We start from the raw sequence: 72,089 nt of genomic DNA on the forward strand, positions 1-72,089 counted from the left end.
CCCCACATATATAACACCTTAAAGCCACATCTGCAATCATGTAGATTAGGACTGGCTAAGTACTAGTCGTAATCCAAGATTCAACTTAGTCAAACACATATTAAGATACTTGTATAATGTTGGGTTGAGCTGTTTTATGGGAATCATGTTAATATTGTGGTAGTACAACTGAACATGTTAGAAAAGATTGCCCTTTAAAATAATTCATTTGGTGATGGGGTTTGGTGAATTAATGTGTTGAGGCCGTTGAAATTCTCTCATCCATTCACAAGTTGGAACAAAAGAAATCTAACCAACAGAACATTGATGTTCGTTGTTAGCTATAGAATATCAAATATAATATTTATTTCATTAATAAAAAAGTTACTGAATATATTCCTTAGTCTTGCCGGTTGTATATAAGACGGGGTTGAAAGCAAAAATAGAAAACATTTATGGAAGATTGATGAAAGCTCTTCTTGGAATGATCAAGAGCTAGCTGAGGACAACTTAAGATTCGATTTTTAGATTAGTGTTTGTGTTTCCAAATTTGTATTATTGAGTAGATTGCTTCATACTGAAGTCAACATTAATGAATGGAGAAGGTGATTATTTATGGGAAGAACAATTTGATATTTTGATGTGATGAATTACCAACTCACAAGCTGTTATCGTTAAATACCTTCAACGAAGGTATGAACGTGATTTTCCTATGCAACCACAAATGCATATGTTCGTTCTTCCCGGGTTTGCTTTCTCATATAGTCTTTATAGAAAAAATTTGGATTAATATAAATACATATTTTGTTATAAAATAGAAAAATTATATCAAAATGGTATGTTATTTGGTATTTATTATTCCTATATATGAATTAAAAAAAAATCTATATTAAACTCCGTACAATTATCAAGTTATTTACCGTGACTTAGTTGTATAAGGTCATTGAATGATGAAACACCGAATAGTTAAAATTATCTTGATGATATTATATATATTAATAGTATGTCGTTTGTAAATATATAATATTACGATCAACTCAACATATCATGGTTTAAATTAATATGGTAAAAATATGATCAAGTGATAGAGGTATATGTATAAATATATGTCATTTATCTATTGATTTCATGTAAACAAGTACAAGCAAGGCTTCTACAGACTTGGAGCGCATTTCAGGGACATTTCAAATTTTGAACACTGTCAAGGGCTCCTAAATCTTGAGCTGCCTTCAACTCCAAGGTTGAAGATAGAAATGTCGGTTCTTTGATTCTTGTAAATGAGGACCACTATTTTATTGGTTAATTTATATTTTAAACGAAAGAGCCTCTGCCTTGGATTCTGCGTGTCTTTAAGATTCGCCCAAACTAATTCAAAAAAATCAGATTTATAAATGGTAATTGAAAACTAGTCATAGTTTCAAAAGTAATCAAATTTTAGCCACTTTTTATGTAAAGATAAATCTGAACGAAAATACTATTCAAAATCCGGAAAATATTCCAGCATAATATACTAGAGTTCGAATTTTTTATATGTGAACTTCCAGCATAATATACTAAAGTTACAGCATAATATACTGGAGTTACAGCACAATATACTGGAAGTTCATACACAGGTGCTCCAATCTCCAGTATACTATACTGGAACTTTCTGTGTGCTGAAGTTCCAGGTTCATACACATGTGCTCCAATCTTCAGTATATTATGCTGGAATTTTCTGTATGCCGGAGTTCCAGCATAATATGCTAGAAGTTCATCAGGGGCGGACCCATCTTATAGTAAGGGGTTCAGTTGAACCCGCTTCGTAATTAATTATTTTCAGCTGTATATTTCATCAGAAAATCATGAAAGAAGACTGATTATAAAACATGAACCCATTTGACCCAAAAAGAAGCTGCGGAGTAGTGGCAAAGAGGTTACATAATGGGCCAGAGGTCACATGTTCGAATGTTCGCCGAAGCGGCAGGCTTTTATGTGCTCCACAATTTGTTTTATGTTCCACTCCTCACTTTGTTATACACGTACTCACTATTTTACCTATTACTTACCTTTTTCGCTCATCGCCTATTGTTTACCTTGCTATTTTCTATTTTGTCTTCTTTTCCTATTTCTCTTTATATTTTTTTCTTTTTATATCCATAATAGCTATTCTTATTAAACTTTATTTTACTTCATACAAAAAAAAAAAAAAAAGAGCCTTTCCATAAAGTGAATTTTGGTTCTCCCAATCATAATTTCTTCTAAAACGTGAGAGTGCTTTGTTGAGATTATTTGTAATTTTTTAATTTAATGAGTTTAGTTTATATATATTAAACTCAGACCCCATTTGTGAGATGTCACTGAGTTATTGCAGTTTATATATGTTAAGATTGTCAATTTGTGTTATACTAAAAATTTTAGTTTAGTGTATAATTTTGTCACGACCCAAATCGATGGGCCGCGACGGGCACCCGGTACCTTACTCAACTGAGTACCAACGTAACGTATCTTTTCGTATCTTACTATTATAGGTAAATGAGCCGGAAAGGCTATCGTGAGATAAGTAGAATAAAATATAAGGAAACACTCAACATTTGAGGACCCAACATGTAATACAAACTTATACATATGACATACGAGCCTATAAGACCAAAATGATCACTCGTACACTAAACATAGGCCGACAAGACCATATAATCTTTCACGTACATGACATATGTCTACAAGCCTCTAAGAGTAGATAAGCACCATAAAGGTCGGGACAGGGCCCCGCCATACTAATCAATACATGACCAAATCATACTGACCAAATAAGCAACTCTGGAGCAAATGGAGCGCATCAACACCTTCCGCCGAGCTGATAGCCTATTTGGAGGACTCTCAACCTGTCTATCGGGACCTGCGGGCATGAAACACAGCGTCCCCATGCAAAAGGAACGTCGGTACAAATAATGTACCGAGTATGTAAGGAATGAAAATCAGTATAAAAAAAAAGACATTGAGAAACATAGAGTAAAAGACTCAACATGTAAGTCTGAATATCTCTATGAATCATTTCGTATTTATAATGTCATGTATATGGATATAAATGTCATACCATGCATAGGTATATGCGTTCATAACATCATCAAGCCTCTGAGGGTATCTCATCATATCATCTCGGCCACTGTGGGCAAATCATCAATGTATACCAGCTGATCAGGTGGTGGTGCGTATATAACACCATAACCTTTTCTCATATCCCATATACATATAATATATGCATATATAACGCCATCTGGCCATGGGTCAATGTACATGTATAAATGCATGAAATGCATAAGAAGTGCGTTAATAAGATTTTTCGGAATGTCATAAGATCAATATGGCTTTCGAATAACTTTATCAACTACATATTTTTCTGAGACCCATGGACAGAAGATATAATAATAAAATACACGGAAAATCAAGAATATAGACACCCCTAATATTTCTATGAATAGAGTCATTTATGAAAGTTGCGTATTTTGCTCGTTTCGTTTGTATCATTTGGATCATGCCAAAAGGAAAGAAGGGATAGCCTTAACATACCTGAACCGATTCTCTTGACAATCCTTCCAACACTCGACAATCGCGACAAAACACGTGACGGCAAGATCGGAGTAGGAAAAAATTCGTATGATATTCTTGAGAAAGATTGCACTGTACTCCCTTAGAATCGCAAATCCCATTGCTATTTACGTGATAATCTCGTATGAATTCTCTGTTGAAGCCTCACCCGTTACTTAGTAGATGCAAAACATCTCCATTTGGTGAATTAAAGAGAAGCCTTTTGTATTAGTAGGTGTGGCCCCAGTTATGTATGATTTAGCCACAAGAATTTCTCTAATTTTGCCGCCTTGCTACATGAGTTAAGACTCATTGTTCAAGACCTCTTTGGCTGCCACATTCCCATAACCCACGTGAATTGTCCCTTTATTCTTATCCAAGATCTCACTTAAATAATTATCCACAAACGTTTAATTAATTTGTTAATTTTCCACTCAAATCAATAATTATCCAATTATCCATATAATTAAGAATTATCTCAAATTACTTAAAATACTACTCATTTTTAACATACTTTATACACCTTACTATCATGGTCATGTGGTACCTTGTATGGCACTAGTCCATAAATACGGGGTATTATAGCTTGGACCGTATTTTATCTCAAAATATCAAATTTTGACGAAACTCATTTTCTTCGATTTGCTTACTCTCTCACCTTCACGAATTTACTTATCACTTGTTTGAAATAGCATAATACTTATAATCTCAAAATAATCTCATTCCCGAGCTTACGTTGATTAACTTACGACGAAACTTTAACGTACGAAAATGCAGGATGTAACATCTCATTTTCGAGCTTTCATCAATTTACTTATGGCGTACTTTCACGTACGAAAACATGGGGTGTAACATCATTCCCCCCTTTGGAACATTCATCCTCGAATGTTGACTGATGCACTTATCATTTTCATAACCTATGTCTTTCGAATAATTTAATACTCTTCTTGCCATCTAGGCAACTGTTCTGTGAATAAATCCAAAGGTCAGGACATTCCCCCATTTAGGCCTCTTTCTCATACCACGACTTGAGGTCAGAATTCTTTCAATCTCGTAACTATTGCTACCTTCCATCATGCAGTCGGTACGACTTTGTCTTTGTATGTGTGCCTATGTGACCCTTCTCTCATTTTTCATCCAGCTTTTAGCTAATCTCTTGACCTCACTTTGTGAACATATACAGAATTATGACAAGTTGTACCTTTGGGCGTCTATGGCTTTACTACATCTAAGTAGGTCATACTATACCATACTCTTACTTCGTTTTACTGTTACTGAGGTCTGCTATCAAACTCCAGGTTACTCTCGTTGCTTATCCTATATGTATAAATCTAAGTTCTTTAATGCTTCCTTATTACTGTTCATCTTAAGAATGATGGCCTAATCTCATCTCATACTTTGTAACTTTTATCCATCCACTGTTGATTCACCTCAATATTGATCTACAATCTACCATTGATAACTTGAAACCTCTCGCGTAGTTACTAAGGCTCATGTTGCATCGAGGAATATTTGAAGTAATTTTCCTGATCCACTTGGGGGGCGATACCATACTTTCATAACCGTTTTTCATAGCATCCCAATAATCTCGTGCCGTCCGCGAAATCTTTTTTTTTTCTTTCAAATCATTACTCAATCGAAGGCCCAAATGTCATCATTTATCTATCACAATTACACCCTTATTCTACTATCAGGACAGCATTCCATCTCTTCTAAATGTTATTAGTCTTAGACTCCTTTGAGTTTATTCAGGCTATACTGAAGTTTCTATAACTTAGAGAAACCATTAGCTCTCTTATTTTCCTGGCTTAACCCCGAGGACTTATCCATTCTCGTCACCTTCTCACTCGTATTTCCTTATCCTTACCAATGTCTTCCTAAAACCTTGTCGCTCTACCATATTTTAGCTTAAGACCTACACATATCTATTTATACAACTCGCAATCTTTCTTCAACTTGCTTGCACTATAGATTTTCTTATGTTATTCTGGAACATCAAGCGAGACATCACATCGTCTCTAACTTTTTTTTACTCTCTTAACTAGACCTCTCGATACCTAGAAACCATAGGCTAGAAAATATGCCATTGACGACGCTGCTATCATTCCTGAATACTGAATCCCCACGCTTCTAGCCTTTTATCCGGAGTATCGACTATACACAACCTTCTGCATGTGAGTATCTCGTACGTTGTTCACCTTTACCTTACTTACCTTAAAATCTCACATCACATCTTCTATTTCTTTCATGACCTCCCTTCCACATAGGTATAATTCATATCCACAACTTGAAGCTCTATTATAATACTTGCACCTCTGGTGTATACATGATCCGGTGGGAGCTTCATACTGACTTCTTATGAGGCTGGTACTCTTCTAACTGGCTTTCTTGTAGAGCCGTTATAAAGTATGGTTGTTGTACTATCTTTCTTGTACCTCTTGTAGCAACCCCTTTGGGAGGGTACTACTTACGAAACAAATCTAATTTACTACTTACAACATTAAGAAGATATTAATTTAAAAAATATTCAGAATAATTTAGTAGCAAAAATAGGCCCATGCGATGAGGTCCAAAGTACAATATTTTTTTTAAAAAATACTCTTCATAATTTTATTTTATTTTTAAAAATAAAATACAATGTCAAAATATCAACATAAGGTGATATAACCCTTTTTGAATAGTCAACATCACTGCGAATTTGTATTGTACATAAATTTCAAACTATCGGGTATAAAGAGAAAAATTAGTTTTCTCCTTTGTACATATATATAAGACAAAGTGTAAATTCAACATATTACAAGACTTGAGTTATTAACACACTCTAAAACAGCAAAATAAGTTACCAAATTTAAGTTACAAGATTTTGGTCTTAAGATCCAACAAGCCTCCAAATAACATACATAAGTGTGACATATATATCATGTACATGTCCCAAAACTATACAAAATCATGGTACATATGAAAATGTGATCTCCATAAGTGCTTCCGAAAAGACTACTTCATAAGGTCGTCTTCAAATTTTATCCCGTACATTACCTATGATAGAAAACAACTATCGCTAAGCATAAAGCTTAGTGGCGTATAAACTTTGGGGGCTTGGATCCATTAACTTCTCCAATTCCCATTTTTAGTCATAGGTAGCTCAAATGAAATATAATTTAAAACAAGTGAATAAATATATCAAAAGTATCAAATATCAACCCTTGAAGTGTTTCTAATTATCAATAACTATGTTCAATATTCAAGAGTTGAGAAAGCATATACTATCAATCCAAGAGAGTTTGTCAGATATCTATTTTTCGCCCAATATGTATGTCATGCCATCACACTAAGCAAATTCAGATATCAAGATGGACTGAAGCCCCAAATCAAGTTGGGTCAAAACCCAATAGTCAAAAGAATCAAGAACCATATTAAAAATGGCTTCCTAGTTCGTACTTAACACAGACAAGTTCCCAAATTTAAGACGAACTACAAATCCAAAGTCAAGATAGAAAAAGATTCAAATCAAGAGGCATGCCAAGATGAGTGATAAAATCACTGCCACAAGAAGGACAAAGTCCCAACAAGAATGCAAAATGACCAAGCAAATCCATACGAGTGGACGATTTAGCAAATATCTTACAATACTTGATATAACACGAATACGACGATATAAATTGAAGACAAGAAAAATGAAATCTACATATAGATGTTTTACCTCTTCATCCTTGGCGTTTTTTCACGTCATCGATGACCCTTACTTGCCTTGCGTTAATCCTTCTGTATCAAGGATAACAAAATTCCTTACTCACAAGGGTGGCACTTAGTGTAACTGGCACACATAGTCCCTTGAGCTTAACTTTGCTCACATTGCTTGCTTTAGAGAAGCGTCTTCCTGAATGACTTTTAAAGGTTATTAATCTGCCGTCCATTCTATTATCGCTGGAATGCAATCTGAACTTCTCATGATACCGACTATTATCAAATCACTCAGTTCCTAATTCATGTTTAGTTTATCTTGTTCACCAGCCCATACTGATTTGTATTACTCTGGGGTCTAACTTTTCCTTCTGGTAATCACGCTAGAGTCACGAACTTATTTCTCGAAATGAGGATATGACTTTATGGCCTATACCCTTTTGTTATCTCAAGGCTTGTCACCTCTCATCTTTTCCTTCACTTCCGTTGTCATCCATGTATCACATCTTACTCGTAATGCTTCATTAACTCTCTTCTTATTTCCCTGCTAATATTTATGTCTATCACTTTATTCTGAAAACTTCAACAAGATATTTTTTTTGCTTTTGGCTCCCTTACTCCATCCACTGGCCCTTCGGGTTGCCTAACGTTCTCTCTCTACTAGGGACGGGAGTCATACTAAGATAATATTTGTCACTTTTAGGCTTCTAGTGACTATCTTTGTAGTACTCATATCTAGTTGTACTATTTTAGAGTGCACCATCTAGGTGTCTCACAAGGAGATCTATTAGCACATTTGCAATATTCTTCAGAAATGTCAACTAACGCAAATAATTCATCCATCATTTTGGGTTACTCTAACCCCAGCCGGATCATGATATCACGTTCTTCTCTTAAACTATATTTGTTAGCTCCCGTAGGGCATAACTGAGATGGGTGTGGCCGATTGTACATACATATGTTATTGTTGAAGGTAACTCAAAAGGCTTATATTTCTCTGCCTGAATTGTAAATACTAATAATCTTCATTAACTGGGCGCCACGTACCCTTCTTCACCTTGCTTCTTTTACTTGTTGAAACTTGTATCTACCTTCTAAATCTCTCATTTCTTTTCATCATATGGGTGGATATATATTCTTATCTTAAGGCTCCTTATCAAGAAGCTTTACATGTATTAGTACATACATATCTATTGAAGACCTTACATTTACTTATCATAAGTATCATGCAAAAATCGAGTTCCTCTGACCCAACTCTTCTACGGCCACAGTCAATCTCTTACCAGCTGTCTTTTGGATGTATGTATCGTCTTATTATGAATAAAATAGAATTTAGGAGTCTGAATTCTTATAAGTGAGCTCTACTACACGATCTAGAGTAAAAAGAAAGATTGACAGTCCTAAATGCCCTGTAGTCTTCTGCTTATAAGTGTGGTGCACAACACACCCATAAACAAGACTCTACTAGACACGGCTTGTAGACTCCCTAGGACAGAACTGCTCGGATACTATTTTTGTCACGACCCAAACCAATGGGCCGTGATGGGCACCCAGTACCTTACTCAACCGAGTACTAACGTAACGTATCTTTTCGTATCTTACTATTATAGGTAAATGAGCCGGAAAGGTTGTCGTGAGATAAGTAGAATAAAACATGAGGAAACAGTTAACATTTGACGACCCAACATGTAATACAAACTTATACATATGACATATGGGCCTATAAGACCAAAATGATCACTCGTACACTAAACAAAGGCCGACAAGACCATACAATCTTTCACATATATGACATATGTCTACAAGCCTTTAAGAGTAGATAAATACCATAAAGGTCGGGAGAGGGTCCCGCCATACTAATCAATACATGACCAAATCATACTGACCAAATAAGCAACTCTAGAGCAAAATGTAGCGCACCAACACCTTCCGCTGAGCTAATAGCCTATTTGGAGGACTCTCAACCTGTCTATCGGGACCTGTGGGCATAAAACATAGCGTCCCCAGGCAAAAGGGACGTCAGTACAAATAATGTACCGAGTATGTAAGGAATAAAAATCAGTAAATAAAAGACATAGAGAAACATGGAGTAAAAGACTCAACATGTAAGTCTGAATAGCTCTGTGAATCATTTCATATTTATAATGTCATGCATATGCGTATAAATGTCATACCATCAAGCCTCTGGGCATCCCATCATATCAACTCGGCCACTGTGGGCAAATCATCAACGTATACTAGCTGATCAAGTAGTGGTGCATATATAACGCCATAACCTTTTCTCATATCCCATATACATATAATATACGCATATATAACGTCATTTGGTCATGTGTCAATGTACATATATAAATGTAATGCATAAGAAGTGCGTTAATAAGATTTTCGGAATGTCAAAAGATCAATATGCCTTTCGGATAACTTTATCAACTACATATTTTTCTGAGACCCATGAACAGAAGATATAATAATAAGACACATGGGAATCAAAAATATAGACACCCCTAGTATTTTTATGAATAGAGTCATTTATGAAAGTTGCGTATTTTGCTCGTTTCGTTTGTATCATTTGGATCATTCCAAAAGGAAAGAAGGGATAGCCTTAACATACCTGAACCGATTCTCTTGACAATCCTTCCAACACCCGACAATCACGACAAAATATATGATGGCAAGATCGGAGTAGGAAAAAATCCGTATAATATTCTTGAGAAAGATTGCGCCGTACTCCCTTAGAATCGCAAATCCCGTTGCTATTTACGTGATAATCTCGTATGAATTCTCTGCAGAAGCCTCACCCGTTACTTAGTATATGCAAAACATCTCCATTTTGTGAATTAAAGAGAAGCCTTTTGTATTAGTAGGTGTGGGCCCCACTTATGTATGACTTAGCCACAAGAATTTCTCTAATTTTGCCGCCTTGCTACATGAGTTAAGGCTCATTGTTCAAGACCTCTTTGGCTGCCACATTCCCATAACCCACGTGAATTGTCCCCTAATATACCTATCCAAGATCTCACTTAAATAATTATCCACAAACTTCTAATTAATTTGTTAACTTTTCGCTCAAATCAATAATTACCCAATTATCCACATAATTAAGAATTATCTCAAATTATTTAAAATACTACCCACTTTTAACATACTTTATATACCTTACTATCATGGTCATGTGGTATCTTATATGGCACTAGTCCATAAATACGGGGTATTATAGTTTGGACCGTATTTTATCTCAAAATGTCAAATTTCGACTAAACTCATTTTTTCGATTTGCTTATCATGTCAACTTTCACGAATTTACTTATCACTTGTTTGAAATAGCATAATACTTATAATCTCAAAATAATCTCATTCCCGAGCTTACGTCAATTAACTTACGACGAAACTTTAACGTACGAAAATGCGGGATGTAACATCTCATTTTCGAGCTTTCATCAATTTACTTATGACGTACTTTCACGTACGAAAACATGGGGTGTAACAAATTTCTTTTACTTTAAGCGTTTGTATCAATTAGTTTATCAATTAGTTTAGTTCATAACTCCTTTTTTTTTTAACTTTTTTTTGTTTTTAAATACTTATTATATTATATATCTTATAGTTATAAGAAATTTAAGTTGGTTAAATATTTTTTTGTTAAAATTTATAAATTTATAAATTTGTTGAAGTAAATTTGTTAATATATATATAGATAAAATTTTAAAAATTAAAAGTAAATAGGTTTTTTAAATAAAAAATTCACCTTTGATTGAAAAAGAGCGTCAATGACTTTATTTTGAGGTCACGTGATGAACAAAACTAAGTAGTGAGTAAATTGTATTTATCGCACCGGCTTATACAAGTGGCTACCATGCTCTTTGATTGAACCCGCTTGTGTAAAATTCTGGGTCCGCCACTGAAGTTCATACATAAGTGCACCAATCTCCAGTATATTATACATAAAAAATTTCTGTGTTACAACAAAATAGTAATTATTTTTAATATCCGAAAACTGACTAGTCCGTGTTATTTTCACTAGTTACTTATGTATTATACCAGTAAGTTCAAAGTTGCGGGGGTATAGTTGAAAAAATGTATTCCTGGCTCATTTGTCTTAACTGTTTAATTAACTTCATCCAATATATTTGAACTAGTAACGGACAATTTTATAATAAATGCCCAAAGACAACATACAAAAACAGAAACATCATCACGTGAATCTGATTACTTGTTTACTGATACAAGCAGCTCTGCACTTCAAAGAAATCCATTAATTAAATCAGATAATTACAGGGATCAATTTCAAGCACTCATCATCGGCAATTGTTTGCCTTGGTCCGTAAGCCGAGGTGAAATAAGGAATTTGATTTAGTCGGTGCGACGTACCATTGCAATCCATACTTTTGTGACATTTGATATTGTTTTCGCATAAATATGCACTCTCCGTTCCAATTTATGTGAATCTGTTTGATTGAGCATGAAGTTTAAGAAAAAATAGACACTTTTAAAATTTGTGGTGTTAAACAAGTCAAAAAGGAACCCAGAGTAATTGTGTGGTTATAAAAACTTCTTATTAAGGGTAGAATTGTAAGTTTAAGTTAAATTATTTCCAAATTTAGAAATGAGTCATTCTTTTTGGAGCGTACCAAAAAGAAAATAGGTTCAAATAAACTGGAACAGATGGAGTATATTTCTTTAAATTTGTTATACATATATTTTAAGTCTATGTCCTCCTCTAATCATTATAAAAAAAAATAAAAAAACAAGTCTTGAAAAGATGCCATGCAATGTGATTGAAAACTTGATTCTTTATAAGTTTTTCACTTTTAGAATTCTCCAAGAACTTACAAATTGTAGTCCTGGAAAAGAAAATTGTAATAAGCAGGTTAAGGACCCAGGATTGGAGACCAATCGGATATCTGTAGTGGCCCACTTTAAGCTACAAAGTTTAAAGTCTAAGCCCAACCACAGAGCCCAACCACTGAGCCCATATAAATTCACAATGTTGGATCCTCATCAACTGCGAAGCCCAAGAGATTACTTTGGCCTCTCCTCATTTAGCTTCACGCCATTTTAATTCCACTCTAGGCAATAATCAACTAAAACAACTGTGGACCTGTTATAAAATATAACTCAAAATAATAATATGGAATAAGGAAAAAATAAGCTAAGAGATATATAGAGAAAGAGAGAATAGATTCTTATTTTTTCTTCAATTATGTGTTCTTTCCATCTATTACAATGCCTTTATATAGGCATGAAATATAAAGAAATATGTCATTAAGCATTTGAGAGAAAAATCATGGAGGAAGATAGACATCCACCATAATTTCTTATAACACTCCCCCTTGGATGTCCATAGATAATGTGCCTCGTTAAACCTTATTAGAAAAAAAATTCTAGTGAAGGAAAAGAGTACACATATTTAAAAATACGCTTTTTGATTGCCTCATTAAAAACCTTGCAAGGAAAACTCAGTGGGACAAAACTTTGTAAGGGAAAAAGAGTACACCGCATATTAACTCCCCCTGATGAGAGCATCAATTCACATCCTTGAGCCTTCGCATCCCAATCTTGTACACTAGTTTCTTGAAGGTTGACGTTGGTAGAGATTTGGTGAACAAATCAGCCATATTATCACTTGAACGGATCTGTTGCACATTGATATCACCATTCTTTTGAAGATCATGTGTGAAAAATAACTTTGGTGAAATGTGCTTTGTCCTATCTCCTTTTATGAATCCTCCCTTCAGTTGGACTATGCATGTTGCATTGTCTTCATATAAAATTGTGGGTAGTTTGTCATACTTCAAACCACATTTGTCTGGAATACGGTATATTATAGACCTCAACCATACACATTCTCGACTTGTTTCATTAATAGCAATTATCTCAGCATGATTAGATGAATTAGCCACAATTGCTTGCTTAGTCGATCGCCAAGATATGGCAGTGCCTCCACATATAAACAAATAACATGTTTGAGATCGGCCTCGTGTGGGTCAGATAAATACCTAGCATCGGCATAACCAACAAGATCGGGACTGCAATCATTGCCATAAAATAAGCCCATATCGGTAGTCCCTTTTAGATACCGCAATATGTGTTTAATTCCATTCAAATGTCTCCTTGTAGGAGCAGAGCTATATCTTGCTAAGACATTAATTAAAAAAGTTATGTCAGGCCTTGTAGTGTTAGCAAGATACATTAGTGTACCAATTGCACTAAGATATGGTACTTCAAGATCAAGAAATTCTTCATTATTTTCTTGAGGTCGGAACGGGTCCTTATTCACATCAAGTGATCGAACAATCATCAGAGTACTTAATAGATGTGCTCCATCCATGTAAAACCGTTTCAACACCTTTTCTATGTAGGCAGATTGATGAACAAAAGTCCCGTTTGTCAAATGTTCAATTTGCAAACCATGACATAATTTTGTCTTTTCGAGATCTTTCATCTCGAATTCCTTCTTTAAATAATCAATTTTCTTTTGGAGTTCTGTAGGAGTTCCAATAAGGTTTATGTCATCAATATATACAGCAAATACAATAAACTCTAATGTTGTTTTCTTTATAAAAGCACAAGGACAAATGACATCATTTATATCATCTTCCTTTAATAAATATTCATTAAGGCAGTTATACCACATTCTTTCTGATTGATTTAGACCATACAAAAATCTTTGCAATTCCATTTCGACGGATATCTTTAAAACTCAACAAGTTCCTCTTGGACTTGGAGGAGAACATTGCATTCTCTATGATAAGTATTATTTTATTGAGCAGAGTTATAGTAGCTCTTCCAAGCCTTCAATTAACTACTACCGAAAATTGTAGTAACTACTGCCTTACACATACTTAAATGAGAGAAATATTTCTTCTCTTTAAATATTATATGCGTCGTACATGAATCAATTAAGCAAATATTTTTACAATTGAACTTTGATCCAAGTTTGCTTTGAGAGATATCCATATTTGCTTCCCATGGTTTGACATACAAAAAGAAGTATATGAATAAATATTAGTACTTTCAGAGAAAAAGAAAAAAATAAAGTTAAACCAATGATTCAATAGTGACTTTTAATGCAATTTCGAGCAAACTTTGATTATGATACAAACAATTCCATAACTAAAAATAATGCAATTATTTTTAGGTTGTCATATGATTTTAAAACATGAAAAACTTAAGTCATATTAATACACATGAAACAATGAGTGTACAAATAAAGGTAACTAAACACAAAAGTAGACAATAAACTGTATAAACGTTAAAAACATGACCAACGTTCATAAGGTATATAATAAATAAAATGACAAAATATTGTAGTTATATTAACGAATTACCATAAATAAAATATTATACAATAGTTAAGTAACAAAAATATTTCCTAAAATATGCTAAATAAAAATGGCCAAAGTTATACATGTAACCTCTTAATTGACATCCTTCTTGAAGAAAAGGTTAATGACGCTTTATTAGAACTCAGATTACTAGGCTTACAAACCAATTGCTTGAACAAAGTGCGGCATTGATACTGTTGGTACTTTAAATAATTAAGTCATATTGACATAAAAAAAATCCAACGTTTGTTTGGTACTAATTTTCTATGTTAAGTGGAATAATATAATATTAACACATAAGAAAAGAAGAATATTGCTTGGCCACAACCACAAACAGGGTCACGACCTTTTCCATGCTTAGCATAATGGGAATACACCTCATTCATGTCGGGCAATGGTGTAGACCCAATGGGTCGATTATCGTAATTTCTCATGAGCAAGTCATTGTTTCGTTCAGCCATGAGGAGAAGAGAAATCAACTCAGAATACTTCTTAAAATCTTTCTCTCGGTACTGCTGTTGCATGACCATATTGGAGGCATAAAACGTTGTGAACGTTTTTTCAAGCATATCATAGCCAGCGATACTATCTCCACAGAGTTTCAATTTAGAAGTAATTCTGAACACCGCTGAATTATATTCAGAAACAGACTTAAAGTCTTGGAGCCTTAGATGAGCCCAATTGTATCGTGCTTGTGGAAGTGTGACCAACTTTAAGTTGTCATATCTTTCCTTTAAGTCATTCCACAAAACATGTGGATCTTTGACTGTGAGATATTCTATTTTCAACTATTTATCAAGGTGATGGCGCAAGAAAATCAAGGCCTTAGCACAGTCTTGAGTATATGCTTTATTTCAATCTTTAATGGCGTCTCCAAGACCCATTGCATCTAAATGGATTTCAGCATCCAATACCCATGTCATATAGTTCTTGCCCGAAATTTCAAGGGCAACAAACTTTCTTTTCATAATATCAGTCATAATTAAAAGAGGAGAAAAATTATACCTTAGTCTTCTCAAAGAGCTTCTTGAGACGGTAGAATCTCGTGCTGATAACGTGTTATAAAATATAACTCAAAGTAACAATATGGAACAAAGAAAAACAAGCTAAGTGATATATAGAGAAAAAGAGAAGAGATTCTTATTTCTTCTTCAATCGTGTGTTCTTTCCATCTATTACAATGCCTTTATATAGGCAAGAAATATGTTATTGAATGTGTCATTAAGCATTTGAGAGGAAGATCGTGGAGGAAGATAGACATCCACCGTAATTTCTTATAACAGGACCAAAATTTTCAGGGCGTGGGTGGGCGTGGGGAGTGGGAGGGTTGATGGTATGCTTGTTATTTGCTAATTAAGGAGGAGGAAATGATCAAAATGGTCCCTAATGTATAGGGTTTGGACTGTTTTGATCCTTGATATATACCCCTTAATGGGAATAGTCCTTAATGCACGTAAAAAAATTGATGTTTTTGGTCTAATGCCCTAAAACTAACAGTTACTCCGCATGTATCCGTTAAAGTTAATGGATTCATAGCACAAGGATCAGATGGTACTCCATTTTTTCTCGGACAAACCTCGATTCCCATGGCTGCAAAATATGCAGGCCATCCGGGGATTTGCCAAGATATGAGTAGGATATTTCAGTTCCCGATTTGTTACTTGAAGAAGTTGGAAAATAGCTAAAGAAAGGTTATCATGTTTTCCACCTGAAAATTCTCCAAAGCTGATTTGAGTTATAAATATCAGCATCCTCATCCTTTTTTTTTTTTTAGAACAAAAGGTTCTTCAATCCCAATTTTTGCTCACATGTTGAGCTTTTTCTTTATTATTTTTTTGCTCATACTCCAGCTTCCTGTTTATTCTATAAAATAAAATGTGGTTTATTCACTTTTTTCAATTGTCAAATGGAAGAGCACAGGAGATAAATTGCCCCTACAACTGTGGGGGTTCTTTTTTTCAAAATTTTAGTTGGGATTTGTTTCACCAATTTATATTTATATTCATTTATACATACAACCGTTTATCTTTGCCAATTGATTCTTGCTATTTGTGTACAGTGTGTTTTTGAAAATCACTAATGTATCATGTGTGGGGTGTCTAGAGGAAGAAGAAGCAATGAAAATCGGCAAAGTGAAGAGAGGAGTGGCAGTAGGTAAGTGAAGAAATGACAAATGTATTTGCACCGTTAAGTTTAACATTATTTAACTTTTATACCGTTAGTTTTAGGGCATGAGACCAAAAATATCCACTCTTTACATACATTAAGGATCATTTCCGTTAAGGGGCATATATCAAGGACCAAAACTGTCCGACTCCTATACATTAAGGACTATTTTGATCATTTCCTCAATTAAGGAGTACTGATTTGTTTATCTTTGGCCGACTTTTTATGCCAAGTAGCTATGACTAGGAATCTAGCATTTGATAAGACTGTTTATTTTAAGCTGGCATGTTTGACCTTGTTTTAAACTATAGTTGAGTAATGAATCACGAAAGTAAAAACGTGTTTTTTTCTAAAATCTATAGTTGAACAACATAATTTTATATATTTTAATAGTTGAACTAGCATAATTTGGATTGTATGTTTGTTGTATACAGCAGGAAAACAAAGGTAAATTCCCCCATACTTAGCCTTGTGTTTTGTTTACCCACAAATCCAAATCGTTACTATGGGCTTTGGAATTAGGGATTGTTACACAAAAAAAACCAGCAAGATTCAATGTTTACATTTTTTTTTAATTTTGGGAGAAATTCAAAAATAGTCAAATTTACAAGTGGTAATTAAAAAGTAGATATAATTTCAAAAGTAATCGAAATTTTAGCCACTTTTCTTGTAAAGATAAATTGAACGAAAACACTGTTCAAAATCCGAAAAATATTGTATATTATGCTGGAACTTTTCGCTTGTTGGAGTTCCAGCATATTAATACACATGTGCACCAATCTCCAGTATATTATGCTGGACCAGTCCGTGTTGCAGTAAAATAGTGGCTATTTTTCAATAACTTTGCAAACGCTGGCTATTTTTGAATTACCAGTCTGAAAACTGGCTAGCCCGTGCTATTTTTACACTTTTTTTAGCCTAAGCTCCAAAGGCTTATTTTAATGGGTTTTTTTTCACTTTTAGCAAGTGCCAAAAATTATTTACATTGATAGCCAAAAAATGTATAAGATTTATATATTTTTATATATAACATACAATATATATATATTTCGATTATTATTTTGCGAGGGGCTATACAGTATCATATTCCCTTTTAATTTCAGAAATATGATTTTGTTCCCATTTTCTTTTCAAAAATTCTGGGCCCCATTTTTAAAGAAAAATAAGCTGAATAGTAGATAAATTTCATTTACACCATACGAATTCATATTTTGTATCTTAGGCTTGTGAAATTGTGGTGATAAATTTTCTTTATATTGCATAATCCAAATCCAAGCTCAAGAAATTTTCTTTAAACTTATTTTATAATTAAATCAACAATGCATAATTGTTTACTGAACAACTTTAATCAGGACGTGCCTTGTGATTTTATTTGGGAAATTGAGAATTAAATATTTAAGATTTTAAAATGAAGAATAGGAGCAGGGAAAAAGAAAAAAAAAAAAAAAAGATGCCACGTGGCAGAAGGCTTTGGATTGCGTGAGGAGAAGAGAGGGTAATAGCTTCTTGAAGTGAGAGAAGCCCAATGAATGCTACATTACTCCTATTTGCATAAAATAGTGAAAGTCCTCAGCTTGGGATCCTCGATACGTTCGATATCTCAAGAACAGGCGGAGGAACGATTCTATTGATACTATTATTTTCAAAAAGAATAGATAGAGACTATGAATATGAATAAGCTAAAAACATCAAGCTCCGAATTGGACTTGGATCGACCCAATCTCGAAGATTATCTTCCAACTGGATCCATCCCAGAACCCCATGGCAAGCTTCGCCTGTAAACCCTCCTCCACTCTTTCCTCTTCCTTTTTCTTTTTTCACATGTTCCTAGTTTTGATTTGCTTCATTAATATATATATTTCAGGCGTGATTTAATTGATATTTCTCCCACCCTAACTGAGGCTGCTGGTGCCATTGTTGACGTGAGTTCCCTCTTCATTTCCCTTTTGATTTACACTGCAAACTTACTGATTGTTGCACTTCCATTGAATAAAAAAAATTGGGCTCTACTTCTTTTGTTGGTTTTTGGAGCTTGTCCTTATTGTCAGTTGCTTAATTATGCAATGACCGTGACTTCAAAATTGCAGACTATTCAACTAACAAACAACAATTCGACCTCTACTTCGTTTGGATTTTGCCATAAACTTTATTTTGGAGCTTGCCCTTTCAGTTTAAGGAAGTTTACTTGTACCCATTTTCATTTAGTTACACTCATTCTCATATTCTTTTTTGGCAGGATTCTTTCACCAGATGCTTCAAGTCAAATCCACCAGAGCCTTGGAACTGGAACATTTATTTGTTCCCTTTATGGTGCTTGGGGGTTGTTGTTAGATATGGGATTCTTTTCCCTATAAGGTTTAGCTTCTTTCATTTCTTTTATTTTTCCTCATTTGGGTCCTAATCATGAACTAACTTTAATCACCTACCATGGCCGTGATAAGTGCACTTCCTCTATATGTAGAAGATGGAAAGTTGTTCACTACCCCATTGAAAGAAGCTCACTTTTGTCGTCCTTTGCTTCTAATGCAATTGCAGAGTTATTGTCTTGACAATAGGATGGATAATATTCCTCTCTTGCTATATCCCGGTGCATTTCCTGCTGAAAGGACACGATAAGTTCAGGAAAAAGCTTGAGGTATCTCTCTTGCTATCTGGTTACTTCAATTTTCTCTTTTATCTGCACTAGTTAAGGACTACGGGTTGGCATTTTCTCAGACTCTACAAGGTAATGTTTGCCTTTATCCGTTGTCTTACTGTGGAGAAAGATTATATTCATCGACATTGAGACAAACATCACTTCACCAGGAGTATGATAAATTGGCAATATGTTTGGATATTCTCTGCTATGAATAAAATGTCTAGACTTGCTTCTGTTGCACTTTTGTTATTCTCTTGAAGAGTGTATACATATTAAGGTTTCTAACATCCTTGGCTTGGTTAATTTTTTCCAGAGATGTCTGGTGGAGCTGATATGCAGTTTCTTTGTTGCATCTTGGACTGGGGTTGTCAAATACCATGGTCCACGGCCTAGCATACGACCTAAGCAGGTATGTCTGCCACCACAATTTATATTTCATATGTGAACCATCTTCTCTGATACATCTCAAGTTGACTTATGCATGTTATTGACAGGTTTTTGTGGCGAATCACACGTCAATGATAGATTTTATTGTCCTAGAGCAGATGACTGCATTTGCAGTGATCATGCAGAAGCATCCTGGGTTGGTAAGATTTTATTGTATTTGCATTGGTTGCTCTTTCATTTTGTCTCTCTGTCAAAAGTTGCTGAGCCTTGATATGAAGACATGTATATTAACAACCAGACCTTAATATACCATCACGCCATGGAGCATTTCTGAAAGTTAAGGCCTAATTACACCTTCAACAGTTTAACTTCAAGTTTTTGGATTAGAACGTATAATTCAGTTAATGATTCAGGACCAGGGTGTTGGATAGGAATTTTGCAGATCTTGATATGATAAATGCATAAGCTAATTACCAAAAGTTTGGTGCAGAGTGAGTGCATTGATCTGAATTGGAGTTGAACTTGGTTTGCTAGTAAAAAATATATGGAAGACAAATATTGAATCTTAGCATAACTATAAGTTGGCTATGTAAACCCTCTAACTTCTTGCCATGCCAATTGGACCACTTTTTAGAAAAAAATGATTCTTCTAAGGTAGGAGTTTGTGGATGTTGTTCTGCTAACTGCTTTAGGTAATAGCAAAAGTTTGGTGCAAACTGAGTGCATTTGATGTGGAATTAGAGTTGACTTGATTTGCTGGTGAAAGAATTTATCGATGGCAAATATTGAAGCCTAGGGTAACTATAATTTGCCTGCCTATACCTTCTAATTGCTGTCGTGCTATTTGGCTTTCAACCAACAAAACCAGATTTTTTTTTGATTAGTACACATAAATAGAACTCAAATCTAAAACTACCAAGGACAGATGGTAGCCATGTCTGGACATTGGGTACATCTTCAATGCCACCTCCGCCAGATGCAGCAACATTAGCTCCAAGATCTGCACGCAAGGTGTAGAAGTGTAGTATGAGTACAACCGATCCCGTGAACTCAGTAAGTAACAAATCTAATCTCAGGTTGAAACCAGTGACAAGCTCGGAAGAAGGTCAGTGTCCGACACTAGTAATCAATAATGACAAATGTTGACGACCAATTTTGACCCTCCATTTTAGAATTTATTTATTTATTCTTAATAATTTATAATCAATGTTTTGAAAATATTTTCAATAAAAATACTTATTTTAACAAAATTAATTTAGTATTAGTGGTTTTGAAATTGATAGTTGAATGTTATAATTATAATTATAAATATACCATGCTCACTATTTTTAGATTATTAAAATAATTTTTATGTACGTCACATAGTCTTTATAATTAATGTAATGAATTATTCCTTAATTTCTAATTAATTAGATTATTATGCTAATAATTCGAAATTAGTGTTACAATTTAGAAAACAGTATTTTATAAATAATTAATTACAATATTTAGTAGTATATTTGTTAAATATAATTTTACTACATTTTATTGAAAATAATTAAGTTTGTTCAAATTAATTTCAAAAGGGTTAAAATCCAAAAGGCTATAATCGCCGTTCTTAATTAAACATGGATTGGCCATCCTTTAAAATTAACTTTGGCCAAAATACAGAGATCCCAGTCCGAAAATACCCAACCCAAACAACCCCTTTAATCCCTGTAATCTAGGGGTGTTCAAAACCGAACCGAAAGCGAAAACCAAACCGAAACCGAAGCTTAATGGCTTATTGGTATCGGGTTAACGGTTTAACAGACGGGGAACGGATTGAAATTTTTTTATTAACGGCTTATCAGTTTGGGGGCAGATTATTCAATTTTCTAAACGGATAATCCGTTAACCCACTAAGAATATATATATTTATATATCCTAATGATATAGCTTCTGTCAAGTGTCAAGTATCAATTCCCAATTTCCCATTAACAAGTGTTGGTATTGGTAGACAAAATACATGCCTTTTGTTTTCTATTTTTCCCGGTTAGTGCCTTAGTGGTCATCTCTCACCATTGTATTAAATATAGAGAAAAAGATGTATAGTACAATTTACTCTATTAGAAATTTAGAATTTAGAAACCCTAAAATCTAGACTTCCCAATTTCTCCAGCCGCTGCCTCTCGCTCTCTCCTCCCATTCTCTTCTCAAGGGTCTTTCCTCCATAGCTCTATAGCTCTTATATCAACTCTAGATCTCAGACTCTCAGTTATGGCCATAGTCAGAGCATCAGATGATAAGTTTCTTTCTTCTCATTTTCGAATTTTTACTTGATGGTCGAATCTTTAGTTCTGCTATTGATAAAATAGACCAAATCTATGTAAAAATTTGGGAAAATGTCAAAATTATTCTAGGGATTAAAAGAGGAAATTTGTGCCAGAAGAATGTCATTTTCCTCGTCATACTTTGTCAGGAAATTAATTTACTTTCTAATTCGATTTCGATTCAGTTCTAATATATCTGGTAAGAATTCGAACACTAGCAAGCTAGCCTGCTACCTCTTTTTTGTTGCTATTTTGTTTTTCGAACACTAGTTTTTTTTATTTGGTTTTCCTTAAGCTTAAGTGAGGATCAGCCTAAACCAACTCACAAAGTGAAAAACAGAATTTAGTTAGTTCTGTAGTTGTTTTATACTGTTAATTAAGGTAATAATGCATCTCATTAATTCGGTGGATGAATCAGTAACAATTCCAGTCAAGTCACTAAACATCTAATTGCATAATTGTTTTTCTAAAAGTCAAAAGAATATCATATGCATCTCCAGGAAAATATGTAAACATACATAGAAGATATATAAATAGACCGATAAACCGCCCGATAATAGCTAAACCGATACCAATCCGCCTGATATCTTATCGGGTGACTAGTAGATTAATACATTTAAAAGCCGATAACCGATAAGCCGAACCGTTAGGCGTAAATAACTGCCCGATCCGCCCGATAAGCAGCCCTACTGTAATCCTTGCCATCTCTTTTAAGCTAATCACGACCTGCCACATCACCCGTCTCATCCTCTCACAAAACAAACACATATAATCTTAGACGTTGATCCATATTATTAATGGATCAAATTTAATCCCGCTTTTCTGTTTATTTTAAAGGGCGAGTCACGTTTTATCTCCGCCGTTGGATCACAAGAATTCAACGGCCATCGATTTTCCTAGTTTAATTATTTAGAAATCCCTAATTATCAAAGCAATCAGAGCTTTTGATTAACAGATCCAATGGCTCTCGTTCCATCTCCCATTTTTAACTCCGAGATACCCCCCAATCCTAGCTCATTCATTGCCAAAACAACCGCCCTAGTTTTCCTTTTCTCTCTTCCGTCTCTCAAACCCCATCAACCCTAATCAATAACAAACCTTGCACCAATTTGTGCAAGGTCACAAATTCAGTCTTCAAATCATCCCCTTCCCCCTACATTCGCTAATCTAGCCGATTTCCCCATTTCTATCATTAAATTTAAAAGCCCCAATTTGAAACCCTATACCTAAAAGATGAAACTTCAACTCGTCTGATTTTTCCTTCGTCCTTGCAAATCTATGGCATGCATGGCTATATCTTTAGTGTTATCATCATTATTCTTGGTCCAGAGATCATGCATAGCGACCTCTGGACATTGGTGATTTATCCGGTGGCTTTTGATTTCAACGGACAGTTCCCCTATCTTAGGTAAAAACTATCACTTCTCTCACATCTGTCTTCTCTGATTTCACTTGATGTTGCTCACATAATAAGTTCATCGTCACTCTCCATTACCATTACTTGAATCTATTGAAACCCTAAGGCTCAATGGCCACTATAAATAGCAGCCTTCAATGCTCTCAACAAGAACACACCAACACCTAACATCTGATAAATTAATATAGTATAGTGTTGTTTAGGAATTTTCAATTAAAGTTTGAGGTCTTACTAAATCTATGATTTTCTCTCTTTCTGGTTCTGAGTTCGTTACTGGTTGAAAGCTTAATCTTTTGGCTACCTAAACGGCTAATTTGAATACCCGTTTGGTTTGGTGCTCCAAAGAAGGTCAGCAAAAACTCGACCCTATTCTTCTTTTGTTAGTCTGATTTACCGAACATAAATTGTGCTATTACCTCTTGCTGAATGATGTCGTTAACAATGTGTTCATTCTTGACTATTTTATGTGTTTATTAATGACTGTTAAATAGATTCTGAGATCATGAACTTCCTTTAGTTATAGAAATTAAATTATGTATTGTTCCTAATGGCATTTGATAACCTACCTTTCTTGTAAGTATTAAAAATAGCCTAAAAACTCCCAAGGCCTCCTGATATTTAGTTTCTAATGTTCTTTTAATAATACAATGACAGTTATGCTAATCTGCCTCGAGTGTTAATTGCATTTCGTGATGGTTCACTTAATAACCTAGACTTAAACAAAGTGTGTACTTGTTTAGTGGGGAAAACCAGATTGTTATCTTAGTTTAGGTACACTGGCTCATGACCTTTAAGCTAGTTTTATCTCTTTGAAATGTCTTTGTGGTTCTGTTGATTTTAGAAGCTTATTAATCATCTGATTGAACTCATGACTGCTCATGTAAGCATGCCCTAAGAAGGTTGGATCTTTGTATCACTTTTATGTATATTCTGAGATTGTTATACACTTAGCTTAAGCTATACGGTATGGATAAGATTTTTTATGTTATGATATCATATTAGTTAAGGTAAAGTGTTGCTGTTAAGTTCCACTATACTTGAAACCCCTTACTTGACATGCTTAAAATATTTCCCCAATATGATGATACCTCTACCCGTTTCCTAAAGCTCATATGATGACACTGTTAGCTTGATGATGATAATTCTTTCATTTTGAAATACTATGACACATGCTAAATGTCCCCTGTGTGTTCTTGTGATGCTGCACTTATCTTGATTCTTCAATACTTCTACTTGCCTTCCATAGCCATGTATATGTCTATGTTGTCCTTAGAATTTCACCAAACTTATATGAATGATGGTTATAAGAGTTTTAGCTTGACTAAACTCTAGGTTATCTTGTATGGCTACCTCTCATCTCCTTACCTTTCTTTTACTGGGCAAGCAAATCTTGTTAGTGTCCTGTACAGGCAGAATTAAAACCTCCTCTCATCTCCTTACCTTTCTTTTACTGGGCAAGCAAATCTTGTTAGTGTCCTGTACAGGCAGAATTAAAACCTTGTTTATAAGTGACTAGACTCTAGCTAAGACACTTTGCCAGCTCATATTTTGGTAAAGTGGTTATTCCTGTGATTTAGAATCTTGTATGCATCGAGTCTTGTTAAATCGCCGGGCCAATTATAAAAACAAGTTACCCTTTTCATCTTTGCTGCCCTGCTGGTACAGTCTAGGCCAAAGTTTAGTCTAACTTGCTTATCACTAGCTTAATTTCTAGCACCCCATTTGCTTAAGTAACCATAGGATTATAAGGTGCTATACCCATCCCCGCTGAAGTGGGTCAACAGGGGCGAAACAAGTATGTCTTCTTGTACTGTCCTTCACCTTGTCATTAATGATGGGGTGTCATTCGATTGTTTCAAAGTATTTGAATTGTGTGGCTCAACGTCATCTGCATTATTAGTTGCCACCTTTAAGGGTGTTAAAGTCACCTTTCTATGGGCACTTGAGAAGAGAAATGACACGCATATTTAGGGAACTTTGGGCTGCAAACCTGTCTTTGTATAACTTCAAGGCAAAATTTATGAAATTGTATGTAGCCTGTTCGGTACATTAATTTCTCATTAATTTTAAATATTTGCAGGACTACTGCAGAGTACCATTTTAGAAGGTGTTGGATGTATCTGGTTCAACCGCTCAGAAGCCAAGGATCGTGAAATTGTAGCACGAAAGTACGTGATGTCAGAAGAATCATTCTGGACATCTCATTTTCTACTGTTTTTCTTACAGATTTTAATTTTCAGGTTGAGGCAACATGTTGAAGGGGCCGATAACAACCCTCTTCTTATATTCCCCGAGGGAACTTGCGTAAATAACCACTACACTGTCATGTTCAAAAAGGTTGGTCCAATGAATTCACTCGTTATATAGAATTTTAAAAGGTTGAGCTCTCCTTGACCCAAATTATAGGTCTTTTTTGAGTATTCCCCCTTCAACTGTTAGGAGTTCTTTCTTGTGAGTAAGTGGTTATAGAGTGAAGCTGAAAAGTAAATTTTGTGGTGTTTCTAGTCTTCAGTATTATTTTAGTATCTTTAGGGTAAAAAGGGTGCGATTACAAGTTCTCTTTTTCTTTTTCCCCAAGTGTTTAAACTAATGGTTTTGATGCCTCTATCCTTTTTCTTGCATGATGAATAGGGAGCATTTGAACTCGGTTGCACTGTTTGTCCTGTTGCAATCAAGTACAACAAAATTTTTGTTGACGCCTTTTGGAATAGTAGAAAGTAAGGTTTTCTTAATGCCAAATTGCTTATCTGGTGTATTTGGTGATATTCATCTCGTTATATTCTCCTCTCCTGTTTTCTGTTTGCTAGTTTGAAGTATGACTTTCTTCTATTAATTGCAGACAATCCTTCACAATGCACCTCTTGCAGCTCATGACATCTTGGGCTGTTGTCTGTGATGTTTGGTACCTGGAGCCTCAGAACATAAGACCTGGGGAGACTCCAATCGAGTTTGCAGAGAGGTAAATTTACCATTGGGAAAAGCAGTAACCACTGTTCTAACAGGGGCATTTATCTTATTAGATTTGAGATATTAACTTTTGGATAGTACTCCTATTTAAGGAATCCTTGGCAATCTTCTCTTTTCAGGGTGAGGGACATCATTTCTGCTAGAGCAGGTCTTAAAAAGGTTCCTTGGGATGGATATTTAAAATACTCTCGTCCTAGCCCCAAGCATCGAGAGAGGAAGTACGTTTCCTATATCCCCCCCGAAGTAGCATAGATGTAATACTTTGTGTCGCTTTGTGCTGTTTACGTTTACTTTGATTTGTGGTAGTAACAGATCTAATACTTTACCTGCTATGGTTCCTGTCTTAAATTGTTCTCTTGATCATTTTACATATTTTTTTAATCATGTTTGTGTGTATTCTTTTATCTGCGGATGATGGTAGCTAAATCTAAGTTAATCTCTCTCTCTCTCTCTCATATATGATGTTCCCAGGACTTTTATGTTGATGGTGTTACTGTCTACTATCCTTTTTCTTATTCTTCTAAAAGCCAGTTCCGTAGTTCTCCTGCCACTGACATTGTTGTCTTTGTTTGAATTTTCTTTAGGCAAGCTCTAGTGATACTAAAGTTGCAACTCAAGCATTTAGAGGTTATGTAAGTTTGAAGTCGCTGCTTGTTTGTTTTGTGTCTGCAGGCAACAGAGTTTTGCAGAATCAGTGCTGCGTCGCCTGGAAGAGAAGTAGAGAATTGGATGTATGCTTTGTCTCCATGTTCACTTTAACTTTGAGTTTGATTTTATTCGTAAGTTTAATTTTTCCTGTGGCCTGTAGCCGTTCAATTTGGAATAGTTGACATACTATTCTTCTCAACTTAACATTTTGGCTTTCATCATTTTCATTAACCACAGTTAAGAGAATATTAGTACAAAGTTGGCAGCAATTGTCTATGAAGCCCGTAGTCTTATTGGTTTATACTTTGGATGTCCACGAATATACAATATTGTTTCTCGAGGCTGTTCAAAGTGTTAAAACTTCCAGTCTCTTTTTTACTCTTATGCACACTATAGAAGCCCTTTTGAGTGGTGTGTGGAGGAGTTGTTTATTGGATGTAGGGACTGATATTTTAACGTTTTCCAAACTTTGAACGGGCAGATATCAGCCATTCTGAAGAAATTTCTTAAGTGGCGATTACTCTTTTGATGAGAATCTTTTTTGCACTTGTGGAATTTTCCTTTACGAAGAAGAATCATGTTTGGATGGATGACTGCTAAAACATCCGATGAGCCATTTGATAATGGCATAGTACCACTGTACTATGGCAGTATCTCTTTAAAAATAGATTGTATATAAAAGAAAGGCTTATGAACTAGTGGAATTTTTTTTACTGCAGTAGATCCTTCCTATGAAGATTGAGGTTCAAATTCCATTAGACAACTAAGGTAGCAGGTAAGTGATGAATATTCGAGGTGTGCAAGTTGAAAAAAAACAAGCTTAAACCTCGGTGGATAGAACTAACATATTTGAAACAAAAAAAGGAAGTCCTTATTAATAGATTTAGGTGATGCTTAGGTAGCAGGTAAGTGACTGTTACTGTTGCAAAAAACAAAACAAAAAAATTAACGCTGAAATCTCCTGCACGTGGCTATCCCAGTCATTGCGGTTGCCTCCATGTTAGTGAAATTAATTGTTGGCTGCAGATCTTGAGCTACACATGTATTAAGGTATCGGGGGCCTTACAATATAAGGGAATCCGAGAAGAATTATGACCAGAGTTATCTGAATTGATGTGGCCTCAAGTGTTTGTTTGATTTTGGAAGTTTAATATAATTCTTTTTGGTGGGACTATGTTTAATTAATGTGGCTAAGTTTGTAACCCAAGGTAGTCTCTGCCTCGTGTTTTGAAGTGGTAGCTTGTCTTATGCTTGAACTTAGCTGAGCAACAAGCGCTGCAGCCTTTACATTACAAAGGCATTTCTTACTAATTCCAAAGACATAAAAAAAAGCTTGAGGTCCAGGATATGAGTTAGAAGACAACAACGTCCTGGACAGAGGTTGTCGGCTGGTCAAATTTTCACATATGTTTGGCCTTTCACTATTCTGCTAATATTCCAACCTTTTCTGTGTATACATGTTTGATATTCCATCTTGTATCCTTTCTAAAGTGTGGATTTCCTTTCTTTCCCTAAAAAGTTGTTGTAAATGAGCTTCAATTTTTTTCTGTATCTGGCTCGTGATGTGACACAAGTGCTCTGGCATTTTGTAGGAGAAAGTAATTCGGATTGACCTTTATATATAATCTTTATGATAGCATATTACCACGTTTTGGCTTTCGGTCAGAGGGAAAATTTCAAAATCTCGACAACTTTGTGGCCCTATTTGTACTAGGACTATTGATTCTTTTAGAAATTTCATTTCCACGTGAATGTGGGGTTCGTTACATTTTCTTAACGTCTATTGCTCGAATTTAGAATACATAATGTCCCACTCTCTGTCACTATTAAAGAAGGAATTCAATGCAGTTTTATTATCCTATGTTCAAGGGTGGTGGGCTTGGTTGATATTCCCTCTTTCCCATTTTGTTCACTTACGTTACATTTTATTATGTTCCACGGTTTTTGGGTATTTGATAATTTCTTCTCTCATTTTAGTTGACTTTAAATAGTCTATGAAATGATGGTTATTCGAATAATTTAGATTGACAATAACTGAAACAATAGTTGGAATTGTGAAGTAGAGAAAGTTATGAAATGATGACACACTAAATTTGAATTGATCGGAATGAAGTTGCTATTTCAAAAGATATATTGCTATATTTTTCTAAACGGATCAAAACAAAGAATACGCTAAGTATAAATGAAATGTACGTTGTACCTAATTATTATGACGCTTATTCATAAGGAAAGGATAGGGTAAGACGTTATGTGGATAAATAGAAACTATTCAGCTTCACTCTACATAATTTATCAATGTGCCTGCCCTTGAATGATGATGACCATGACCAAGTGAAAGTTGCTTCTACTATATTATAAATATAAATCTGTTATTTGATTAGAAATGTATTTCTTGAGGAGAAATATAACTTCTAACTAGTGTAAAGATTAAGATGTGAAATGTAAAATTCTAAATATATTACAGTATAAAGAAAGTTAGGTTATTGGGTCTGGCTTTTCCTCATCCAAAGGATCGGAGTAGAATCCAGTCTTCTTCAAGTAATCTGTGGACGTGCGCCGATGCGGAGCCTAGATTTCAAACTGATGTGTTTCGGATGATAGTTATTTTATTTTAAATTAATAATTTATATATTAATAAATTTTTTAAAATAAATTTATGATTTGAACCAAATTTACTGGTGTGGTTCCATATTCAATTTTTCATAAAGAAAAATGAATTTGTGCTGAACTTATTTGTTACTAATATATTATTAATTAATGTGTTAAACACATAAGCGTCTCTTTTGACCCAATCCAAAAAAAGTATTCTTGAAAAATAAATTACTTAAGATTTTTTTTAAAATAACTAATCTATAGTATTTTCCCAATTTCCATAAACCTAATAACTTTTTAAGAGAATGAAGTCTACACTATTCGCACTCCTTTCACTTTCACTCTCCCCATTCTTTGTTCATTCGTTGTGCAGTAAACTGTTTCCTTTTTCGTTTTCTCATATTCAGATTTCAGACCCTCCTATTCCTTAGTATTAGCTCCTCATTAATTTCTATCCCCACCCCCACGCAACTATAATACACCCAAACCTCTCTCTACTAGTCATACCTGTAACGCCCACTAATTACACATACATACATACTCTGTAACTCACAGAACAGTTCATTTCTTGCTTTTCCTCTTTCCCTTTTTCCAAGTTAAGCTTCCTCAGTGACAGAGAATACACACAACACAGGAAAAATGGTTTCTTCTTCTAGGCTAACTATTACACTTGCTTCCCTGTTATGCCTTGTTTGGCTGCTCATTGTTTCATCTCCGGCAACAGCTTCCTTCACTTGCCGTTCCGGCGGAACCTGTGACGCCATTATTGACTACACTTTACCCAACGCCACCACCTATAACGCCGTTAAAAAACTGTTCCACGTCAAGAACCTCCGTTCCCTCCTCGGCGTTAACAATCTCCCTGTCGACACCCCTGCTGATCAAAAACTCCCTGCTAATCAAACCATCAAAATCCCCTTTCCTTGTCTCTGTAGAAACGGTACCGGAATATCCAACAAGCGACCCACTTACACCGTCGTCTCCGGCGACTTCCTTACACACATCGCTTTGGATATCTTCGCCGGTTTATTTACCGTTCAGGAACTCCAGACGGTTAACAATATAACCGACCCGAATGTGATACAACCCGGAGATAAGCTGTGGGTCCCACTGCCTTGCAGCTGCGATGACGTTGACGGTGAAAAGGTTGTTCATTATGGTCGCTTGGTGGCCACCGGCAACACCGTCGATGACATTGCTCAGCAGTACAATGTTTCCCAGGATACACTTTTGAAATTAAACGGTTTATCAGATCCTAAAGAACTTATAGCTGGCTCTGTTCTTGATGTTCCCCTTAAAGGTACTCCTTTTTTACTGCTATTGATTTGCCTTTTCATTTCCTGAGCCCCACTTTTATTAATTTGAGAGAGTTGAAGAAAGTAAGAACTTTTTACCTGAGAGTCAGTTTGCTGAAGAAAGGTAAAGACATATTTAACGTGTTTTCAACAACTGAGATAAGCTTCATTTGATTTTCAAAGTGCAATATTTTTTTTTCCAAGTATATTGCTACTGTGCTATTTAGCATTTATTGCCAAATCTAATTGGGAGATGCATGTTCTTCTATTTTATTTGTATTGATTTTGCTGTCTGTTGATATGGGGATAAAAGAATAAGCAAAATCATAAACGTACTTTTCACTTTGGAGGTTTGCTTTAAGTTCTGTGGTTGTCGTTGCATATGTTGGCTAATGTTTATTGCGATTTCTCACTAGTCACTGCCTTGTATTCCCGTAAACTCTGACCAACTCGTAATGTTGGATTGACATATGTAGTAGCAACACAGCTTAGTCATCCTTTTAGTCCCTAGGCTATAGATACTCCTGGACTCTGGAGTTCAAGAACATTGTGGGCTGGTGTCACAGGAGTGTTTCTGATCTGGAAGATCTGACTGACATTTCACATGGCCCATATTCTTAGAAGCATATGCCTAATGAATCATCAAGTATTTTCTGAATGATGGAATAAACTAGTTTGTGCTTTTATTAGTTTTGAAGATGCTTGTTTTCCTATACTTAAGTAATCATCATGCCTTGAAAAGCAGAATAACTGAGTTCAAAAGAAGATACCTATGCATGGATAGAAGACCACGACAAAATGATAAGAGAAGATTGATTATCAAGATTGCTAGTGCTAGTTTTTTATATCATTCATTAACCATATTTTGGAATTTTTTCTGGCTGGGTGCTGCTGCATAGCGGACTAATAGCACGTCTTGTTGAAACATGTTCTCAACAAGCAAATCATGACTCTGTCGAGCCGTAAGCTTAACCAAATCACGGATGTTCCAATAAGAGTATCATAAGACAATAAGTCACATAAGTCGACCCCTCTTTCAGATTGAAGCTATGATATACCGGCTCATTTAGTCAGTGTGTATTACAAGATGAGTACCCTTCTTTTAAGCAGAATTAGATAGTTTTCACGGAAGTGCTTGTGTATTGAAACTACTAATTTTCAACATGCTCATTTGAAAATGGCACACATTGGTCACACAGGGTTAGGTAGTTCTGGTTAAGATAAATAAATTCAGCAATATCTGACCAATTGAATGTTAGATATGCAAGGTTGCATAATAGAGGGAAAATAATGTAAATAAGGTACTTATAAGTTATAATAGCGAAATGAAAATTGCACTTTTCTCCAAGAGTAGAGTCAGGTATAAATCTACTTCCTTTCTGATTTGCAAATCCAAATTGGTCGATTTCAAAATTGTGTGGTTGTGTGTATATTTTCAAGTGTTTTCACTCTTTATTTTTTTTTTTTTACTCCTTTGGCCTATACCATGATTACCATGATGTTGAAGTGTTTGATTTGCAGCTTGCCAATCAATGGTGAGCAATACCTCACTGGACTATCCTTTGCTCGTCCCAAATGACACATATGTCTTCACTGCTGCCAATTGTGTAGCATGCAAGTGTGATGCTGCAAGCAACTGGACGTAAGTTGCTGAACTGATGATGTTGATTTTTCACTTCTTTTTACACTTCGACTCCCAGTGATCTAATCTTGTTGCATCATACGTCCTTTTTCCCAACCTGCTTGCTCAGCTTGCAATGCCAACCATCTCAGATAAAGTCCTCTCTTTGGAAATCATGCCCCTCTATGCAGTGCCAAGGTCTGGATAGCGTTAGCATTGGGAATGCCACGTCTTCAGATTGTAATTCCACAGCTTGTGCTTATGCTGGATACAGCAACCAGACCATTTTTACCACAAGCACTCAGTTCACTTGTCCTGGTGAGTTTATACAGTTTCTGAACTGCCCATGACAAACTAAAATTTGGTTCATAATAACACTTATGCGCTAAACTGAGAAATGCTTTTGTCGTTTGTACAGCCAATACTGCTTCTTATACGAGGTCAGGGACATGGAGGTGGAATATCATCCTGGTTGCTATCCATCTGGCGTTGCTATCTGCTTCTTATTTGAGATAACTCCCCGGTTTATAGGAGACTCTACATGGTGATGTCTGTGAAAGGGTGTAGTTTTTTTTAGCTTATAGTACTAGCATTTATGCTGCTGGGGACAAATCTTCAGTTCTTCCACGAACATAAGTAGTTCTTCTCTAGTAGACATTATTTAGACAAACCTTTCTCTTCTCCCTACTTTAGACATGGTTCTTCTGCTGTCATTTTGTCTGTCTTCTGGATTTTAACCGTTAAATTTGTCATTTTGTTGCACTAGTATAACTACACAGTTTGATTAAATTTTAAATGAAGTAATTATTAAAACTTAAAAGTTAATATAATAAATATATGTATTAACTCATATTTGACAAAATAAATTCATATTTATAAATATAATATCATAATATTATTCAAATATTTGACAAAATTAATCTATCAATTCTAATAAAAAATGAACAACATGCAATGTGAGCCAATGCTACTAAAAGAAATAAATTGGAACCAAGAATATAATACAATTTCAAAATCCCCCCCCCCCCCCCAAAAAAAATATTTTAACAAATGACAAATTCCAACCTAACTTTAAGATTAAGGAATATAGTAAGTTTATAATCACATTCAACAACGAAATTATATTTTAATTGCATCACTCATTATATGCCAAATTTATTAATGACTAATTATTTCTAATATTAAGAGGTGTAGTTTCAAAAACTAGAATAATAAAACAAATAACAACATCAACCCAGTAGAAATTCACTAGTGGGCTGGGGAGGGTAGAGTGTACGCAGACCTTACCCCTACCCCGTAGGTAGAGAAACTGTTTCCGGAAGACCCTCGAATCAGAGAGAATAATAAAACAAATAAGAAATTAATATAAGCAATTACATGAAATCACAAGAAGTGAAGGTAGAAAAATAAAAGATAAATAATGTAAAAAAATATACTCCATATTTTAACATTTCAAAAGAAATTTTAAAGTAAAAATAAAATAAGAAAAATATAATAATAGAAATAAAAAGTTATAAAGAAAATAAATTAAAATAAAAATAAAAAGAAAAAAAATTAAAAAGCAACCTTGTAATTACACAGTGTAATTACCGTCAATTATCACCTCCCCTTGAGAATTGGAGAATGTAATTGCACCCCTCTAATTACATCCAATTTTATGGACCAAGTAATTAGTTGGCCAGACAAACATGACAACTGTGTAATTACATCCAACTGCACCCAAATTCAATTTCTAGTGACTTTCCAAACTCTAAGATTTGTCTTTGTTGTTTCAAAATGATTCGATAGACCGTAGTAGGAAACAATTTCTTATTATCGAAGTAAATCGTTGTGTGGCATATACGTGTCTTCTTGAATTTTTTTCAAAACACAATTAGATAGTAACTCACTTTTATTTTCACCAAAAAGAGGAAAAATCAACTAAATGAGTTTGGTGGAAATATAAAATGAAAATTACTTAGTATATCCATATTTAGATAGCAATATTTTTAACATACCTTTTGTTTGAGGAAACTACAAATGAATGCGTGGGTTTTCTTTCTATGTTATTGGGGGAAAAAGAAAAAAGAAGAGGGCAACACTCCTTGTAATTCCCGTATTTCAGAGCTGAACTCAATGTATTAAACTTTTACCTGCTATTTGATCAATAATAATAGGAAAAAAGTATTTAACCTGTGAAATTAAACTAATCGAAGAGAGTGATATTATGATACTAGTAACAGTTGTGTTTTTTGAAAATATTTTGGAATGAAGAAATATATTTCTTTTGCTGAAATCTTTTTCAGTATATTTAAGTTTTTTTGTCATTGAAAATCTTTTTACAAGGAAAATAATTTCGGTCAAAAGGGAGAGAACAATTAATTACTCATCACTTGCATATGAAAGTAATTTTCGTTCATACATTTCTCCACTTATATTACATATCACTAATGTTACCTATTTTTATATCACCAAAACACTAATATATCATACATTATAGTCCACTATATGTTTATCAAACACCTGGAAAAAAGTACTCAAAAAATGAGAGATTTTATGAAAATAATTATATTGTGGATGTTTATTTATTACTCCGCTATAGATAATCTTCCTGAAGAAGATTATCCATTTAGTATTCAGTTGAAGTTTATCTACAAGCAGTTGATGCAGGCAGGTTGCAAGCAGCTCAATGAAATTATTTGCAGCAACTTCTTATTAAACATGCAGGTTGCAAGCAGCTCATACAGACAGCTTACAAGCATCTAAAGAAAAGCCTTGCAGCTGCTTCCTGAAAAGCCTCGCAGCTGCTTCCGTTATCAGCACGAGACTCTACCATCTCGAGAAAATACTTTGAAAGTATCAGAGGTACGAACTTTCTTTTTCTAAATAATGTCAAATCTTTTCTAAACTTGAGTTTGTAGTCCTGGATATATCGGGCAAAAGCTACATGTCTTGGGTGCTTGATGCCGAAATTCATCTTGATGTGATGGGTCTGGCAGACACCATCAAAGATAAAAATTAGGCATCAAACCAAGATCGTGCCAAAGCAATGATATTCCCACACCATCACCTTGATGAGGGCTTGAAAATGAAATATCTTACTGTTAAAGATCCAGTCATACTGTGGAATAATTTGAAAGATAGATATGACCACCTGAAGATGGTCGTTCTTCCACAGGCACGTTATGATTGGACTCATCTAAGGCTACAAGATTTTAAATCTATCAGTGAGTATAATTCTGCTATGTTCAGAATTATTTCTCAATTGAAACTATGTGGTGATAATATTACTGATCATGATATGTTGGAGAAAACTTTCACCACTTTTCATGCCTCGAATATGCTCATACAACAGCAATAACGAGAGATGAGATTCAAAAAGTATTCTGAACTTATCTCACATCTTTTTGTAGCCGAGCAACATAATGGGCTATTAGTGAAAACCCATGAAAACCGACCTACTGGTTCTTGTCTATTCCCTGAATTGAATGAGACAAACTTCCACCAAGCTAAGCGTGGAAGAGGACGTGGACCCAGTCGTGGTCATCGCCGTGGTCGGGGAGGAAACTCTAATCGTGGTAATAACAATACACCAAAGAACCCTCCTCACAACCAGCAGTGGAAAAGGAAGGAACAAAAGCATAAAGCGGTGCAAGCAGCAAAGCCAGAAAATGCATGCTATAGATGTGGAGGAAAAGGGCACTGGTCACGTACATGTTGTACGCCAAAGCACCTGGTAGAGCTGTATCAAGCCTCCCTGAAGAAGACAGAGAAAAATGCTGAAACAAATTTTATTTCTGAAGATAATTTAGACTTCATGCATTTGGATGTAGCTGATTATTTTGCACTCCCAGAAGGAGAAACAAGTCATGTGATCGGTAGTGAATCTGTAAAAATATAAATATTTTAATTTTTGTTGTTTGTAGTAGATAGTATGGTTATGTAATTGTTGTACATAAATAAAAGTTACGCTTTGATAATAATGTTTACTATCATATTTATTTTGTTTATATCATTTTGAAGAATATGAATAATCCTCAAATTATGTTTGGATCAAAGACCAATCATGAAGATATTTGTGTAATTGATAGTGGAACAACTCATGCTATATTCAAAGATCAGAAATACTTTTCTTATTTGCATAAGGAAAAAGCAAATATTTCTATAATTTCTGGTAATATAAGTTTGATTGAAGGCTCCGGAAGAGCTATTGTATTTCTGTCTAAGGGAACAAAACTTATTATAGATAATACATTATTCTCCTCCAAGTCCCGAAGAAACTTGCTGAGTTTTATAGATATCCGCTGAAATGGGTATCATGTTGAGACAATAGATGAAATGAACGTGGAATATCTTTATATTACAAAGAATATTTCTGGCCAAAAATGCATTATAGAAAAGTTACCAATTTTATCTTCTGGCTTATACTATTCAAAGATTAGTACAGTTGAAGCACACTCTATCATAAACCAGAAGTTTACTGATTCAAATTCTTTTGTGCTTTGCATGGCCGTTTGGGCCATCCTGGATCAATAATGATGAGACAAATTACTAAAAGTTCAAATGGGCATCCATTAAAGAACCTGAAGATTCTTACAAATGATGAATTTTCTTGTGATGCTTGTTATCAAGGCAAAATGATCACTAGACCATCACTAATGAAGGTTGACATTGAGTCCCCTGCCTTTTTAGAACGTATACATGGGGATATATGTGGACATATTCACCCACCAAGTGGATTGTTTAGATATTTTATGGTCCTAATAGATGCATCTTCAATATGGTCTCATGTGTGCCTACTATCATCTCGCAACCTGGCGTTTGCAAAGTTATTAGCCCAAATAATTCGATTAAGGGCACAATTCTCAGATTATTCTATAAAGGCTATTCGCCTTGATAATGCTGGAGAATTCTCATCTCAAGCTTTTGATAATTACTGTCTATCAGTTGGAATAAAAGTTGAACATCCTGTAGCTTATGTTCATACTCAAAATGGCTTTGCAAAGTCATTTATTAAACGACTGCAATTGATAGCAAGACCACTACTTATGAAAACAAATTTTTTCACTACTGTTTGGGGCCATGCTATCTTGCACGCATCATCACTTATCCGTCTCAGACCAGCACATTATAATAAATATTCTCTGTCACAATTAGTTTTTGGTCATGAAATAAATATTGTCCATCTATAAAATTTTGGATGTATTGTATACGTGCCAGTAGCACCACCACAACGCAGTAAGATCCCCCCCAAAGAAGGTTAGGAATATATATTGGGTTTGAATCATCCTCTATTATTCGCTATCTTGAACCATTAACGGGAGATTTATTTACTGCTCGATTTGCAGATTGTCGATTTGATGAAATAAATTTCCCACGATTAGGGGGAGAGAAAAAGGAAATCAAAAGAGAAATTATGTGAAAAGTTTCATCATTATCTCACTTTGATCCACGTATCCCTATATGTAATCAGGAGGTCCAGAAGATCATCCATTTATAAAATATAGCAAATCAAATGCCAGACGCATTTGCTGATTTGAAAAGGATAACTAAGTCGCATATCCCTGCAGAGAATGTGCCTATCCGAATTGATGTCTCAGCAGGACCATCTACTAGAATGAGAGCTAGTGAACCTAAAGCACGCCTGAAGCGTGGTAGACCTTTGGTTTCTAAGGATCGAAATCCTAGAAAAAGAAAATCGATAAATGATCAAAATGTTATTATGAAGGGATCTCTTGAAGAGACCCAAGATCTGATTAGTTCTGAGGTTTCTGAAAAAATCAATGAACCCGAGACTCAAGTGCGTGAGGAACTTTTAATAAGTTCTACTGGTGATGGGATTCATTTAAATAAATCGATCTGAAATAGTTGTGGATAATATTTTTGCATATAATATTGCACTTAACATTATACAAGATAGTGAGAATCTTGAACCCCGATCTGTCGAAGAATGTCGACAAAGATCCGATTGGCCAAAATAGTAAGAGTCAATTCAATTGGAATTGAAGTCACTTGCTAAAAGAGAGGTCTTTGGACCAGTAGTCCAAACACCTGCTGGTATAAAGCAGTTGGTCATAAATGAGTTTTTGTGCGAAAAAGGAATGATAAAAATGAAGTTGAAAGATACAAGGCTCGCCTTGTTGCACAATGATTCTCACAACGACCTGGAGTCTATTATGAAGAAACATATTTACCAGTTATGGATGCCATAATATTTCGATATCTCATTAGTTTAGCCTTACCTGAAAGGCTTGAAATACATCTAATGGATGTGGTTACAACTTATCTGTACGGGTCACTTGATAATGAAATTTACATGAAAATCCCTGAAGGATTTAAAATGCCTGAAGCATATTCAAAATCTCGGAAAATGTACTCAATCAGATTACAAAGATCTTTGTACTATTTAAAGCAATCTGGGCGCATGTGGTATAATCGCCTCAGTGAATATTTGCTGAAAGAGGGTTACATAAATGTTATTTGTCCATATATTTTTATAAAGAAAATGGCTTCAGAATTTGTTATACTCGCTGTTTATGTTGATGACATAAATCTTGTTGGAACTACAAAAGAGCTCCAAAAGACAATTGAATATCTTAAGAAAGAATTTGAGATGAAAGATCTTGGAAAGACAAAACTTTGTCTTGGTCTGCAAATTGAACATTTAGCAGACGGGATCTTTATTCATCAATCTGCCTATACAGAAAGGGTCTTAAAACGCTTTTACATGGACAAAGCGCACCCATTAAGTACACCAATGGTTGTTCGATCACTTGAAGTGAATACAGATTTGTTCCGACCTCCAGAAGAGGATGAGGAACTCCTTGGTCCCGAAGTACCCTATCTCAGTGCAATTGGTACACTAATGTATCTTGCTAATGCTATAAGGCCTGACATAATATTTTCTGTTAATTTACTTGCAAGATATAGTTGTTCTCCTACACGGAGACATTGGAACGAGATTAAGCATATATTGCGATATTTAAAGGGAACTCTTGATATGAGTTTATTTTATTCTAACAAAGGTAGTGCAGATCTTGTTGGTTATGCAGATGCAAGTTATTTATCTGATCCCCATAAAGCTAGATCTCAAACCGGGTACGTGTTTACATGTGGAGGTACTATCATATCATGGCGCTCCACAAAGCAATCTATTGTTGCTACTTCTTCAAATCATGCTGAAATAATTGCTATTCATGAAGCAAGTAGGGAATGCGTATGGTTAAGATCAATAATTCATTTTATTTGATAAAAATATAGTTTGGAATGTGAGAAAAGACCTACAATCTTATACGAAGACAATGCTACATGCATAGCCCAATTGAAGGGAGGATTTATAAAAGGAGATAGAAGGAAGCACATTTCACCCAAATTATTCTACACACACGATCTTTAGAAAAATGGTGACATTGATGTGCAACAGATCCGTTCAAGTGACAATGTGGCAGATTTATTCACTAAATCTTTACCAACTTCAACTTTTGAGAATATGGTATACAACATTGGAATGCGGAGACTCAAATATTTGAAACAAAATTTTTATCGGGAGGAGTAAAATATGCGATGTGCTCTTTTTTCATTACTAAGTTTTTTTTCCACAAGGTTTTCCTTATAATGCGTATTACTAAATATGTGTACTCTTTTTCCTTCACTAGGATTTTTTCCCATAGGGTTTTTTTCGAGTAAGGTTTTAACGAGGCACAATACCTTTTAATGAATATCCAAGGGGGAGTGTTATGAAAATAATTATATTGTGGATGTTCATTTATTACTTTGCTATAGATAATCTTCCTGAAAAAGATTATCTATTTTAAAGTTTATCTATAAGAAACTGATGCAGGCAGGTTGCAAACAGCTCAATGAAATGATTTGCAGCAGCTTCTTATTAAACAGGTAGGTTGCAAGCAGCTCATACAGACAGCTTAGTTAAAGAAAAATCTTGCAGTTGCTTCCTGAAAAGTCTCGCAACTGCTTTCTTTCTTCTATAAATAGAGAAATTTTCGATTCATTATGTACATAAATTTAAAGTTTGAATAATAAATCAGTTTATTCCTTTGCTCTCGAGTGTATTTTTACTTATACGAGGTTTCGTAAGAGGTTTCCCGTCATATCGACAAGGCAGTTAGAAAGCGGTAGGGGAATATTATGGCTACCTAGTACCTAGGCAAACTTGATTTTGCCGCCTCTGCTGCTTCTTTTCTTCTTCTTCTTCTTCTGTGCCACGTGTGCTACGGTACCCGCCTTCATTGCCTCGTTTTCCGGCGGCACCCCATCTCGCAACCGCCCGCCGACGCACCAGCTATCAGTAATTAATTTCACCTTTACTACTACTTTTTCTGTTTGTTACTGCCTTAACCATATCGGAAGTAATTCCCCCTTTCGCTACTTACTATTCCACTCACACTCGACTCTTTCTTCATACTGCCGTCTAGCTTTTATTATGGAGTATGGGCATAGCTGGGGGTGGTAGAATAAGAATTAGTACGAGTTTTTGTTGAGGGTTCGGTTCGCCTTTTGTTTCTCTGTTTCTTCTGATTACTGAATTTAAGGGGACAAAAAAAATACCCTTTTGCATTTTACTGAAGAAATCATCATAGTTTTTAATTATCACAAAGAAAGAAAAAAGTTGCCACCCTACATTTTTGTGATGGATATCATCCTAATTTGCAAGTCATCAAAAAGAAAAGTAAAAGTTAACATCTTGCTTAGAATTTTACGCTTTAGGGGCTTAGAGCTTCAGGTATCAGCTGTTTTTCAATGTTCTGAAAACTGTACCATTTGTCCTGTCCTTGCATATCAACCTGTTTTTTCCTTCTTATTCTGTTACTGTTGTTAGGTTATAAGGTTCTTCATAAGTTTCCTGATTGGAAAGAAAGGAAAAGCCAACAAAAAGATAGTGCATGTTTTAGGATTGAACACTTAACAATGTTTTTCTCAATTTTCCAAGTTAAAGTGCCCCCTCCCCCCTTCTATGTATTTCTCTCTCCAGTTGCTTATTCATTCTTAAATTTCTGTATGATTATCAGATTCATTGACATTGATAGTGAAGTGAGGGAGGCTAAGTGATAAAAATGACAGCTGCACAATTGACTAGTAAGGCGATATATAATGGGTTTGCTGAATTGGAAGTGAAAGAGGAAATATCCAAAATCTGCTCGTTAAGATATTCGCATCGGGGTCGTAATTCCTTTTCAAGAGTCAGTCAGAATAGCTTGGGATATGTTTATGGTAGCAACAATTGTTCATTATCTATTGAAAGAAGCAAACGTTTTTTAACTCCACCTGTCATTTGCCCAAGGACGCGGAAATTTTTAAGGTTCCGTAATAAGCTCAGTTCAGAGAGTGGTGCAGAAGCTTCTGATTCACGGGATACTACTGCTGTAAAGGGAAATGATTATCTTACAAGCTCGATCGGAGAAGTTTTGTAAGACCCTGGTCTCACTTCAGTTTTCTGCATTCTAGCTTTTTCCTGATGATAGGCAGAATTTAGGTATTGGTCGTATTAGCAGTCATTCCCCATTGTTGTGTGCATTTATAAGTTGTCTTTCACTGAATCCCTTGTCGGGGTCACTTCTTGAATATCTGTGTCTAACTCAGAGCGCGCGTTTCTGTGACTATTAAGTATTGTCTAATTAAGATGCTAGTTAGAATTTGAAAAAAAAATCTCAACTAGATATTTTCCTGAGGTAGATTCTTGCAAATGAGTATCTTAGTAGTCTCTGCCAATTACATTGTTAATAGTGTGAAATAGTTGATGCTTTACAAAGCTTCTTGACATTGAAGTGGGCTGCTCGGAAAAGAGAACTCGGTGCTTCCCCTGATGATGTGTCGCAGCACTAACAGAAGTGCACTTTGTTACATCTTATTAAACTTTCATATTACCAATATATCTAGCTTTGGGCTTTCCATTCATGCCGCATGAAAATATTTGCAGTGTTATAACAGGTTATTACCTGTCCAAGATCTTTGTACTTTTGTGAACTTTGGTATCTCAAGTAGTAGAAGGCTCTCCTAGAATGGGCAAGGACAGTGAGTTGTTTGGCTTAATTGCCTGGGTTTGGGAACTCTAGCATCTAAATAAAACATTGGAGTTATGCAGCTCTCACATTTCTTCTCTCTGTGCATACACAGTTTTTTTTTTGACAAAGGTAACAGTTATGTATTATAAAAAAAGAAACCCAGCACAAAGGTTGTGCTGGTAACCATTTACAGATTCCAAAAGAAGCAAAAACCTATCCTTGTTCTTCTTACAAGGATTCTATGATGTCTAAAATCGATTCTTCATCATTCACATAATTTTCTTTACACCAAAAATGAAACAACAAGATACAGTTCATCTTTAACTTCTGAATAGGACTGCTTCTGTCTTCAAAACACCTGGCATTCCTTTCCTTCCAAACTATCCACCATATGCACACTGGGATCAAATTCCACCAGGTTTTTTGCCTTACACTGCCCTCCTGATTATGCCAGTATCTCAGTAAATCTGTTGTGGTTTTTGGCATAGTCCACCTAAGTCCAATCATGCTGAGAAAAAGTTGCCACAACTGGGAAGTAACTCTACAGTGCAGAAACAAATGGCTATTGCTTTCTGAATCTGTAGAGCACAGATAGCATCTGGAGCTCAGTTGAAATCCTCTTTTCATTAGGTTCTCATGAGTTAGACAGGCCTGCTTAGCAACTAACCATGAAAAGCATACCACTTTGAAGGAGCCTTGGTTTTCCAAATTTGTTTCCAAGGCCAATTGTTGTCTCCCTGTGATTGTTTCCCGATAGTAAGGTGTAAGCTGATTTGACTGTGATTGTCTTCTTGCTAGTCCCCTTCCATATCAAAGAGTCTGTTGTAGTTGTTGTGCCCTGAAATAACTCCAAATGCCTCAATAGCTCAGCTACTCTGTCCATTTCCTAGTCATTTAGAGACCTTCTGGGATTGAAGTTCCACCCCTGCTGACCCCACATCTCCCCAATTGTTGCTTCAGAACTGGATAGTAAGTTGTGTAAGTCAGGAAATAAATCTTTGAGAGGACCGTGCCCAATCCAATTGTCATGCCAGAAAGAAATTCTACTGCCATCACCAATATTGAAGCCACAGTGGATGATGAAATTGGGCCAAAGAGATCTGATAGCTCTCCAATTACTAATTCCAAAAGTAGCTTTCACATTTTTGGTGCACCAATGGGATAACTGGCCATACACAGTTTTTCCCCCCTAAATGTAACTATTGCAGAGGTTAGGTTCGTTGATGAAACTTAGAGATCTTAACTGAATCTAGTACGTATTCTAAACTTTGAATAGGCCATAATGTGGACTACATCCATTTTTTTATGTTTGTCTGCCACGGGGTGGGGCAAGAGGTGGGAGGGAGGGGTTTTAGAGTCTTTTCTATAAACAGATGTTTAGCATATTAATTGCCTTTGTAGATTTTATGGCTAGCTACAATACATATTTAGGTTATAAATTAATTCTTGGCAAAGTGGCTGCATTACTAATTTGCCTTTTCGATAATTTTCAAGTCAGATCAAGTTGCTACTCCTCATCGTTTTGGTGACGTCACGATCATAGTTTTTTTGTTTAATTTTGGTTGTACTGGCAAATATTGTGACAAGTATGAATATTTTACCCTCCACATCCCTTTGCTGATCTAGGTTTCTTTTCCCCCTTCCTTTTGTCACTTTCAGTGAGTTGAATGAGACTGTTCCCATAACAGAAAATGTCGAAAGTGACTCAACAGAGGCTCCTACAAGTTCATCTCGATCTTCCGAGGTCAGGCGTGAGCTTGTGATGCTGTCTTTACCAGCAATTGCTGGACAGGCCATTGACCCTTTGGTACAATTAATGGAGACTGCTTATATTGGGCGCCTGGGTAAGGTGGAAATTTTACACATTAAGCGTTTTTGGAACTTATGCTTATTTAATTGAATTTTACAATCTCCTGAGATCACAGATGAATTGGTATAAACAACCTCCTATTGTTGTGGGTGGGGTGGGGGGGTGGGGTGGGGTGGGGGGGGGACTACCTTTTAGTAGAGCCTGATATTTGAGGATCTTATGTTAGCAATGAGCCTTAATTCTGGTAGCTGGAGTTGATGGTGGTAGTTCAACATATTGGGATCAGTAGTTTGTCTAGCTAGTTGTCATGGTCCTGCATAATGCATTGTGTTTGAATCGATTTCACATATATATCTTAACTATCTATTGTGGCTTTCAGATGTACTTTAGTCTCTATACTGTTAAAATGCATGCCATCCTTCATCTTGTGGAGTAGAAGAAAATAATGTTTTCTTTGCTGTTTTCCTACTTAGAGTACTTTTAATATTTTTGTAGTGTATTATCTGAGTTCAGGTAATGTATATCAGTCGAAATCATCTTTCCTTCTCTTTTCCTTTCTTGATGGGACGGGGTGGGATAGAGTTTTCTTTTAATGTCTTTGTTCCCTCTCAGTGTTCTTTAAAAGGAATTTGATTTTCTTCACTATGTCCAGTTTTCACTGGACTTGGGTCTTTTGGTTTCTTCCAATTTTCCTTTTTGAGGGATACCATGATGGGGTGGAGGAAGTGTTGGTTTCTCTATGTTTACTGTTACTCTCGTGGAACTTAAGAATTGTTTTTGTTTTACAGGTTCAGTGGAGTTAGCTTCAGCGGGTGTCTCCATATCAGTTTTTAACATCATTTCAAAGCTATTTAATGTTCCTCTACTTAGTGTTGCTACATCTTTTGTGGCTGAAGACATTGCCAAGAATGCGACCAAAGTTTACATGTCAGGTAGATGTTGTATTATTTTGTTGTCATTCCTTGCATTGTAATTGCTTAGGCATTCAACTGACCTAGAGTTGAGGGTCCTACTAAGTGCTTTATGATTCGTGCTCTGACTTTTATCACACACATTTATCTTTATGTTGTGCAGAGGAGGCAGAAGGCACCAATGGTAGACTTCCCATAGGGGTAGCAGAAAGGCATCAGTTTTCTTCTGTGTCTACAGCATTATTTTTAGCAGTTGGCATTGGCATCATTGAAGCTTTGGCTTTGGCTTTGGGATCTGAACTACTTCTTGGTTTGATGGGCATATCATCTGTATGACGGCAAATTTATTTTGTCCCTTCCCTGTTTTCCCTCTGGGTTTCTTTGTTTTTGTGCTTGCTTTCATTCTATGAAGTATGTATCCAGAGCATCAGTACACATAGTATCATGAAGAAGGAAAAAAGCGTTAAAGTAAGGCTCATGAGAGGCCATTTCTAGATACATGCTTCTATAACGCCTCATCCTGGCTAATCTAGAACTGATATAACCTTTATGGTTATTTTTCAGTAACAGTATTTGTTTGTTTTTGTCTGTGTGACGTCTTTTTATTTTCATTTTTTTCCGGGAGGTATGGGCCCTTAATAGGGAAAGCAGAAGCAAAATGAGGGGCAGACCTTTATGAAATTTGTACTATACACCACTTGGGTGCAGAATGAAGATGCAATCATTAGGCTAGGTTGCAACTTCAATATCAACCTGTGCAACTTGATGATGTCTACTAATAATCTGATAGTGTGAACAATAATATTGAATTCCCTAATCAAGGAACATAATAATGTTGTCTCAGTTTTTCATTTAGTGAACTCACATTCGCAAATTGAGTTGTTTTTGTTATTTTGATAATCTTAGTTAGTACAACAGTTGTAATTCTTGACAAAGAGAGACCAGGTTTCTTCTTAGCATAACTAGATTCCCATATGGTTTGGAGGAGAAAAACTCCTGATGACCTCTAAAGCAATGTTTTGGGGTAGGAAACTGCGAAAACAGTTACTTGTGGGTTATAAAATATTTCATTGCAATTATCTTCTAGTGCATGCAAGCCCCTCAATGCACAGTTTTGTATGTGTACGTACATAAAGATTTTCCTATGAGTTCTTACTAAGAAAACTGTTTTGTTTATAGACTTCACCTATGAGAGCTCCAGCAAAAAGATTCCTTTCTCTGCGTGCTCTTGGTGCTCCTGCATTTGTAGTTTCCTTGGCCCTTCAAGGCATATTCCGTGGATTTAAGGATACAAAGACTCCAGTCTTCTGTTTAGGCAAGTCTTGAATCCGTTGCTGTTCAAGTGATAATAGTGCTTGCCAAAGATTCTTTCTGCTGGTTTGATTTTTGCAGTTTTGACATATATATTCCAGCTTCTAGGTATCAGTCCATAGAAGCTTCCCTAGTTAAGGGTGGTTCTTGCAGGAATAGGGAAGCAGACAGTTTATGAGTACCTATTTATCTTTTAAGTTGATAGTTGGATCATTATTAGTTAAATTGTATGGTTCTTTTGTGAACACTGCAAGTCGGGGTTATTCTCTCTTAAGAAATCTGCATGCCTGAGTTTCAGGAATTATACCAATTAGTGGAGTGAGTGCTACTACTTCACTGAGAGGATAAATAGACTACCCAATTTATCTCCAAAAGGAGCTATATAAAAACCAACAGGATTATCGTCCAGGCTGAGCTAATCTTTCTTGACAATATGATATAAACGGAGGGAGTAAAATCTAATGCAACGAGAAACTTATCGAGTCCCATATCTAGTCGCTCTTTTGATTGTGAAAGGAGTACTATCTAATCGATGTTTATAGTTACAGAAAGTAATTTGATAGTGAAAAAGGATCTTATGTAAGTGTCCTACGTGACAGATGTCAAAAAGATAAGGTTTCCACTCCTTAAAGTTGTTTGTTAATGCAATTTTATGAATTAACAGTGTGATTCTTTTGTCCTTCCTTGATATGTTAATGGAGCTAAAGTCATACCTTTGTATTGATGTTACATATTAATTTGTGCAGGCATTGGAAACTTTATAGCTATATTTTTGTTTCCCTTACTTATGTATCATTTCGGCTTGGGTGTATCCGGAGCTGCCATATCCACTGTCATTTCACAGTATGTACTTCTCATTGCTCGTTCTAATCATGTTTGCTTTTCTTGTCCACTCTCTATTAGTTTTTTATCAAGTCTCTATATCTTAATATGAATGAATTACTTATGTGCTTCGATTTTTCTAGATACCTGGTGGCCTTTTCTATGATCTGGTATTTAAATCAGAGAGTGATATTATTACCGCCACGATTTGGGGAGCTGCAATTTGGTGGCTATTTAAAATCTGGTGAGTGTTTATTCTTGAGATGGGTATTCCAGGATTAGTCCTATTTGAAACACAAACTCGCCTTTTTGCTTGTACCACAACAATCTCTCCATGCTTGTAGCATTTCATGTCTGTGTATTTTTCATGGCAGTTAAAGAGTTCATCTGATTTTGTAATTTGTATTTGTGTTGCCTTAGGTGGTTTCCTCATTGGAAGAACACTTTCTGTCCTTTTCACAATGACACTTGCTACATCAATGGCTGCCCGTCAAGGTGCTGTAGCGATGGCTGCTCATCAAATATGCTTACAAGTTTGGTTAGCTGTCTCCCTCCTCACAGATGCACTGGCTGCATCTGCACAGGTAAATTGGATATAAATGAAATTATTTTATCCCGTCTGATATGGTTCTGATTCTCCTCGTAACTTCTTTCTTCTCATGTATCTCCTATATCGGAACCTTTCTTGTTTTTGTGCATGTATGTTGCTTCACTGTACTTGCCTCTATTCTTTTTCTTGTTTAGCAAAAAAACCATGTTCGACTTGGCAACAACTTTGGGTGCTTATCGAAGCTTTCGAAGAATATATATCAGATGACATATTATTGGATTTGACCAGTTATAGTTGTCATACATCTTATCACGCTTTTCTCAATTTGACGCAACTATTCCTACTTTGTTTCCAGGCATTGATTGCTAGTTATTTATCAAAAGGCGATTACGTGGTAGTAACCGAAATTACACACTATGTGCTAAAGGTTTGTACTTCCTTTTTTTATCCTGCAAGTTGTGAGACGCTCTACGCTAATTTAATATCGGATTGGACCCATAATTTGCAGATAGGGCTACTTGCTGGTGTGTTTTTGGCAGCTGCATTAGGTGTTTCTTTTGGCTCTTTATCTACTTTATTTACCAAGGATGCTGAAGTGTTAGCTGTGGTTAGTACAGGTGTATTGGTATGTCTCTATACCATTTGGGGAATCTTTCGTTAAAATTGTCGATTTAACATATTTTTCTTATCTTTAACTGATTTTCTGAAGAGTGTGGTTATTGCTAATTAACTAAGTTCAAAACTTAAAATTGCTGCAGTTTGTCAGTGCCAGTCAACCAATAAATGCTCTTGCCTTTATCTTTGATGGCCTCCATTATGGTGTTTCAGACTTCCCTTATGCAGCTCGCTCCATGGTAAGTTTGTAGTGCATTATGATATTAATGCTTACCAAGTATATATTTACACCACGTAAAATCCCTCTTTTAATTCTGCATAAAGATGCTGGTGGGGGCAATATCATCGGGATTTCTGCTTTTTGCTCCTAGACATCTTGGTCTTCCTGGTGTTTGGTTGGGCTTGACCCTGTTCATGGGATTACGCATGATGGCTGGGATTATCAGGTAATGGATATCTTCCATCTTCCTCCCTTTCGCATGCAAACTAAAACTGCATTTTATGGATTTAAGTATGTGGGTCCATGTTTTTCCTGGACAAGATTCTTCTGATGCTCTGTATATTGTTCCTTGTTTGTGGTCTGAGAGGTATTTTCCATTGATTCAGCAATAAATGTTGTTGTTTTAATTGGAGTCTGGAGGTGCTTACTGTCAGATATCCATATTTGTTACAGGAATTCTAGATAAGCAGTGCTTTTGTTGGTGTGTTTGTAGTTTGAGTAACTGAAGTCTTTGAGATTCTTGTAATATTCTATACTTTATCACAAGGTATTTTTGCATTCAGGTTACTGTCAAAGAAAAGTCCTTGGTGGTTTCTGCATTGTGACATTAATGAAGCCAAGGTGAGTAGATTTCTCATTTCATAGGTATAACAACTAAGTTTTCCTTAAAAGTTTTTATGGAACTTCTTTATTCCCTGGAAAAACAGTTCCTAAATTATTGTCCCTGCATGACAATTCCTGTCTTATAATAGTTCCAAAACTAATCATTTAGGACACCCCTAAAAATATATGATAACCTTGCTTTCGGATGAATTGAACCTAGAACCTCGAAGCCATAGTAATGTCTGCCAAATGGCATAGTAGGTGCAGTTTTGAAGTGGTGGTCTGCTATTTTAGTGCTAAAGCAGTGAATATGTTTCCTGAAAAAGATGATGTGAATGTTTACCCGTGTTAATAATTTTAACTGAATACTTGGTAAATTGAAGTGAAGCAATAAGATGCTTTATATCTACTGGGAAAAAAACATTATTGTCAATTTTGAACTACAGAAATCCTCTTAGAATATAATAACCCATTGGCTTTTTTCATAATTTATTTTAGGTTTACCTTGTCCAAGATTATTAATATGAAATTTGTAAGATAGTCTAGTTCTGCTATTAAGTTGATAAAATTATTTGCTGGTTATTAATTATCTTATTCCGCATTCTCTTTCAGGTAATTAGTTGAGTGGATTCGATTTTCAGGCCTTCTTTGAAACTTATATAAACCTCCTTTTCATATGCTTGATCAACTATCGTTGTTGGATGAGCCTTTTCCTCTAAAAATAGGATTACTGAGCCTCTTTCCTTCAGGGATACTTGCTCACATAGTTATTGCTCTTTTTCTTTTGCTTCCACTATCTTTTTTTGTGGCTCCTATCTTTAGATAGGTTTATACAACTACGGAACAAGTGTACATTGAATTATTTACACTACTTCCCTATGTAAATATGTTGGGCAATATGTTGGATTCTATAATGTTGGGCATCTTGGTTTAAGGAGGCAGCTTGCTGGAACGGAAAGGAATGAAAAAGTTAATTAGCATATCTTGAATTTACTCTCTAGAGTCATTCCTTTAGTTTCTTGAGGTCAATCAATCCCTTTAAGGTCTTGCAAACTTTGTAGCGGAATTATCTTTTCTACAACTTTTTATTAGCAAGACTTTGGATGTATACAAGCTTCGGGGCGTTTTAATTTAATGTTTAAATGTCTGTGTTAGTCTAGCTTCTGATTCTTATACCAGCTGCTTGTCATAGATGCCGAGAGATGATTATTGTTGCATAATCTTTCTGCCGAGCTTCTTAAAGTTTTGCCTAGATTAAGAAGAAGAGTATGTATGAATGTCAAGCTGATGTATAAAGCTTTCAGCCCAAATTAGGAAGATCTATAGTGTTTCGAGCAAGTCTCACTTGTCAGCCTTAAATAAGAAAAATCACGCAGCAGAATGTAAGAAAAGCAACAAATTAAAGGGAAATCTTGAATTAGCCGGCGTAGTCCGACGGACCATAAGGTTCGAACCACTCCGCCACGAGACCCTTTATCCTCTTAGGATTCCAACCCATGTCCCAAATATGCAATGCACCAAAGCATGATCTCCTGTAGTACTTGTTGCTGTATCTTTTCTTGTATTTATCCCATTCTGCTATGTCTTTCTCCATCGCCTTGACATTAGGTAGTTTAAACTTCCCATCAAGAAGCTCTGCCAGCCATCGACACCTTATTTCTCAAGTGTATAGGTTTGCCACGCTTTCTGAGAATCCAATTATTGCCAGCTGTGGTGTTTTGGGATGAATGCATTCCCTGATAATAATAATAACAATCCAGAATGTTATATGACAATTAGACACATGGTTAGTTTAGTTCCAAATATACGAAACTAATACAACGTTTGATTTTCCTATTAACTAAATTTTGCATAAGTTATGTATACGGAATTTAATAATGAAAACTAAACTCTGTATTATTGGTTTTGATAAAACTAATCATATGCAAATTCATGTATTATTTTATAAGGGAAAGGTGTATACGTGGAATATGAGCATAGTGTTTAATTCAGGTCATGAGGTAACAATCCCGCTATTATTAGTCATCGCATAAACAAGTGCTACATTATTATTCACTGCATAAACAATCCTTTCATCCCAAAGAATATAAGGCTTTTAATTACGTACCTATAGAGAGGAATTGCAGAATGTATTCCTGAAAAACTGTCGATTCAAATACGTTTTTGAGCTTGTCAATTCCCTTCCAGCCAGTAGCGAGTATGACCAAGTCCGACTTAATTGGTTCACGATTCCTTCTTTAGTAAATCCAAAACTCTTTGCTTTCTTCAGCTTCAGATGCCCTTCCTCAACTCTGTCTTAGAAGCCCTCCGGCACCGTAGAAACTAAACATGCGCTCAATTCGTTTAAGAAACTATGCTCTGGAACCATTCCATTTTTTGAAAGCTTGAGCTTGTGTTTTATATGGCTTTCCACAAATTTTGAGAATCCCCATCTCTGTAAAATATGATAGTGAGAAATCGATTATGCATTCATGACTCCAACAGCCATATTAATTAGTAGTACTACTCATGATTTGTGAGTTTATTCCACACGTACGATATATACAGGGAGTAACAATTACCAGAGGTGAAAGAATAGTAGCCACGAGATACAAAAGAAGGCCTTCACTGGGCTTATGCACCATAAGTTCGGAGAATCGACTTAGATAGAGTTTTGCCAGAGGGAACCCCGACGGAAAATAATCTGGAAGGTTCCAGTGTGGCGTCCTGATTATTACTGTGCATGGACGTTCAATCCCTGCAAAATCATTAATTAGTGCAAACAACAACGGGATTTGTTAGGATCAGGAACTCGGGTAGTACGGAATTTAGCCAAACAATATTCTAATGATAATAATAAAGACAATGCAAGTTGATAGCAACGACAATTAAAGCATATAAAGAAGATACCAATTTAACGTGGTTCGGTCAGTGTGACCTACGTCCACAAGCGGAGAAGAGCAATTTCACCATAGCAACAAGAGTACAAAAGAGCATACAAAATTAGAGTAAATACTCGAATTAATTCCAAATACCCGCGAGAGAATAACCTCACAAGATCACTCCAAAGAAAGGGGATCACACAAGCGTTTCCTATAACTCAACTCTCTTACAAAATACTCTCAATTACTAGAGGAGAAGAAACAAGAAATGAAGACTCAAGTCTTGTTGGTGTGTTTCAAATGAAAAAAAGCCTTGCCCTCTTAGTTGTAAAAGAAAAGATACAACTTGTGCAAATAATATCCACCACACAATGCAATATTTTTGGATCCCAAAGAATATTGCTAACAAAGTCTACTTTGCAACTAGGCTTGAGATGGACTCCACTAGCCAAAATATTGACCATAATTACAAATCTCCACCTTGGCCTAATTTTGGCTGATATAGTAAATTTGCTTCACCTTCTCCGCAAAAGCCCAATGAACATATGTCAAAATTTAATGCCATCAAAATCAGACAAGTTGTCTGATACCGAAACTGTAGTAGGGCATATAACAGTGGATCCCAATAAAGTATACAACGAACCAGATCTGTGTGCTTTCATGATCACAAGAGCACCTTGAAATATTTTTAGAACTCCACATTCGCCAGTGAATTTGCACCCAAGGGATTCTAAAGTGCCCAAAGAGATGAGATTTTTCTTCAACTCAGGAACATGTCTAATATCGGTGAGAGTTCTCACCACACCATCGTGCATTCTGATCCGAATTGTACCTTTGCCAATAACGTTACAAGTAACATTATTACCCAGATGGACAACTCCACCTTCAACTGAATCATATGTAGAAAACAAGTCCCTGCTAGGACACATATGATATGAACAGCCGGAATCTAAAATCCACTCATTGTCTGATCTGAAGCTAGTTTCAGTTGCTAAAAATATAGTTCCCTCAATCTCATCAGTTGCTACACTAGCTTCAGCGGTGTCAGTATTTTTGTGCTCATTTTTTATTTCTTTATGTTTTTCTTTATTTTTTAGTTTATAGCATTAAGAGATAATGTGGCATTTCTTATGACAATAGCGACAATCTAAATTATTATTTCTGGATATGGAGTCGGATTTGCCCCTAACAAACAAGCCAACTTCCGCTTGAGTTCCACTAACTTCCCTAATAATATCAATATCTATCTGTTCTTTTGATTTTAAGATAGATTTAATATATTTATAAGAGATACTATCTTTTGCATAAAGAATAATATCTCTTATATGCTTAAAAGATGGGGGTATAGAACAAAGCAGTAACACGGTTTGATTCTCATCTTTAGTTTCAGCATCTATATTACTCAAATCCATAAGAATGGAATCAAAGGTGTCAAGATGAGAGAGAATAGAGGTACCTTCACCCATACAAATTGTATAAAGTTTCTCCTTCAAGTAAAGTCTATTTTCCACCGTTCTCTTCATATACAAGATTTTCAATTTTTTCCACATGCCTTTGGTTGTGGTTTCTATAGAAACTTCACGTAAAACCTTATTTAAGAGATTTAAGATGATACCTGATTGTAACGACCCGACTTGTCGTTATGAGAATTTACGTCCCGTTCAATGACTTAAGGTCTCGAACAACTTCATAATATGTGATATGACTTGCGTACAAGGTCGAGTTTGGAAATTCGGAAGTTCATAAGTTTCTTAGGCTTGAATCGATGCGCGATTCGTGATTCTAGTATTGTTGGAGGATGTGAGGCCCCTCGAATTTCCTATTAGTCTGAGGCCATAAGCACGCTCACAAGTCGCTTAAGTGTCGTCTTGCCTTTCCACGAGAGGTTAAGGACTGGAATAACTTAGATGATCATGATATTAAGTGTAGGAGGTGTATTGGATGTTGTTAGGGTCTAAGGAGATCCCTAGAACTAAGACAAGTTGAGAGCTATGCAATGAGCTAAAGTTTCAAATAAATTCGCACAAGATACGACTTCAAACGCATGAAACTACCAACATATAAAGGATTAGGTGGTGATATAACTATCAAATTAAAGACATTTGAGTCTAGTTTCCAATGCATCAAACCGTTTGTCATTTTGATGTTCCTATAAAAAGTTATAGGTGTTTTACTAAAGATTATCATGTCAGAAAAATAGGCCGTGTTTTGGGCACGCGAATCAAAACGATAAAGTCAGAAGTAAAATTTTTTTGGCGTTTTGGTTGGCGCTGGGCACGGACCGGGACGCCAAAGGTATGAAATTGAAATAAAAGGGATGGGGATAGAGAAATAGCCTCATTCTTTAAAGATTAAACCTCCCTTCTCATCCTCAAGTCATCCAAGAGTATTCATACTACCTAAGATGAGTTTTTAAGTGTGTTTTTCTGATGATTTCACCTCTCAATAACTAGTTACAACAAGGTTTTGATTGGATTCCATAGGATTTCTTCAAAATCTCAAGAACACCCCAAAAGTTGTCTTTCAAATTGGTCCACAAGAGGTATGTCTACCATCTCTAACTAATTCATGGTGATTATTTATGTACGAAATATGTGTTAGGACTTATGAGATGGTGATTGGAAGCAATAAGTGCCCAACCTAGGTGTATTGGTATTGTAGAGATTGTAAAATGAATTAATTGATAAGATTTGTGGGTTGGGAGTGAATTGTTGGACATACATATGCTAAGGGAAGTTGTGGATGACCTAAAGACGATTGTGAGGTCAATCATTTGTGTGGAAAGTGGTTGTTAGGTGAAGAAACTCCATTGAAGGAGGTTGTAGAAAAATATGCACATTACATGTTTGATAAAATGTCTAAATGATTTAAAGTATAGAAATTTTGCTAATATTGGTGTAATTGTGTTGCATTGTTGTAGATTGAAATTTGTCTAGTATGGTGGACTATCGTAGTTTTATTAAGGGGCGAATTTCAGATTTGGGCCGTCCAGAGGTGGCTTCACTCACGAAGATCATTTAAAGTATCGTTTTAATTTTGTCAAGGTAAGTATCTTGCCTAACCTTGGTTGGGGGAATTACCCCTTAGGCATTGAGTCTTATGTGGAAATTATGTAATTGAAAACCATGTACGCGAGGTGACGAGTACGTACTTGGTTTATATGCGCAAATTATATCGGTTGAAATTCGTAGAGATAATTTCATTATGGATTATTCATTTGCAAATAATTTATTAAATAAATTTAAAAGGAGGCATTAATCTATTTGCCAAAATTTTGGATTAAAGAAGGTGTTGTTCCTTGATGAATTACTTTCTAGTTCATATTGTTGAAGTTGGTATTGAGTTATAAATGCCGTAAATCATATTGAGGCAAAGTGTTAAATTGTGAAATATTATTTGGTTGAGTTGTTCACTCCCAGATATTTTGTTAAGATTTTGTGCTCATTATGGTCGAGCCATGGGCTCTTTATTTTGAAAAATAATGTATTGTTGATTTCTATGGCATGTTGTAATATTTGAGCACTTGTGGTGCAATATATGAGATGTCGTGATATTGTTGGGAGATTTGTTCGGGTGTTTGCACGAGGTTTTTGCCGTGCTATTGTTATTATTGATATATGCACATGCGGCATGATAAGGCGGGCTATATATATGTGTGTGGGTTTGCGCATGTGGCGAGACAAGGTGAGAATATTATTATGCACGTGCGGCGAGACAAGGCAGGCATTTACTTTATTATTGCGCACGTGGCGAGACAATGTGGGTTATGTTGGGGGATTGATTTGTGATGACTTGCGATGGCCTGAGGTCATTGTTGTTTGTTGAAATTTATTTATGATTTGGGACTACAAGGCGGTACCTCGGGAGTGCCCTTTTGTTGATATTTCTCTATGGCTGTATTTGCCTTTGGTTATTTTATTTTTCCATAATATGTAAATTTCTGTGTTCTCCATGATGTATTATTTGACTTAATATTAAGTGTTTTGTAATTCTTATAGTATTGTGTTGGCTTTAGCTTTTTCGTACGAAAATCTGAGTATTTGTATGTCTGGTTTGTACTTGTTCTTGATGATTGAGTTGTTTTAAATAAAAAAATTACTATTATGTTTTAATTTAATAAGTTGTACATCCAAATTAGTAGCTTATCTGATTCTTTATTTAAATTGAAATGTCATTTTCTTCACTTAAACTATTTCTAAAATAAACTCATTTCTTTATTGAATTCTTACTTGGTTTAAAATATGTAACCTTTCTTTATTGAAAATAAATTGATCGTGCGAATTATATATATTGACATATTTGGCACGAGAGTTGTCTGTGCGGTTGTAATAAAATATGGGAATGAGGTACCGTGAGAATATGAAAGAGGACTGAGACCCGTATTTTATGATTATGATATAAGATATTTATTTGAAAGAGTTTTATATTCGAAGTATATTGTCACGACCCAAAATCCAACTGGTCGTGATGGCACCTAACCCAACCCGCTAGGTAAGCCAACTTTCAACTATCCAATTCTAATAACAATTATTAAAGAAATTTAAGTAAATAATTATCTTAACCTTATACATTCCCCAAGAACTAGTAGTACAAATCATGAACCTCTAAGAATAGAGTATACAAAGCGAAAATGAAATAAATACATAGTCTGTCTGAATAGTACATAAACAGAGCTTTTATAAAATCTAAGGCTACCCTGAACAAGGGGCAGTTACAGCAGGAACGCAGGTACATCTTCAAGTCCCGCAACCATCGAGCACAACAACAACAACAGCCAACATCTGCACGCAATGTGCAGAAATGTAGTATCAGTACAACCGACCCCATGTACCGAGTAAGTAACAAACCAAGCCGTAGGTTGAAAGTAGTGACGAGCTTCTACCAAGGTCGGGTCCAAAACCAATAGTCCACAACAATCCATAATAACATAAAGTAAATAATACCAGAAGTAACTCAGGGATAAAATACTCAGCCAAATAATGATTTTAAAAAAATAGTAGTTCTTTCTTTCAAATACATCAGTGAAAATTCAAATCGTTTGCCGAAGTTGCCAATAATATGAATAGTTTGAAAATAATAAATTTCTCCAAAAATCTTCTCAATAATAAATAATATGTTTTATTTTCCTTCCGGATAACCCGTGTAAAACAAATGCATCACTATGCCCATCTGTCAAAATGTGTGAGAAATCATGAATGGTGTGATGTTGTACAACATGAGGAAAAAAAATACATCTTTATGCCTGTATGTCATGTGTGCATGCCAATGCGATGTAATTCAGTGATAAAATCATAAATGTCCCCTCGGGCAGAACATCACTCATATACAGCCCCTCGGACAAACCTCACAGTCACTCGTGCCACTCGGGCATACCTCACAATCACTCTTGCCACTCGAGCATACCTCACAATCACTCTTGCCACTCGGGCATACCTCACAATCACTCATGCCTCCCAGTCACTCAGCACTCGGCACTCGGCACTCAGTAGGTACATGCGCTCACTGGGGGTGTGTATAGACTCTGGAGGGGTTTCTTCATCTCAAGCGCTATAATCTGCATGGACAACTCACGTGCTATAATAATAAAGTATGCTGCAGGCGGGTAGCCTCGATCCACACTCATCCTCACAATCAGGCCCTCGGCCGATATCAAACATGCTGCGGCGTGCAGCCCGATCCCATAAATATGTAACATAAATCAGGCCCTCGGCCTCACTTAGTCATAAAACTCTCAAGCCACTCGGGCATTTCAGTAAAACAGGGCATTCGACCCAAAATATTTATATGCATCAAAATAGAGTCTTAAAACTGAGTTATGATATGCAATGAAATAAATATGACTGAGTATGAATTTTCAATTTAACACAATAATTCACAACAATATGACCTCTGAGGGTCCCAATAATACTGACACATAGCCTCAACATGATTTTTAATATGCTTTTCAGCTCAATTTCTTTAACACATAAAATCGCATGGAAAATGCCAAGATTATTTATCTATAAAGTTCTACAGAAATAATTATGTCACAATTTCTATAGTGCACGCCCACACGCTCGTCACCTAGCATGTGCGTCACCTCCCAAAATTCACAAAAATACATATATTCAGGGTTCATACCCTCAACTTCAAGATTAGAAGAGTTACTTACCTCGAACAAGCCGAATCCAATGTCGAGCAAGTTAAACGATGCTCCAGAAATCCCATAATGCACGTATCAACTCCTGAACGGCTCGAATCTACCACAATTAATTTGATTCAGTCCACACAATCCATAGGAATTAATTCCATATCAAAATGCTAATATTTTCCACAAAATCCGAAATTACGCCCCAAAAAATCACCCATGGGGCCCACATCTTGAAATTCGACGAAACTCACAAAATACGACAACCCATCCAATTACAAGTTCAACCATACTAATTTCACTCAAATCTGACTCCAAATCGGTATTCAAACTAGAAAAATTCATTTTGTGACATTTGAGAAATTTCCTTCTATTTCTCTTGAAGATTCAATAATCTTACACCAAAAATTAAGATTAATTCATGAAATATAATCACAAGGGAGTTAAGAATACTTACCCCAAGTTTTGTGAAAAATTTCCTCTCCAAAATCGCCCAAACCGTGCTCCAAAATTCAAAAATGAGAAAAATTCTCGGAACCCTCGTTTTAAACACTGGCCAGGCATTTCCGCACCTGCGGTGCCTGGGCTCGCACCTGCTCATCCGCTTTTGCGGACAAAAATGTGCGCCTGTGGAAACAGCCAGCCTCCCAAACCCTTCGCACCTGCGGGCTCGCAGATGCGCAAACCCTTCGCACCTGCGTTCGCCCCAGGCTAGCCCCAGTTCGCATCTGCGCCAACACTTTCGCACCTGCGGCCTCGCAGATGCGGCAAATTCCTCGCACCTGCGAGCACTGCCCAGTCCCACTCTTGGACCCTTCTGCGACTGATCTCGCACACATGCGGCTTCGCACCTGCGATCAAAAGCTTCGCAGGTGCGATCACACCAGTAGGCAGCAATTCCAGAAATGTTTCAAGTTGAATTTGATCCGTCAACCATCCGAAACTCACCCGAGCCACTCAGGACCCCGTCCAAATACACCAACAAGACCTAAAACACACCACGGACCTACTCGAGACCTCAAATCACATCAAACAACCTTAAAAATACGAACTACACACGGATTCAAGCCTAATAAATTTTAAAATTTCCAAATTCTGCAAACGACGTCGAAACCTATCAAATCACATCCGATTGATTTCAAATTTTGCATACAAGTCGCATTTCACATTATGGACCTATTCAAATTTCCAGAATAGGATTCCGACCCCGATATCAAAAAGTCAACCCCCCGGTCAAACTTCCCAAAAATTCAACTTTCGACAATTCAAGCCAAATTCCACTACGGACCTCCAAATAATTTTTCGGACACGTTCCTATGTCTAAAATCACCATACGGAGTTATTAGAATCATCAAAATTCAAATCCGAGATCGTTTACACCTAAGTCTGCATCCGGTCACTATTTTAACTTAAGCTTTAAACCTTGGAACTAAGTGTTCCAATTTCTTCAAAAATCTCACTGGACCCGAACCAATTACCCCGACAATTTACACAACAACTGTAAAGTACAATTCAAGCAGTAAAGGGGGAAGCGGGATTGTAATACTCAAAACGACCGGCCGGGTCGTTACATTCTCCCCCACTTAAACATACGTTCGTCCTCGAACGTTCCAAGAGTTGTTTCCAAGCCATCAAATCACTATTCCATCTTACCACACACGTACCCGGGGGTGAACCCACGTCACCCTATTCCATATAGGCTTGACTACACAATGCAACTGAAAATCATTAATTTAACATTAGCCCATAAACCTTTGGAATTAAATTTCCAACCTTTAGAATTTCTTTCAAGACACGAATCCTACATTTACACACTGTATGAGTCCGAACAAGTTGCATAGAGCTATAACTATAACCACGGATATAATCAACCAACATATTACACAACTCGCATGCTCGCAGCACCATTCCTGATCGCAGTGACTACTCCAAAACCAACCACATACTAGTATTAAACCCATATCGAGCCAAACCTCATCCTCAAAACCTTCGTACACTGTTGATAATAAAAGAAACATGCGAAATTTCATGACCACTTACCAGATCAACAAGTCACAGAACTCTCTCGCCCCAACCAGAACCATAATCGCTTTCTGAGCCGACTTTCAATATCATCCTTCCGAATATACCATAATCGAACCTGATAGTACCCATTTTAGGTCCAATGACCTTATATTACTAAACACAACTATTCCACGGACATGCCACACCAATATAACTCAGAGCCACAACCCATGCCATCCGTGCACCAATATGCAACAATTCAAATGTACTCAGTCATGAAAATGACTCAAATGAGAGAACTGCATCGCAAGATTAACAAGTGCCACCACAACGAAATACTGAAAATTCATCATATACCGTAGAACCATCACCCAATTCTAACACAAGGTTCATACCTTAACATAGCTCCGCTGCAATAGGTGTCCCCATGCAAACGTTGGTCCATATTATATACCCCGAGCCACCCTGCTCAAAATCAATAACCACGGAGAGGCAAATGACAAAAATGCCACACAAAACCTGAAAGAACATAACCATTACGCAATCGATCATGCAATACCCAAATAGTCATCACACTCAAATTCCACTATAAAGCTCAAATAGAACCGCACCATCTGTGCACATAACCAATGAATCGCAACTCCTCGTAGCATAAAAGAGTAACTCACAGATCATCTCAGAACATGAATAAGCTCAACATCAACCGAATGACACATCCCTCAACAATAGCAGTATCGAGCCAACCATTCCGGTTCGGTGTGGAATACACATCTTAATTGGGCCTACCAATGGACCGCCAAATCAACCCGGGTTACCCACAAATAGATAAAAATTCTTTCGAAAATCCGTAATGACTGAATCATAATACATTCTATCATCTGGCTAGCTCCGACCACAACTTCACAGTCCACAATCATGAAACAATCCGCTCTTGAGAACTCCCAATCTCCAAATCTATAGAACACACGAATCACCATATTTGATTCCATCTCCACCGCCCGAATGTCTAACACCTCTCTCATACACGATTATCCCACGAGAAATACTATAAAAATTCTTCTGTGCCACTTGACAAAATTTGAATATCAGCAGTCTATCAACCATGTGAGTACCGCAATACTAATTTATACATCCGTAAGTCAAAAATACAATGCACTTTTTGAAGTCCGCCCCCTTCTCATACAACACCAAGTAGTAATAGTTTTCATCTAGACATCGAAAAATGTTCATGCCTATAAGAATTTATGACCTCCCTTTCAAGGCTAAACCGTGACCTTGTACACGCCAACCTTATTCCCACACAACTCACCGCATCTATCACGCCATCATTTGAAAAAAAAAATGAGAACCTCATAATCATTCTGAGTCACAAGTAAAATACATATCTGATCAGCCAGAAGTCTTCCATTTGATCCCGTCCTGTATAAAATCACAATACTCAACATGATCCTCAGGCCGGTAGGAAAATACCCGTCTCAAACCGTGGTAGAAAACCTCGAGAATGCTTTGGAATCCATTTTCACATAATCAGGCCATCAGAGTTGAATCTCTATAAATCAACCAAGCCATGCAGGTCGCCAAGCCCAGGTATATTGGCACAAAGAACCTGTAGAATACCCCCACATCATAAGCACTCAAAGAACCGATCATATGCATTACCATACTGATCCAACCTATTACCAAGTTTTCCTATTTCTCCAAGTCCCTTCCGAATTTATCTTGAAATTGATACTTCTCCTTGCTAAAACACCACGATCTTTAACCACAACTCACTCCGCAAACCTAGCATAGAACCACAGTGCCCTACGACCCATAAGCAACTGTATTCTTCTTAAGCCCCTTCAAAAATACCACAACTATGACACTCACTTTGAGAATACCTTATGTGAATTTTAAATTGTTCTTCTTACCTTCCTTACACAAAAATGTAGAATCCATACTCAAGTCCGAAAATATTCTCAATTGCTATATATAATTCTCAAACCCACTTGAATTTTCTCGGGAGTCACCCACACTAATTGCACCGCTCAAATGGGTCAAAAGACACGTGCCCCATTAGCACAATAACACTCAAAGAAGTAACTCTACTCTAATACACCCAATCAAATTCATACTCCGTGCGCACTATTTCATTCACCAATAACAACTCACTCATCCCATGAATTTCATATACTCATACGTGCAATATAATCCTTAACCAGGAATTTCCTTATTTGAGTCATCCTCGATCTCAACTTCTGCAAGTCATAGCTAACCCACAAGTATGCCTCAGACCAAAATTAAAATTTAACACCTAACCATGAAATCAAATTGTCAATAGCAGACTCCCCCACTTGGCTCAAAGCATAAATTTAAACACTAGATAACTCGCAATATCCACACTCTATTACTGTTATAATACCGTAGTCGGTTCAACGAAAAATCTTTCTCAAGCTCATACAACGCCAACTATAAAATACCTCAATCATCCACTAAGCTCGCATTTATTCTCTTGACACTCAAGTCAACTTTATCAGCCAGATTCAAATTCAAATCTCCACCCATACACCCCGTCGGCAGAAAAGAAACTCTCTACTCACATCATAAGGAATACACCTACGTAGATTACTCCGCAGGGGATAATCCACCTGCTTAGCCTCAATCTGGTATCTTGTTATACCCTTTCGCATTCACAATTACTATGCAATCACTTATTCTATCTGAGTCCAAACTCATTAACCAGACGTGAGAATTTAGTTTTACCCCAAAATTTAACAATGTGAAAGATCCTTCAAAACATTCATACTGGAGACTGTACGCCACATCAATTCGAAAATCAAGCACCCAATGGCCTTTCCTTTACATTTCAAGGAAACACTTCTCGTCATATTCAAATCGTCTTAACACATCTCGCATTTACATCGTACTCATCACAAAGCCATTCTGCCGCTCATCGAGCCACAACTTCCCCCCATAGGGACATTACCGGACATATGAGTCCAAATGTACAGGTTACAACTGAAGCTACCGAGCCTAAGCTGCGGTCTAAACCTGGCCTCAAGTCCTCTAGACTGGACCATCACCAAAACACAGAATACACATCTTGAACCTCGTTCATAAAATCACAAGCCGGCGATGCACAGCTGATACCGAGCGCTCATGTGCGCATACGAATACGTGGAAGGAATTCAAAGAGTTATATCTCAAGCTGAATCAATCTCGCACGATAAGGAAAGAAATATGGGAAGTATATATCCTAAATGCCCTATAGCCTCTCGAAGATAAGTATGGACGTTATCATACCGATCCGCAAGACTCTACTAGACACTTTCTCATGACTTGTAGAACCTATGAACCTAGAGCTCTGATACCACCTTGTCATGACCCAAAATCTAACTAGTCGTGATGGCACCTAACCCAACCCGCTAGGTAAGCCAACTTTCAACTATCCAATTCCAATAACAATTATTAAAGAAATTTAAGTAAATAATTATCTTAACCTTATACATTCCCAAGAACTAGTAGTACAAATGCGCTCACTAGGGGTGTGTACAGACTCCGGAGGGGCTTCTTCATCCCAAGTACTATAATCTGCATGGACAACTCACGTGCTATAATAATAAAGTATGCTGCAGGCGGGTAGCCTCGATCCACACTCATCCTCACAATCAGGCCCTCGGCCGATATCAAACATGCTGCGGCGTGCAGCCCGATCCCATAAATATGTAACATAAATCAGGCCCTCGGCCTCACTTAGTCATAAAACTCTCAAGCCACTCGGGCATTTCAGTAAAACAGGGCATTCGACCCAAAATATTTATATGCATCAAAATAGAGTCTTAAAACTGAGTTATGATATGCAATGAAATAAATATGACTGAGTATGAATTTTCAATTTAACACAATAATTCACAACAATATGACCTCTGAGGGTCCCAATAATACTGACGCATAGCCTCAACATGATTTTTAATATGCTTTTCAGCTCAATTTCTTTAACACATAAAATCGCATGGAAAATGCCAAGATTATTTAACTATAAAATTCCATAGAAACAATTATGTCACAATTTCTATAGTGCACGCCCACACGCCCGTCACCTAGCATGTACGTAACCTCCCAAAATTCACAAAATACATATATTCAGGGTTCATACCCTCAACTCCAAGATTAGAAGAGTTACTTACCCCGAACTAGCCGAATCCAATGTCGAGCAAGCTAAACAATGCTCCAGAAATCCCATAATGCGCGTATCAACTCCTGAACGGCTCGAATCTACCATAATTAATTTGATTCAGTCCACACAATCCATAGGAATTAATTCCATATCAAAATGCTAATATTTTCCACAAAATCCGAAATTACGCCCCAAAAAATTACCCGTGGGACCCACGTCTCGAAATACGATGAAACTCACAAAATACGACAACCCATACAATTACAAGTTCAACCATACTAATTTCACTCAAATCCGACTCCAAATCGGTATTCAAACTAGAAAAAATCGTTTTGTGACATTTGAGAAATTTCCTTCTATTTCTCTTGAAGATTCAATAATCTTACACCAAAAATTAAGATTAATTCATGAAATATAATCACAAGGGAGTTAAGAACACTTACCCCAAGTTTTGTGAAAAATTTCCTCTCCAAAATCGCCCAAACCGTGCTCCAAAATTCGAAAATGAGAAAAATTCTCGGAACCCTCATTTTAAACACTGCCTAGGCATTTTCGCACCTGCGGTGCCTGGGCTCGCACCTGCTCATCCGCTTTTGCGGACAAAAATGCGCGCCTGCGGAAATAGCCAGCCTCCCAAACCCTTCGCACCTGCGGGCTCGCAGATGCGCAAACCCTTCGCACCTGCGTTCGCCCCAGGCTAGCCCCAGTTCGCATCTGCGCCAACACCTTCGCACCTGCGGCCTCGCAGATGCGGCAAATTCCTCGCACCTGCGAGCACTGCCCAGTCCCACTCTTGGCCCCTTCTGCAACTGATCTCGCGCACATGCGGCTTCGCACCTGTGATCAAAATCTTCGCAGGTGCGATCACACCAGTAGGCAGCAATTCTAGAAATGTTTCAAGTTGAATTTGATTCGTCAACCATCCGAAACTCACCCGAGCCACTCAGGACCCCGTCCAAATACACCAACAATTCCTAAAACACACCACTGACCTACTCGAGGCCTCAAATCACATCAAACAACCTTAAAAATACGAACTACACATAGATTCAAGCCTAATAAATTTTAAAATTTTCAAATTCTACAAACGACGCCGAAACCTATCAAATCACATCCGATTAACTTCAAATTTTGCACACAAGTCACATTTCACATTACGGACCTATTCAAATTTCCAGAATCGTATTCCAACCCCGATATCAAAAAGTCAACCCCCCGATCAAACTTTCCAAAAATTCAACTTTCGGTAATTCAAGCCAAATTCTACTACGGACCTTCAAATAATTTTCCGGACACGCTCCTAAGTCCAAAATCACCATACGGAGATATTGGAATCATCAAAATTTGAATCCGAGGTTGTTTAGACCTAAGTCCGCATCCGGTTACTATTTTAACTTAAGCTTTAAACCTTGGAACTAAGTGTTCTAATTCCTTCAAAAACCTCACTGGACCCGAACCAATTACCCCGGCAATTTACACAATAACTGTAAAGTACAATTCAAGCAGTAAAGGGGGAAGCAGGGTTGTAATACTCAAAACGACCGGCCGAGTCGTTACATTTATTTGAAGAAATATATTTGGAGGGTATTTATTCCTAAGACTAGGTGCCATCACGATACCCAAACGAAGGGAAAATTGGGTCGTGACAGAGTTGGTACAAGAGCTCTAGGTTCATAGGTGCTACGAGTCATAAGTGAGTTTAGTAGAGTCTTGCGGATCGGTACAGAGACGTCTGTACTTATCTTCGAGAGGCTACTGAACTATTCAGACAATATCACTTCTTTCATTCCTATCGTGCGAGTTTATTGATCTTAGAGTTTGAACTTTTATCATTCTATTCTCTCATAAATGGTGAGGACACGAGGTGTAGTTATCGACGACACTACTCCCGGAGTAGGTATCGCTAGAGGCAGAGGCCGACAAGGAGTAAGTGCCGCAGTCAGAGAACCTACCAGAGCAGCAGTTGAAGAGCCGCCAGTAGTTTCAGTTGGGGAGCAGGTACCAAAGGCACCTGTTGTTACCCCCGGACTTCAGGAGACTTTAGCACAGTTCCTGCGCATGTTTGGTACATTGGCTCAGGCGGGGTTGATTTTGGTTGCACCAGCTATTTCACAGACCGGGGGAGAAACCCAGACTCTCGCCGCCCATACTCTAGAGCAACGAGTTCATATTGGTCAGGTTCCAGGTGTCATGGCGACACAGGCTGTGATTCCAGTTCAGCCCGTGGTCAGGGCAGTAGCATCTGAGGGAGAGCAGCTTAGACTTGCAAGGTTCAAGAAATAAGACCCTCCTACATTCAGTGGTTTGGCTTCAGAGACTGCACATGGTTTTCTGGATGAGTGTCACCACATTCTCCGTACTATTGGTATTGTGGAGACGAGCGGGGTTGCTTTTACTTCGTTCCAGCTCAGGGGAGCGGCTTATCAGTGGTGGAGGGCATATGAGTTGGGTAGCCCAGTCGAGTTAGCTTCACTTACGTGGGTTTAGTTCTCAGAGATATTCCTGAGAGAGTTTGTACCTCAGTCTCTTCGAGATGCCTGGCGCGCGGAGTTTGAGTGGTTGCGCTAGGGCACTATGTCAGTGTTAGAGTATGTCGTTAAATTCAGTGATTTGGCCAGACATGCACCTATTTTGGTCGCCACAGTTTGAGAACGTGTCCGTAGATTCATCGAGGGACTCAGGCATGATATTCGGTTCAGCATGTCTCGGGTGTTAGAGTCAGATGTTTCATGCAAATACCCGAACATAACTCCCACAATATAATGTGCCAACATCACATCTCATAAACTGCACCTCAAGTGTTCAAATATTATAACATAGCATAGATTGCACATCAAATGCTCAATTATTACAACTTAACTCAGATTGCACATCAAGTACTCAAATATTACAAATTATCACAGATTGCACATCAAGTGCTCAAATATTATAACTTATCACAAAAATCAACAATACCTTATTTTCCACAATAAGGAGCCCATGGCTCGACCATAATATGCACAAAGAATCTTAACAAAATATCCGGAAGTGAACAACTCAACAAAATAATATTTTACATAAAAATCAAGGTAGAAATCACACCAAATCATCATGTAAAAATAATTTCAACAAACAAGGATCTAGGCATGACAAATAGAGGATTTAATAAGTGCCAATAATTTTTAATTTAATACATAAGGGCGTCTAAGGATTTTTAATCAATAAAATTTGCACATATAAACCAAGTACGTACTCATCACCTCGCGTACATGGTTTTCAATTACACAAATTGCACATAAGACTCAATGCCTAAGGGAAAATTTCCCCACTCGAGGTTAAGCAAGACACTTACCTATTTGAAGTTAGGCCGATATTCCAAAATAGCCTTCTTGTTTGAATTGACCTCCGGACAGCTCAAATCTATCCAAATTAATTGCATAACTTCATTAAAATTCATCGGAAACAATTTCGGATAATAATACGTCGACTTAAAATTTTATTCCAAAAAGTCAACAAAAGTCAACGCGGGACCCGCCCCTCGGAACCCGACAAAATTTTCATGAAATTCGAATACCCATTCCGATACGAGTTCAACCATACCAATTTTATCGAATTCCAATAACAACTCGACTTCCAAATCTTAACTTTTTGTTTTTGGAAGATTTTACAAAAATCTTGATTTTTCCTCCATTAAATCCGAATTAAATGATGGATTCAAAGACATAATCATGTAAATTAATTAAAACTAGTTAAGAATCACTTACTCCAAATACCCACGCAAGAATCTCTCCAAAAATCGCCTTCTACCGAGCTCCCAATTTGATTTTGAGTTATGAACTCAAACCCCCATTTTTGGGACTTTTAATTCTGCCGAGATACACCTTCTTCGCGTTCGCGATCATTCCTTCGCGTTCGCGAAGGCCAAAAATCCAGCTGCCTCCAATCCTTCTTCGCGTTCGCATGACAAGCGTCGTATTCGCGAAGGCCAACTGCTTCTGCCCCATTATTTTCTCTTCGCGTTCGCGAAGTCCTCGTCGCGTTTGTGATGACCAGCTGACTAACTCCTTCGCATTCGTGTTCCAAGCTTCGCGTTCGCGAAGGCCAAATGACCTCAGGCCCCTATCTTCCTTTTCTTCTTCGCGTTCGCGTTGCCTGGGCCGCGTTCGCGAAGGCTTGCCCTGCTCCTTCTTCGCGTTCGCGTCAAATCATCTGCCCCTCAAACTCCTCTTCGCGAACGCGGGACTTCCTTCGTGTTCGCGAAGAAGGAAACCATAATTCAGCAACAACAGTCCAAACAGCTCCAATTTGGTCCGAAACCACTCCGAAACACACCCGAGCTCCTCGGGACCCCGTCCAATCATGCTAACCAGTCCCATAACATATCACGAACTCGCTCGAGGTTTCAAATCACATCAAATTACCCCGAAAATATAAATCGCACCACAAATCGAACTTATGAACTTCAAAACTTTCAACTTCTAAAACTCGTGCCGAAACTTATCAGACCAACCCGGAATGACGTTAAATTTTGCAGGCAAGTCCAAAATAACATAACGGAGCTGTTCCAACTCTCGGAATTGCATTCCGACCCCGATATCAAAAAGTCAACCCCCGGTCAAACTTTCCAAAATTTTGAGTTTTGCCATTTCAAGTTTAATTCCATTACGGACCTCCAATTAATTTTCCGGACACGCTCCTAAGTCCAAAATCATCATATGGAGCTAACGGAACCGACAGAACTTCATTCCGGAGTCGTCTTCATACAGTTCCGACTACGGTCAAAATTCTAAGACTTAAGCTCCCTTTTTAGGAACTAAGTGTCCCAAATCACTCCGAATCATCCGTAATTCAAATTCGACCACACACACGGGTCATAATATATATTGCGAGGCTGCTCGAAACCTTAAGTCACTGAATGAGACGTAAATTCTTAAAACGACAAGTCGGGTCGTTACAAGTTCGCAGTAAACTAAATAATTATTTAATTATTATCCTAATATTTAAGCCTTCTTACCATTTCTTTTAAGTTAAGGAGTCCTTTTTTCCTTTGGTAGCATAATATTTTACTTAACCAAAAATGGAATTCTAAATAAACCTTGCCTTATTTGTGAACAATTTCAATACAAATATAACTCCTATCAACTCGACAAAAATTTACTGTATATTTCTTACCGCCTTGTAGTCGTAATGGGATTCATAGAGCTATTGTTGAGTCCAAATCAAAATCTAGCTAACATGTAAATTATTACAAGTATTTTTAGTGCAAGTTAAAGTTGGCCTCCGGCCAAATCGTCGCTACTTATGCGTTCTTGGTCAGCTTCGTAAAGTTCGGATCTTTATTTTATTTATCTTTGTTTGTTTTGTACTTTTTGGTCTCCTGTGTTATGGTATAAAAGCTGGTTTTTGTCTATGTGAAGTTCTTGTATATTTTTCATATAGAACTTTTGTGACTACCAAATATTGATATGTGAAAACGTCTTGATTATGGAATCGATTTGTTGGTTGATTTTCTATTATTTATGATCTATTAAATATATTAACGCTTATATGTTCTCCAGATTCTTTGGAGCACTAGAGTAAAGATAGCATGAGTATCTTTTAGAGTGAAGATAGCATGAGTACCTTTTTTCTTTTTCTTTCTTGAATGGGTATGAATTATTCAGTGTGTTCTTCTATTTTTTATTTTGTAATGACTAAGGAATTTTTAATTTTATATGTCCTGTTTAATTTGTGTATCCTATAACTCGAGCAAAGGTCTAGTCAAAAGATAGGCTCAATTAGTCTGGTCAATAGATAGGCTCAATTATTAATTTTCCTTCGTAAATATGCTATATAGACTAAATTGGTAAGAAAACAATAATAGATCACGAAATTTTAAATGGACTTGAGAATTCTCTGAGTACTTTTAGTGAAGTTCATATTGATTCATCCATATTCATCGTGGCAACAGTTTTATTTGGAGCTTGATTATATTTTATTTTGGGCAAAATAGAATGAGTCATATTAAAACTTTTAGTTATGTTTTTCACACCTTGTTACCATTTTTTTTAATCTTATATATAACTTATTTTCTTAGACATTTTGAAAAAATAAACTTGAACTATCCCACATGTATTTAATCATTAATTTTTAACAATCTGATCTTTGTGTGCAACACATAGTATCAGGAGATTTTGTATGTAGGTATATTAGACTATGGATACTTTGTACATATGCAGTAAGAGACTACAGAAATTGAAGAGGACTATAAAACATGGTCAAAGTGTTTGCATTTGTTTGTTCATAGATTATGTGTTGTCGTTGAGTGTCTTTCTATTTTCCCTGCATAAGATTCAACCCATAAAGATCTTTTGAATCAGATTGTATGCAATCATATGCTCATTGATTTTGTAATTTTTAGGGTACCGATGAATATTTTAGCTTAATCTAGCGTTTGTTATTATCGTGAATTGTTTTGTTTAATGATTAGAGAATGAGTTTTTGCTTTTAGAAGAAATCTACCCGTGGACCAACTGTGGTACCTTTTAAAAATAGAGTTACAAACTTGTAATTTAATTTTTTCTTAATTTAGGATTTTAAAATCAATTAATACTTTGCTTATTATATCTTTCTTTATTTGAACTACTAGATGACGTCTTCTTTTTTTTTTTGGAAAAATGACATTGTATAGCCACTCTTAAAACAATAATCGGAAAAATATATATTCTTTGTATATTTTATATATGTGTGTGTGTGTGTGTGTATATATTCTGTACGTTATATACAAAAAATATATAAATTTTATGCACTTTTTCGGCTACCGAATATAATTATGGCGCGGGCTAAAACTGGAAAAAGCCCCTCATTTTTCTTGTTTTCTTCCTTTTATTATTTCTTGGTTTATTTCTAATTACACACTTTATTCGTCTTTAAGAAAGAAGAAAGAAAATAGACTTTTGTGTGATAACATATAAAGTCATGTTTACCTGTTTTATTTTTTATCTTTTGCGTTATGTGTATTTTCAATTTTTCTGAAATCGTATTATTATACCAATCACTTTGTAATACTTGTCGAAATCTGACACTTTATTATAACAAAGATTATACAATACTTCAAGTACAAGCTATAATATTTCTACATAGGTTCTACAGTTTTTTATTTTAAAAAATAGTTCCGCACCACCAAACTTAAAATTAATTATAAATAAATAAATAAAAAATCAGTTGAAAAATAAGTCATGATGTACTTTCTCATTGTTTTAATTGAATAATATATAGTTGTACTCTTTTAGTATTTTCAATTGTGTTAATGTATTGCTTTTTCTTGTTATATTAATCAAAATTTGAATAATTAAATATATTCATTTTATTTCCAAATAGTTGTTGCAAAAATAATTTTTTTGTTCTTTGAAATAATAGTCGTGATTTTGAATTATTGTGTGATAAATCGGGAAAATTTTCTCATCATGAATACAAGAATTCAGGATACCTTGATACTACTAGGCCTCAAATATCGAGCCCGGAACCCATATGTAAATATTTAATAATTAAATTTTGTATATTTATAAAAAT

The 72,089-nt window shown here is 36.2% G+C and overlaps 2 protein-coding genes and 2 pseudogenes across 2 annotated transcripts; 3 read left to right on the forward strand and 1 right to left on the reverse strand.

Annotated features, from left to right (window-relative positions):
* Nucleotides 1-18,247: 18,247 nt before the first annotated feature.
* Nucleotides 18,248-27,337, forward strand: LOC107826650 (glycerol-3-phosphate acyltransferase 9-like; annotated as a pseudogene).
* A 2,670-nt stretch (nt 27,338-30,007) lies between these two features.
* LOC107826649 (lysM domain-containing GPI-anchored protein 2) lies at nt 30,008-33,333 on the forward strand. Its single transcript, XM_016653652.2, is given in 5 exon segments — nt 30,008-30,955; nt 32,472-32,592; nt 32,702-32,889; nt 32,990-33,051; nt 33,054-33,333. Coding segments are annotated over 5 exon segments (1,098 nt in total). The 5' UTR covers nt 30,008-30,294; the 3' UTR covers nt 33,120-33,333.
* A 7,324-nt stretch (nt 33,334-40,657) lies between these two features.
* LOC107780510 (protein DETOXIFICATION 45, chloroplastic) lies at nt 40,658-50,570 on the forward strand. The gene is made up of 15 exons (XM_075238157.1): nt 40,658-40,855; nt 41,577-41,974; nt 44,229-44,413; nt 45,168-45,311; nt 45,454-45,620; nt 46,470-46,605; nt 47,348-47,444; nt 47,567-47,667; nt 47,844-48,007; nt 48,329-48,400; nt 48,482-48,598; nt 48,732-48,827; nt 48,913-49,034; nt 49,372-49,429; nt 50,024-50,570. The coding sequence occupies exons 2-15, from the start codon at nt 41,622-41,624 to the stop codon at nt 50,033-50,035; spliced, it is 1,824 nt and encodes a 607-aa protein (XP_075094258.1). The 5' UTR covers nt 40,658-40,855; nt 41,577-41,621; the 3' UTR covers nt 50,036-50,570.
* A 151-nt stretch (nt 50,571-50,721) lies between these two features.
* On the reverse strand, nt 50,722-52,363 carry LOC142173578 (putative flavin-containing monooxygenase 1; annotated as a pseudogene).
* Between the last annotated feature and the right edge of the window lie 19,726 nt (nt 52,364-72,089).

This window comes from Nicotiana tabacum, chromosome 19, assembly GCF_000715075.1.
Source record: "Nicotiana tabacum cultivar K326 chromosome 19, ASM71507v2, whole genome shotgun sequence".
Classification (NCBI taxonomy): domain Eukaryota; kingdom Viridiplantae; phylum Streptophyta; class Magnoliopsida; order Solanales; family Solanaceae; genus Nicotiana; species Nicotiana tabacum.

Coding starts and splice junctions, on each gene's coding strand:
- LOC107780510 (XM_075238157.1), top strand. CDS start 41,622: ATGACAGCTGCACAATTGACTAGTAAGGCGATATATAATGGGTTTGCT. Junction 45,621..46,469: donor GTTTGATGGGCATATCATCT/GTATGACGGCAA, acceptor TTTTGTTTATAG/ACTTCACCTATGAGAGCTCC. Junction 48,828..48,912: donor CTTATGCAGCTCGCTCCATG/GTAAGTTTGTAG, acceptor TTCTGCATAAAG/ATGCTGGTGGGGGCAATATC.